At 41.8% G+C, this 72089-nt stretch overlaps 1 protein-coding gene and 1 non-coding gene across 2 annotated transcripts; both read left to right on the top strand.

The window, feature by feature from the left end:
- The first annotated feature begins 15381 nt into the window (after positions 1-15381).
- LOC110898478 (ethylene-responsive transcription factor TINY) lies at positions 15382-17009 on the top strand. Its single transcript, XM_022145263.2, has one exon. It carries the CDS (start codon positions 15789-15791, stop codon positions 16524-16526), a length of 738 nt encoding a protein of 245 aa, XP_022000955.1. The 5' UTR covers positions 15382-15788; the 3' UTR covers positions 16527-17009.
- A 29580-nt stretch (positions 17010-46589) lies between these two features.
- On the top strand, positions 46590-46696 carry LOC118486032. Its single transcript, XR_004877889.1, has one exon. It is a non-coding gene; the product is annotated as a small nucleolar RNA R71 (small nucleolar RNA).
- Positions 46697-72089: the final 25393 nt, after the last annotated feature.

Consider the following 72089-nt stretch of genomic DNA (forward strand, 5'->3'; position numbering starts at 1 on the left):
TGTGTTTCATGTATCCAATCTCAAGAAATGTCTATCAGACGAATCCCTGGTAGTACCTCTTCAAGATATAGAGGTAAATGAAAAGCTGAAATTCGTAGAGAAACCCCTACAAATAGAAGACCGGAAGATCAAGTTTCTCAAACACAAACGAGTAGTGCTAGTAAAAGTCAAATGGGAATCCAGGAGAGGACCAGAATATACTTGGGAACTGGAATCAGAGATGAAGCAAAAGTACCCTCATCTATTTCAGTAAATCTCGAGGATGAGATTTTCTTAAGGTGGGGAGGATGTAACAACTGTCACTAAAATCAATAATTAGGACGATAATTAGTCGATAAGAAAACCCTAATTGAGACACCCAAGTAATTCTGCAGTAGCCCTAAAATTTTCAGAACAATCGGAATTAGGATCAGGGCCCCTAAAACTCGAGGGGGGCAAACCCTAGTTGATAATTATCTGAATTAAAACGTTGCACAGTTCTGATTGGCTAATTTTATTGATTCATCCAAGCTATACCCGAGCTAGGCAGCCTATGAATTAGACTGCTTAGCTTACGGACCGCAAGGGAAAGGGCTTACGGTCCGTAAGCATGTCCCAAAAATTACTATAAATAGCCGACCTTGGGACTTGCACAGGGGAGTTGAAACGACGTAAATAGCTTCTGTATACGTCGAGTTATAGCTGTTACACTACAATTAAACACACACACGATCACGAGGTGCTACCACAATCAGGGTAATAACTCGATCGCTATTACGATTCAACATCCGATCGATTATAACTATCCAACGATTGTCCGAGTGCTGCTCAAATTGAGCTTGTACTTTGTTATTCATTGTGATTTCAACTTGAATGTTTGAGTGCTGTTCGAATTTGGACTATGCTCTGTCATTCGTTGTGAATCCATTGAATTGTTAAGTATCACACTTGATAATAGTTGTGAGGGTTTAATCTCGTGAATTGACGTAACTGCTGAATTAGTTACTAATCCCGTTTGTGTGTGCATTGTTATTTAAATTAGGTTAGAAGGCTAATCAGTAAAGCTTATACTCTGCTCGTAAATCTGCAATGTGAGTCATTCTCTTTTTATCAACTGTTTTACAAAACTCCAAATTATTTTCAGAGTTATAATTACAGGGATTAAGTATTTGTAATCACCAAATTACAGCCGGTATGTGGGGTTTTATATACATTACTTATTTCCCATCACACTTGGACAACGAGTTAGCCAAGGGGTGATCTGACCACAGTCACAGACACTATTTGGACAACGAGATAGCCAATGGGTAGTCGAGTGACAAATACTGTGGGTAGTTGGTTTGATATCAGAAACATTGTAATTCCCCTTAATACTGTAGATTATAACAAATGTGTCGTTTTCAGTAAAATGAATGATTCACTCAGTATTTCCCCGCTGACAAAACCTTTTTCAAACATGTTTCAGGTGATCTGGTATGAGCAAAGGAAAAGTGCCGTGGAGCACTCCCAGCTTAGAAAAGTGGCTCAATGTAAATAAATAAACGAACATGTTTTGAAAATAAGATTTCCCTGAGAAATCACATTATTGTAAATTCGGGAATTTATCCCTAAGTTATGAAACGAGCAGTTTAAATTATTGAAAGATCCTATTTTAAAAAGACTTCCGCTGTCGCCTAACTTAAAAACCACGGGATTCCTGTTCCGCGGCTCCTGAAACGGGTCACACCGGGTCGGGGGCCGTGACAAGATCCATCAACTGGATGACGCATAGTCCCATCTTCCGATCGTCCGGTACTATGCCATATCATATCTTTCGCTGTGTGCCTTGAACAATACAAACGTCGTAGTCTAGGCGTCAAAGGAAAGTATCGTAACACTTTACGAGCCACCTTCGTGCCTTTTGTGTCTCTATCGACCCATCGACTCTCATTACAAACGGGACAATTTTGCAAGGACTCGTTTTCTTTCCAAAAGAGAGCATAATCATTTGTGCACACATCTATCATCTCATATGCCAAACCAATCTTCTTAAATGTCTTCTTAGCTACATAATACGAAGGGGGAATCTTGTTGCCTTCTGGCATTGACTCTCGCAACAACGAGAGGAGTCGATCTACTCCTTCATTTTGAAAATGGTACGTATCCTTTATATTCATAAGCCTTGCTAAAAAGTCGATAGAAGAAAACTTGGTACAACCAGGATATAATTCTGTTTCAACTTCATTCACCAGGTCTTTAAAATCATCAACAACACCGCTACCATCTCCATTCGAGTTCTCTTGGTTAAGGTATGTATCTTCTACCATACGCTCCCCCCTAATGTCTTCAATAACGTTTACCATACCGTCTTGTGGCGCAACATCGTTTACTTCTGCAATTGTGTGACACCCCAGGAAAACCAGTGAACGATACAACTTACCTAGCTTCCTCAGTGAGTGCGTACCAAATTTCGGGACGAAATTTCTTTTTAGTTGGGGATAATGTGACAACTCGTATTTCGAACCTACTTTGTGTAACGTATGTGAACGTGTTATGATTATATGAGTGTTGATTTATTGAATGTTATGATGTGCATGTATGTATGTTATGTGAATGTTACACGAACCGATCGCACAATAAGCCACACAATCGCACAAGCCCACTAAGGGCCGTATTCTTTGTTTCCGGATCAAGGGCAGCCCAAGTAAGGGTCGGCCCATTTCTCTTTCTCTTATGTGTACAACACACAATGGGGGGAGTGGTTCCTCATTTGTTTGCTAAGCACCTTCACACACAAAACCCTAGTGCTCTCTTCCTCCCCTTAAACCCGACGGCCATCATCTCCATCTCTCGAAGACATTCTCTTGTTCGGATCAAGTTTTCTTTTAACCGGTTAGTGTTTCACTATCATTGTTTTGCTAGATGATATTGGGTGTCATGAGTTTATGTGATAATTGGAATTGGTTGTGTGAATGATGATGTTCTTGTGATTTGGATTGCATGATAATAATCTAAAAACCGATTAGATATTATAGGTTATCATGACCAATTTGTTGTATGATGCACGAGATCGAATAAAGGTAATAGATGGTATGATTATGAAATCGGAATTGTATGATGATGTTAATCGACTGTTTTGTTTGATAGATTCCGATTGTTAACTTATTATTGTTCTAGTGAATCGGGTTATGATGAAGTGATCGGTTGCATGTTCATGTGAATCGTTAGATGATTGTTTGTGATTATGAACATGATTAGGGTTTATGTGAATATGATGCTAAAGACCTTGTTTGATCGAGTGTATGTAACCGATTTGTTGGGAGTTATGTTGATTGATAATTGTAAAATTTGGAAACCATTTAATTGGTTGTAACCGATTGCATAATATCCGGAAATAAGTAATCAGTCGCACAAAACTCCGAACCGCACAAGATCAGATCCTACACGATCTGATCTGATCGTACAAGATGGCCAAATCGCACAAGTGCATTGCACAAGGCCGGGTACAAACGTATAGAACACATGGTACTACTTAGCTTTGCATAATCGCACAACACCCTTCCGATCGCACAAGTTAGTGCCGATCGCACAAGGGGTTGGGCCACACACTTTTATGGAATTATGTTACACTACTGGGCCGAGCAGCCCAATCTCCAATCGCACAACTACTCAAATCACACAAGACTATATGAACCGCACAAGTGTTAAATGTTGTTAGTCTGTTGGGCCGAACAAGCCCAAATCGGATCGTACAACCCAATCCGGATCACACAAGGCTTTTACATTGGGCCGAGTATTCTATGTTTGGACTTATTTGATGTTGGGCTTAATTATAGTTGGGCCGAGATTTGTTGGATCGCACAACATGTTGTGGGTCGCACAACATGTTGGGCCGATTACTTTTGGGCTTAGACTTTTAAATCGCACAAGTTGAATGTATTGCTTGACTGTTAAAGTGTTGCCATGATTTATGTGCTTGTAACGTGTTAACTTGTGTGAAACATTCGTGCTTTACTCGAAACCAAGAACCTGACTTGTATGGTAACCCTGTTAGGACGTGGTTAACCACCCTTAGTTCAAGAACCTTTTGTGTATCTGCCGAGCAAACCAAGGTGAGTTCACACAGCCAAGGCATGGGGTTCCCGGGTGGGAATGGGATTGGATGACTTATTGTATATACTCAGATGATAGAAACCAACGATAAGATATGGCTAGACTAGTATCACTTATTGAACTGATCTTCGCACACCTGCCAAGGGTTGGCCGCGATATTATGACTGACTTCGCACACCTGCCTTAGGAAGGCCGCGAACTAAATTTACTAATCTTCGCATACCTGCCTGGGAGGCCGCGATACACAAAAACCTAGTCTAGAATACTTGGGAGAAACATCCCCTAATCTTCGCATACCTGCCTGGGAGGCCGCGATGGAAACTAATACGATACATGACATAACGAACGAACATACTACTACTCACATTATACTATTACTGAACTATTAACTGTGAACTCTCTCAACTAGTTGTTGACTCTCTATTACATGCCTTGCAGGCTTATAGGTGCATATCCAAGGAACTTGCTGTCTGGGAAGCTGGTGTGGTCATGGGTCGAGACACATGGAAACGCAACACAAGAACTAAGAACTTACATGTGGTTTTATAAACACTCATTGAGTTAAATAAGCTTCCGCTGTAAATTGTGAAATATTGTGATATTGTAACACTTGTTGTTTATAAATGAAAGTATTATTCACCTATACTTATGAGTTCAATGTGATTGATGGTTAAGATCCTGGTCAGTCACACCTCCAAGCGGTGGTACTCCGCATGTGGATTTTGGGGGTGTGACAGATTGGTATCAGAGCCATTGGTTATAGTGAACTGGGTTTTAAAAAGGGAATCTGTTTTTGTAAAACCAGACTATAACCAGACAGTTCTGAAAACGAGAATACACCATGACACTCAGCTCCAGATTGCAAGGTTCGTCCCTCTTATACTCATTGTACTACATAACTAGTGAACACCTACATACGATATTGCATGTGATTGCACGTTAGCACACCAATATGAATTCATGTACACTTTCTCGTATCATGTGATTGATAGGGTGGTAATTCCCTAAACCTCCATGACTTACACTACTTGATACTCTTTGAAATCTACTCAAGTGTGGGGAACCATTTGACATGAGTTAAGAGGAGCTGAGATGAACATGCAAATCACAATATTATTGTGGGTGCACACATAATAATATTGTGGGGTGCATGTGAGTCCCAGTAAGGCTTAACAAGTGGAAAAGGGGTTCTGTCCCGTTATTTGATCAGTGTGAAACATAACCAACCTATAGGGGCCATAGCAGTAATTGCCTCCCTACTCAAACTTAAACGCGAACTTCTTATTTATCGTTGGATTCTTTCGAAACTCGATGCTGTCGAGTGTTACCCGAACACCCATCAGAACACCTAGCGAACTGTGTAGAATGTTAGGTGCCTATACGAACGTCCCTGAGTTGGATGTCCCCGCGTCGAATGATTGAATGATACCTTTCATACTCCTCCTCGTTTATTAAAACTCATGGATTGACGTCTCCGGTCCCGAAGCGTAATCACTTCTGCAATACTCTCGCCTCAAACGGTGAACTACTCGAACCACACGCAACGACGACGGACCGGAGGATGAGCGTAACGCCCTACCGATCTCAGCACGGACTAAGTTAAAACGTCAACAACCCAAGGAACAATGACAGTTTTGGGAACTCTAGTAGTAGTAGCAACAACACTGGATGTGGTACTCGCGATGGGCATTTAGGATTGGTGCGGACAACGCTAAGATTGTAAGAACATGGTGGCCTTCGTGCCCTTAGTAATAAACCGCTTCGCCACAGTTCGGCTCAACCCTGGTACATCTCGAAACCGAACCTGCTATGGAAACGGCAGATGGCGAGCCTATTGAAACCTTATAGGGGTGTAAGAATGCAAACTCGACCTTGTGGGACAAGTGATCAACGTCGACCCTTCTTCTGCTACCCTTGATAGATTTGATGCGGTAGCCGTGTGGATGGGCTACCCAGGTATCGCATGCATACACTCAGTGAGAAGAAAACCTTGTGCGGAGAAACATTGCCTACTGCAGCGTGTCAGGGTGGCACAATGGTTAACTTCATTTCAGCAAGAAGGACCAGGAATGTCTACGGAAGGATTACCCAGCGACGATAACCCTCAGCACGGATGTCAAGACTAAGGAAAGGAGGATCGAGAATCCACCAATTATTCGTGACTTCTCCCTGAATGTTACCTGAAGAATTGTCAGGTTTATCTACACATCGACAGGTGGGATGTCAGACCGGTATCATGCTAGAAGTAACCCTCGTTATTGGTATATCTTACTACCATACACCAGGAAGGTTACAGGAACTGCCTAATCAACTCCAAAAAAAAAAAAAATTGGACTCGTGCTTCACTTTAAGGAGCCCCCGTTATACGCAAGAAGAGAAGTTACTCAACATGTGTTACGATTATCGAGGAACTCAACAAAGTGGTAGTGGAGAGCCGCCATCCTCTTCCACGAATTGATGATCTATTCGACCAGTTGTAAAGGGTCAAGCTACTACACCAAGAAGGACCTGAGGCCAGGTTACCACCAGCTGAGAGTCCGGGTTGAGGACGTCTTCAGAACATGCTTTCAGAACTCGTTACGGCTACTATGAGTTTCTTGTCATGATACTCGGGTTAACAAACGCACCGGCAGTCTTCATGGACCTTATGAACAGAGTGTACAAGCCCTACCTAGATAAGCTTGTGATTGTATCCGTCGATGACATTCTGATTTACTCCAAGAGTCAGGAGAAATACGAGCAGCATTTACGATTGATTTTGGAACTCCTTCGAACAGAGCAGTTGTACGCCAAGTTTTCAAAATGCGACTTCTAGCTTCGTGAAGTCCACTTTCTAGGCCACGTGGTAAACAAGGATGCGATTCATGTTGATCCATCCAAGGTAGATTCGATCAGAAATTGGCCTGCACCTCGTACACCAACGGAAATACGCCAATTCTTGGGTTTGGCGGGTTACTACAGACGATTTGTCAAAGACTTCTCGAAGACCGCGCAGCCACTTACGCTACTGACACAGAAGGGTGTCACCTACCGCTGGGGAGATTCCCAGGAAACCGCTTTCCAGTACCTAAAGGATAGGCTCGGCAGCGCACCTATTCTCTCATTGCCAGAGGGCACGGACGACTTTGTGGTTTATTATGACGCGTCGATACAGGGTCTTGGTTGTGTATTGATGCAACGGGATAAAGTTATTGCTTACGCTTCGCGGCAACTCAAGATTCACGAACGAAACTACATGACGCACGATTTAGAGCTGGGAGCTGTTGTTTTTGCACTTAAGATATGGTGACACTACCTGTACGGTACCAAGTGCACAATTTACACCGATCACAGGAGTCTCGAGCATATCCTTAAGCAAAAGGATTTGAACATGCATCAACGAAGATGGGTCGAACTTCTGAACGATTACGAATGCGCCATCAAGTACCATCCAGGCAAGGCCAATGTTGTGGCTGACGCCCTCAGTCGGAAAGACACTACACCTAGACGCGTACGAGCTTTGCAACTTACCATTCAGTCCAGTCTTCCTGCACAGATACGAACCGCTCAGTTAGAAGCATTGAAACCCGAAAACGTCAAGGCTGAAGCCTTACGCGGCTCAAGGCAACGAATGGAACGAAAGGAAGACGGCGCCTACTATGTAACGGGGTGTATTTGGGTACGGGAACTTGTGATGGATGAAGCACACAAGTCTCACTACTCGGTACATCCAGGGTCAGATAAAATGTACCACGATCTCAAAACAACATACTGGTGGCCTAGCATGAAAGCCCACATCACGACTTACGTCGGCAAGTGTTTGACATGTGCAAAAGTCAAAGTGGAGTATCAGAAACCAGCGGGCCTACTTCAGCAACCCAAGATACCGCAATGGAAATGGGAAGAAATCTCCATGGATTTTGTTACAGGCCTACCCAGATCCCAGCGTGGGAACGATACCATATGGGTGATCGTGGATCGACTCACCAAGTCTGCACACTTCCTGGCTATTAAGGAAACGGATAAGTTATCCACTCTCGCAGACGTTTATCTTAAAGAAGTTGTTTCGAGGCACGGGGTGCCCACCTCCATCATTTCGGATCGGGATGCACGATTCACGTCAGAGCTATGGCAAGCAATGCACAAATCTTTCGGCTCACGGTTAGACATGAGCACAGCGTATCATCCTCAGACGGATGGGCTGTCTGAGCGAACGATCCAGACTCTTGAAGACATGCTTCAGGCATGTGTTATTGATTTCGGCAACGGCTGGGAAAAGCATCTCCCTTTGGTGGAGTTTTCGTATAATAACAGTTATCACACCAGCATACAAGCCGCTCCATTCGAGGCATTGTACGGGCGTAAATGCCGGTCACCTCTCTGTTGGGCAGAGGTGGGGGATAGTCAGATCACGGGTCCAGAACTTATAGTGGACACCATGGAAAAGACTGCACAAATACGACAACGCATGGCGGCAGCACGCGACCGTCAGAAAGACTACGCGGATAAGCGTAGGAAGCCATTGGAATTTCAGGTCGGGGACCGGGTTTTACTTAAAGTCTCACCCTGGAAGGGTGTGGTTCGTTTTGGCAAACGGGGCAAACTCAATCCGCGGTATGTTGGACCATTCGAGATCACAGAAAGAATAGGCCAAGTAGCCTATAGACTGAACCTACCAGCTGAACTCGGGGCAGTTCACAATGTTTTTCACGTGTCAAATCTCAAGATATGCTTGTCAAATGAGACCCTCATAATTCCCTTGAAAGAGCTCACTATCGACGAACAGTTGCACTTCGTCGAGGAACCTGTAGAAATCACAGACCGGGATGTTAAGGTCCTCAAACACAAGAGAATCCCTCTTGTCCGAGTTCGTTGGAACTCCAAACGTGGCCCAGAGTACACCTGGGAACGCGAAGACCAGATGATAGAAAATTACCCCCAGTTATTTGGAACCAATGCAACCACTACTGAGGCTGAAGCTACTACCACGGAATTTCGGGACGAAATTCCAGATCAACGGGGGCAGGATGTGACACCCCAGGAAAACCAGTGAACGATACAACTTACCTAGCTTCCTCAGTGAGTGCGTACCAAATTTCGGGACGAAATTTCTTTTTAGTTGGGGATAATGTGACAACTCGTATTTCGAACCTACTTTGTGTAACGTATGTGAACGTGTTATGATTATATGAGTGTTGATTTATTGAATGTTATGATGTGCATGTATGTATGTTATGTGAATGTTACACAAACCGATCGCACAATAAGCCACACAATCGCACAAGCCCACTAAGGGCCGTATTCTTTGTTTCCGGATCAAGGGCAGCCCAAGTAAGGGCCGGCCCATTTCTCTTTCTCTTATGCGTACAACACACAATGGGGGGAGTGGTTCCTCATTTGTTTGCTAAGCACCTTCACACACAAAACCCTAGTGCTCTCTTCCTCCCCTCAAACCCGACGACCATCATCTCCATCTCTCGAAGACATTCTCTTGTTCGGATCAAGTTTTCTTTTAACCGGTTAGTGTTTCACTATCATTGTTTTGCTAGATGATATTGGGTGTCATGAGTTTATGTGATAATTGGAATTGGTTGTGTGAATGATGATGTTCTTGTGATTTGGATTGCATGATAATAATCTAAAAACCGATTAGATATTATAGGCTATCATGACCAATTTGTTGTATGATGCACGAGATCGAATAAAGGTAATAGATGGTATGATTATGAAATCGGAATTGTATGATGATGTTAATCGACTATTTTGTTTGATAGATTCCGATTGTTAACTTATTATTGTTCTAGTGAATCGGGTTATGATGAAGTGATCGGTTGCATGTTCATGTGAATCGTTAGATGATTGTTTGTGATTATGAACATGATTAGGGTTTATGTGAATATGATGCTAAAGACCTTGTTTGATCGAGTGTATGTAACCGATTTGTTGGGAGTTATGTTGATTGATAATTATAAAATTTGGAAACCATTTAATTGGTTGTAACCGATTGCATAATATCCGGAAATAAGTAATCAGTCGCACAAAACTCCGAACCGCACAAGATCAGATCCTACACGATCTGATCTGATCGTACAAGATGGCCAAATCGCACAAGTGCATTGCACAAGGCCGGGTACAAACGTATAGAACACATGGTACTACTTAGCTTTGCATAATCGCACAACACCCTTCCGATCGCACAAGTTAGTGCCGATCGCACAAGGGGTTGGGCCACACACTTTTATGGAATTATGTTACACTACTAGGCCGAGCAGCCCAATCTCCAATCGCACAACTACTCAAATCACACAAGACTATATGAACCGCACAAGTGTTAAATGTTGTTAGTCTGTTGGGCCGAACAAGCCCAAATCGGATCGTACAACCCAATCCGGATCACACAAGGCTTTTACATTGGGCCGAGTATTCTATGTTTGGACTTATTTGATGTTGGGCTTAATTATAGTTGGGCCGGGATTTGTTGGATCGCACAACATGTTGTGGGTCGCACAACATGTTGGGCCGATTACTTTTGGGCTTAGACTTTTAAATCGCACAAGTTGAATGTATTGCTTGACTGTTAAAGTGTTGCCATGATTTATGTGCTTTGTAACGTGTTAACTTGTGTGAAACATTCGTGTTTTACTCGAAACCAAGAACCTGACTTGTATGGTAACCCTGTTAGGACGTGGTTGACCACCCTTAGTTCAAGAACCTTTTGTGTATCTGCCGAGCAAACCAAGGTGAGTTCACACAGCCAAGGCATGGGGTTCCCGGGTGGGAATGGGATTGGATGACTTATTGTATATACTCAGATGATAGAACCCAACGATAAGATATGGCTAGACTAGTAACACTTATTGAACTCATCTTCGCACACCTGCCAAGGGTTGGCCGCGATATTATGACTGACTTCGCACACCTGCCTTAGGAAGGCCGCGAACTAAATTTACTAATCTTCGCATACCTGCCTGGGAGGCCGCGATACACATAAACCTAGTCTAGAATACTTGGGAGAAACATCCCCTAATCTTCGCATACCTGCCTGGGAGGCCGCGATGGAAACTAATACGATACATGACATAACGAACGAACATACTACTACTCACATTATACTATTACTGAACTATTAACTGTGAACTCGCTCAACTAGTTGTTGACTCTCTATTACATGCCTTGCAGGCTTATAGGTGCATATCCAAGGAACTTGCTGTCTGGGAAGCTGGTGTGGTCATGGGTCGAGACACATGGAAAAGCAACACAAGAACTAAGAACTTACATGTGGTTTTATAAACACTCATTGAGTTAAATAAGCTTCCGCTGTAAATTGTGAAATATTGTGATATTGTAACACTTGTTGTTTATAAATGAAAGTATTATTCACCTATACTAATGAGTTCAATGTGATTGATGGTTAAGATCCTGGTCAGTCACGCCTCCAAGCGGTGGTACTCCGCATGTGGATTTTGGGGGTGTGACAAATTGGAGTCGTGTCCCTGTGATAGGTCCACTTCGTGTATTCCTTCCAAAAACTGTTAATACGCAAATGGTATTTCATTTCTGCCATAGTTTTTAAGCCGGAATTTTTACATTTGGTACACGGACATCTAACTTCATCGTGTTTTTTTATCACTCTTTCACACATCTCGATAAATGACTCGAGTCCTTGCTTGTAGTGAGGTGAATGACGTGGGGAATCAATCCAACTTTTATCGATAGGCATTATGCAACTGAAAGAAAATCTAATTTAGGATTAACAAGACAAGGGTAGGCTGCTAAACCCACTTTTTAAACACTTTATCTCATATGTGAATGTGTATTACATGATTGTCTGTTTAAGAAAAATTCGGCAGCATTTCCTCTTAGCTCCCAAGTATATATGTAATGATATATATACCCGAGGAGCAAAGAGAAAATGATAACTGAATCCTTCTTAAACAAACAATCATGTAATACACATTCACATCCTAAATGAGATAAAGTATTCAAAAAGCAGTCCCAAGATAAACGGGGACAACCCGGAATTAATTTCTAAATCAATTTCGGGCGGGTATTTCTAAGCTCGCTATGTTTGAAATGATGAATTCAATTTTTGGCGGGTATTTTCTATGTTCGTTATGTTTTAAATGATGATTTTAATATAAAGAGGGCATTTCCTAACTAATATATATTTGTCAAATTTAAATATAAATGTTTTAAAACCTAAACACAAATATACAAATTATCAAACTTTAACATTTTTTTCAAACCTACACATAAACAAACACACATTTTGATCAAAACCATAAAATTTATACACTTACACCTACATACATACATTCATTCATACACTTACATACCCACATACATGCTTACATACACCTACATACACAAATTCATAGACTTTCATATACTCATTTTCTCCAAATACACCTACATTATACATTTTCACAAACATTTACATACAAACATACATCCTTACATACACCTACATACACATGCATACACCTACATACACAAATACATACACCTAGATATACTCATTTTCACCAAATACACCTACATTATACATTTTCACAAACATTTACATACAAACATACATCCTTACATACACCTACATACACATACATACACCTACATACACAAATACATACACCTACATATACTCATTTTCACCAAATACACCTACATTCAACATTTTCACAAACATTTACATACAAACATACATCCTTCCATACACATTTACATACCTAAACAAAAAATTATACAATTTCTAAACTTTGAAAAAATTCATATAAAACTAACCATAATTTCAAGTTTTCAAGTAGATGTAGACCGCGGAGACGAGGTGGTGACCGGAGAAGTGATGGTGGTGACCGGAGAGGTGATGGTGGTGAGCCGATTTCTCTAGCATAAACAAAAAAACACACAAAAATTATAAACTATAACATGTATATATCAAAATAGTGAAGAAATTTGACAAGATTCAAACTTAAACTAACCGAATTTGAAGAAAAAAGCCGGTTACCGTCGCTTGAGAGAAGAAGAAAGGGGGGAAAATGAGGAAAGAGGGAAAAAAGTCCGCTGTAAAGGTTTATTTCGTTCGACTAGTACCGGCGACAGCCTGTCGCCGCTATTGCTTCACCGTCGCCGCTACTGGTGTGGATCCGGATAAGATATTAGTGGCTGGGGTTTGATGAGGGTCCACAGTTCTTTAGCGAAGAACAGCCGTCGCCGCTAATACCCTAAACATTGTCGCCGCTATTGGTTATTAAGTCCCCAACCGTTGGATCAGGGTAAAGATCAACGGCTGGGGATCGATGGTAGGTGGTGGGACGCGGATCGACTAATAGCGGCGACGTTTGGCCTGTCGCCGCTATTGCCGTCGCCGCTAAAGGTATACTTTTCTTGTAGTGGGTGAGGCTTGGGTTGGGCTTGGGTTGGGGCATTTGTTGACACGTGGAATGAGATGCCCCCCACAACCTAGTGACGTGTCCGCGGGGTATGGTGGGGCGTGGGTTGGGCTTGGGTTGAGTGCACCGCGTGGTAGTTTGTTAAAATTCAAATTTTAAAAAGTCCGCTATGACATGGCGGGGTGAGCGAATGGGAGGCAGCCAGCTAGCATGTCCATACCGCCCCACGCCCGGCTTGAAAGCCAAGCCCCAAGGACCACGCCTCAACCAAACCCATCCGAGGTGATGGCTTGGACGTTTTCCCCCAACCCATACCCCAACCCAAGCCCCATACCCCATTGCCTTAGCTCCCCTAGACGATGGCTAATATAGCTGGGGGCGCCATACCACATGTTTCAAACCGTGTGAGTGTGAGACATAGGCACCACTACATAAGCAAGAGAGACACTCTAACGAATCATGTGTTAGATCGACGTAATGAGTGTAAGTGGTTTTTTTTTTCTATTTTAGCAATTATTTTATTTTATTATTATTAATAATTAATAACTTTTAAACAGTAAATAAATAAATGTCAGTTGGATATCATCTTCAAACACGAGCCAAAGCTGTAAAAACTATTTACGAGACTAAAAATATTTTATTTTAAAAACAACTTAGCTTCGCTAAGATTTATATCGTAATATTTCAGAAAAAAATAAATAAAAACGTTTTATTTCAGTTTTAAAGCTAAAGAGTACAAAGTATTTGAGAAAGAAAATCAATTATATGTAAGAGAAAAAAACAAATGCAGACCCTCACGTCTGTGATAACACTAACGCTTTCGAGGCTCGTAGGCTCACCCTCACACCTCGATTGCTTGGTGTTCTAGCAAGGATGAGTCCTACGTAGGAGCTCCCCTCACGCCCACAAAGTATAACATAAGCCCTATAGACTAATTTAATCTAACATGTGCCAAATTATATGCTCTAATATAGTAAAACTAGTAAGATTTTCCCGCGCTACGCCACGGGAATTTGGTTGGTATCGATATTGATCAGTTATGGTACCGATACTCTCTATAGTGACCGAAAGAGAAATCCAAAAAATAAAGTTTTTATGTAACTAAAAAGATATGGACACGCGTTTTACATCGATCATAAACCATAAAAAATATAATGCTACCGGCTCTAAAATTTTTTATTGCGGTGCCGAGGTTGTTCCGTTAGAATCATGTCGCTTCGCCACAATACTGATATGACACCAACGCTTGCTACAACTTATGATACGGAAAAGGTAACTTAATCAGTTTTTAGCTACATTTAAATCTGAACGTAGATAAGAATAAGCACATCGTAATGACATACTCAAAATGTTATAAAACGTCTTATCTTAAAAGTTTTAATGTAAAACAAAAAATAATAAAGAGTAATTATAATAATAAACATTATAACAATAATATAATATAATAAATAAAAATATAAAAATTACTATTCATCATCCTCAAATTTTATACATGTATAAGTACTTAAAAAGATATCTGACATGCGTTTTAGATCATCATAAACCAAAAAAAAAATTGCTACCAACTTTGAAAATCTTGATACCGGTGCCGAAGTTTTTCCATTAGATTCCGTTCGGTTCGTCACAGTACTGATACAGCACCAACGCTTGCTACAACTTATGATATGAAAAAAAGTAATTTTATTGGTTTTGAGCGAAATTTAAATCTGAACGTAGATAAGAATAAGCACGTCGCAATGACATACTCAAAGTATTATAAAACGTTTTAATGAAATTCAAAACATACTATAAAGTAATTATAACAATAAAATATTATAACACTAATATAATATAATAAATAAAAATTACTATTTATTATCCTTAAATTTTGTATATGTAAAATATATAATATAGATTAATAAGACAAATCTTATGATGGTGGAATTGAAGGATGAAAAGATGGAAGACAACAATGATGGGAAAACAAATAGTGGCAAGTGAATATCTCAGAACTTACTATGAGTAGTTTGCAAACACAAAGGTGAAAATTTCTTGATGGTTCGACGTTTGTGGTACTTGTTTGTCAAAGAGTACCCCATTGTACTAAACCCAACCCATCTCTCTAGAATAGCAACCATTTCTCTCTTTCCCGACCCCCCTATACTCTCTCTCTCTCTCTCTCTCTCTCTCTCTCTCTCTCTCTCTCATGTCGTTATAAGTATCTGTCTCACACTCATTGGGAAATGAGAGTGGAAATCGTTGATTGATCTACTGTCTTCACTCTGATTAAACACGCAGAAAGATCACAACTTTCTTTCTCTCTTTATTGGGCTTTCATATAAAACTTACCTAAAGAAACATAATGTGCTCATGACGGCTAGTACTCTTTCACCCTTTACGTATGCCCTAATGAAGAATTCATCATCAGTTAGTATTGACAATTCCATTTCTACTCATCAATCTGATGATTATTTCACCTCAAAATCTAGCACTTCACCCCCTTATTCTCCTGGATCAATTCAGCCCTTACCCAACTCACAAAAACCCGAAACCCGAACCGTCAAAAGGAGCCGTGACTCGAGCACCAAACACCCCATTTACCACGGTGTTCGGATGAGAAGTTGGGGCAAATGGGTGTCTGAAATCCGCGAGCCAAGGAAGAAATCGCGCATATGGCTCGGGACTTTCTCGACACCACAAATGGCAGCCCGGGCACACGATGTTGCCGCGGTTAGCATAAAAGGGACCTCGGCCATTCTTAATTTCCCCGAACTCGCGGGGTCACTGCCCCGCCCTGTTTCGTGCTCTCCTAGAGACGTACAAGCGGCTGCGGCCAAAGCCGCAGCCATGACAGAACTTGACTCTCTGTCAACTTGTACAGAAACAGCATCGGATGACCTTGATGAGATAATTGAGCTTCCGGTTTTAGGATCGAGTTTCAACTCGCTCGAGTTAAACAACGAGTTCGTTTATTCGGACTCGGTTATGGACGGGTGGTTGTATCCACCTCCTTTGTTGAACAACGGTGGTGATCAAGAAGATAGGTTTGTTTCTGGGCAAGAACACTTGATATCTACTGCCTTTGAATCTTTATGGTGGAATTATTAATGTCTTGAGTGTTTTTATCTTTTTTGGTTTCTCACTTTTGCTTTCTACTGTTTTCACTTTGGCCCATTTATATTTTTTCTTCCAAGGGTTACATCTATTGATGCTTGTTTGGTGTTATTTTTTGAGCACTCAGTGAATACCTTTTGTTGAATATGTATATACCAATAAATCTTTATGATCAATGCAAAAGTGAGTTCACATAAGTTGACTATATGTGGGCAAGTGTTGTGGATCTTGAATCATAGTTGACTATTTGAGGCAAGTGTTGTGGATCTTGAATCATTTCAGAAAATACATCATGAATTGCATAAAGTACAAGCTTACCATTCATTCCAAGGTGGTTCTTATTGGTTGATCCTTGAAGCTCCACATCATTTGTCTGTATTATGAAACTCTACTGAAACCCTTTTTCTTGTTTTCTATTATCTTTTGTCTGTTGTTAAACTCATAATGGTAATAATTGATATTCGAAATTTATGTATATATTTCAGATTCATATCGATATCAAGTATATTGAGTTTCTTTTCTTATAATCACATAGGGTTTTAACCCTCACCAGTTAATAGAGGAAAATTCACCATTTTATTTGATCAAGAACCTTTTGACAATTGCGTTTAATTAAATATGTTATATACTATATATTCCCGATTATAAAAAGTACAAGTTTTTGTTAAACTAATTATAAGAAAGGAAATAGATATGTAACTGTACATATGACATTACTATATTGGGGGATATACTGATGGTTTCCAAATAATATACATAAATACAAAAAGGTTATATACTAACGAATATAGTACAGAAAAACAACCTAACTAAATTTGGAGACAATATTTATTCACAATCCAAAAGAGTGTAGTATTTCAATAAATACAAAAAGGTTATATATTAACGATAAGGCCACTCGAGGCGCTACGTGGTGGTTCAATGAGGACGCGTTGTTTATCGTGGAACACCACCGCCGCCCTTGCCCATCACGCGTGATCAGTAAAACGCGTTGTAAACAAAACGTGTTGTGGGTTGTTTACTGCCGCACATGTTTGGTTGTTTTTCAATGGTAGATGTATGTGTGATGAGTGATGGACATTTCCACTAAAATCTATCACTACTGATAGAATAAATCTCGATTAGGTGACGTAACTTGATTGTATGTTGTGAGTGATGGAACTCCATCACTAGTGGAGCGCCCCTACCCCCTTATAGTACAAGAAAACAACCTAACTCAATTTGGAGATATTTATTCACAATCAAAAAGAGTTTGGTATTTCAAACAAGTACGTTAATTTAGCATAACATATATGACTTTATTTAAAAAATCCTATGTAAAGTAACAATCAAGAATAGATTTCTTAAAAAATATACATCAACAAAAGATAGGTAAAGTCAGAACTCAGGATCATAAGGAAAATAAAGAAAATAAAGACATTTAATCATCCAAAAGAACTAGCTGTAAAAGTTATTAATAAGTACTTCAAAAAGTATGTGCGATATAGATGTTACACATCTAGACCAAGAAAAAGTAAGGACACGAGGTCATTATCTTTGAAAATCAGTTTTTAGTATTAAAATTCGGAAGACAAAATTGAAGCATATATGTTCTCATGCATGAAATTAGAGGTATAAACGAGAGTCTGGCGTTAATTAGTTACATGAGAATTGTAATTGGCGTTGTAAAAACTCAAATCAATGTGAGTTTAGATTAGCTTGAAGCTTGTGCCTAACTTTAACTTAAGGCTATGTGTAGTCATAAAGCCCTTTTGTGGGCGTTATGCGACACGTGTCGTGCCACGTCACACAGGGGCTTTATGGGGCGTTATGTCACTAGAGCCCGTAGTCATAAAGCTCCTACCTCATCATTACTCACTGTTGATGCAGATTTTGTGTCCGATGCTTGTCGAATAGATTAGTTTTATTTTATGCTGAATTTGTAATAGTTAGTGAAACGGTCAAACGAACGTGTATAGACCCGCTCGTTTGAAGTGGTCAAACGAGAGGGTTATTCGTTTGACCGTGTGTGTGTTGCTAGACAAAGTATGGTTGTGCTATGATGGGTGTCGAAGGATAAGGCATCGAAGGATTATGAATATCCTTCGATGAGCTCGAAAGATACCCATCGAAGGATGGACCTCGAAGGATATCATTCGAGGTATGTGTGTATCTTTCGAAGACTGTCTGATCGATAGATGATGTTTCGACCAGTCAGTCTGATCCTTCGACCTGCAGCCTGTGTTTTGGTATAAATACCAACACTTTGTCATTTGCAACACAAGAGTGAGAGCACAAGTGTGTGCAAGAGAGTGTGAGGAGGTCTGAGACCTCACCGGGAGAAATCACCACTTGGTTTCTCCCCGGATGTATACTTCTTTGGTATTAGTTCGGTTGTCATGTAACCGGGCCGACTTGTAATGTTTACTACCGGATTAATACAAAGTTTGTTTGTTATCATCTCTCTTATCTCTTCCATCTTTGAACATAAACATAAAATCACGGTTTCGGTCCCGAAACCTGGACCTACAATTGGTATCAGAGCCATGGTGCCCGATTTAGTAAAACTAACCGTTTACTAAGTCACATGTGCTCTAGATCTGTGATTTTTGTGGGTTTTTGTTCAAGATGTAAAAAAGGTGAAAATGAGAAAAACCCAGATCTGGACCCGGATATCCAGATCTGTGCTAAACCGGGTGTTGGGTTTTATGTTTTTCTCCTAAATCTTCAAGTTTCCATCATCAAAAACTGTATACAAAGTGTTTTCGTCAGATCTGCAGATGAACAGTCCTCCGTGTTCTTGATGTTCTTGACAGCTTCAAATTTCGAAAGATGATGTTTGTCCATCGAAAGATTGAACAGTTTTCGAAGGATCAAACAAAATTCAAATTTCAAATTTTCATGCTTCGAAATTTGCGAAAGTTGGTCACCTACCACATCAACTTTTCACCAACCTGTCGTACTTTCTGTCCTTGTGTCAGAACCATCGAAAGATAACTTTCGATCTCGAAAGATCATCCTTCGATCAAGGAGATTCGAAAGATGAACAGGAGTGCTCGAAAGATCATCAGTTCTTCGAAGGATCAAAAAGACTTCGAAGGATCAACTCTGAAGTGTACGAAGGATCAGCCATGTCCAACTTCGAAAGGTGTTCGAAAGATCTGTGACATGTGCTCGAAAGATGCTCGAAAGATATGTGACATGCGCTCGAAAGACTTACGAAAGATCATCTTTCGAAGCTGTCTTGGTGTTTATCTTTCGTTTGATGCAGATGTTTCGAAGGATCCAGATGTTGTGGAATTTTATGAGCTCAGACAGTTTGTTGGGGTTAATCATTTAATTCACTTGGAGTCGGGTCGGGTGTTCGTAAGGATTATCCAAACCGGGCTTCAAAATTTCAACATCAAAATTCGTACGGGATTTGGGAACACGCGGGGTGATGCAGCATGATGAACACAAGAGATGATGAAAACTTGATGTTTGAAAAATTGTGGGGTAGTCACGGTTACTGATGCAATGGCAAAAATGGTAACGTGACTATTATGGGCCAAACACAACAGTTCCGCTTAGTGGAGGGAATTGGTGAATATTTGACGACAGTTTCTTTGAAGTGGAAAGAATCTGTTAAGGTTTAGAGATTTTACCAAAGAAATGGGGGGATAAAAATTTTCAAATGTTGAATTTCTTCGGTAAATTTCTAAACGCAATCATAGGTATGCTTAAAGATCAAGACTTGATGCAGTTGTTATAGAATGGAACCCTTATCAAATGCCGGTTGGAGTATTGGAAGATCAGCGGAAGATCGGTCAATTGAGTCCTTTGAGGAAATTGCACAACACTCAAACACGGATGCGCGTACTCTGAGGGGGAAGCTCTATACAATGAGCGTCGAGATACTACTTACCTGGATCATCGGTCAAGGGGGAATTTGTTTACACAGAAGATGATTACTTGACTGAAGATCGATGATTGCAATTGCATTTTCAGCATTCGACAGCAACGGACAAGGGGGAATTTGTTGATGCAGATTTTGTGTCCGATGCTTGTCGAATAGATTAGTTTTATTTTATGCTGAATTTGTAATAGTTAGTGAAACGGTCAAACGAACGTGTATAGACCCGCTCGTTTGAAGTGGTCAAACGAGAGGGTTATTCGTTTGACCGTGTGTGTGTTGCTAGACAAAGTATGGTTGTGCTATGATGGGTGTCGAAGGATAAGGCATCGAAGGATTATGAATATCCTTCGATGAGCTCGAAAGATACCCATCGAAGGATGGACCTCGAAGGATATCATTCGAGGTATGTGTGTATCTTTCGAAGACTGTCTGATCGATAGATGATGTTTCGACCAGTCAGTCTGATCCTTCGACCTGCAGCCTGTGTTTTGGTATAAATACCAACACTTTGTCATTTGCAACACAAGAGTGAGAGCACAAGTGTGTGCAAGAGAGTGTGAGGAGGTCTGAGACCTCACCGGGAGAAATCACCACTTGGTTTCTCCCCGGATGTATACTTCTTTGGTATTAGTTCGGTTGTCATGTAACCGGGCCGACTTGTAATGTTTACTACCGGATTAATACAAAGTTTGTTTGTTATCATCTCTCTTATCTCTTCCATCTTTGAACATAAACATAAAATCACGGTTTCGGTCCCGAAACCTGGACCTACACTCACATTAATTAATTTTCGTTTTTTAAATTAATTTCTAACTTTATAAAATTAAAAACCATTTCATTAAATAAAAAAAGATTACAATAAAATAAAATAAAAGCGTTAAAATAAAATAAATAAAAAAACCTTACACTAAATTAAAATAATTAACTCAAATTTTGGTGGAAAACCAGAGCCCATAAAAACAAAACACAAAACCAGCCCAAAGCCCATAAATTAAAAACCCTAAAATTCCTCTTCTTCCTTGTCTTCCTTCTTCTTCGATATATGCCTGCAACACAAAATAAAAACAAAGCATTATATATATGAGGGGAACAACCAGAAAATAAAAAAAAATCAAAAAAACACACACATCACGCCGCTAAAATCATCGCGCCACACCCCATTTTTCGTTTGATAGCGCCCGGAGTTTTGGTGTTGCCGGCGTTTTGGTGGCGCCATGAAGGGGGAAAGCGCCCCACTACGTATGCTCTAAGTTCAGTGATAAAACGAATTCAAGGTTAAGATTCATAATAGCTGGTGTTGATCATTAATGAGGTCCTGTGTTCGATTTGCGTAAGTGAGGTTTTCCCATATTTATTGGGTTTCTTTCTAAATTAGTTTATAGGCATTATAGCCTAGTGAAGATGTATATGATCAGGTGGTTCAGCTGGTAGCACGATGACACTCCAGTAGTCCGTCAGTGATCCAAATTTGTCGTTAAAAAAAGTTATTATTTCTTATTAGTAAAAAATGTGTTATATATTACTCAACAAATATTAGTAACCAAATATATTTACACTTTATAATGCACCAAGCATTAACATCTTAAAATTTAAGCAATACAACTATAATTGTTTTAGATAAAAAGGCATAATGTATATGTTAAAAACCATTGCTTTATACACTAATTATTCAAAAAGGTGAGAATGGAGACGGGGGCGGACGACAGAAAACGAAGAGACGTCGAAAACAAAATGAGAAGATACAACAACATATCCAACAGAAACATTGCATGGGACGATTACTTCGACAATATAGAGCACTTACATACAATGAAAAAAGGAGGAAAATGAAAAGATTGCCAAGAACAAGTATGCGGATAGTAAGGATTAGGAAGGAGTTACGTCTACAAGGCAAAGAAACCGGAAACCAGGAGGAGACGTAGGGAGGAAGACCTCAAAAATGCCAGTATGTTCTTCATCTCGAATCTCCCGGATAGTTGTGATACCATTCGTCCCTAGGAAGCTTTCAAGATCATCCTGAACTTGAGGGATGCGTTTGTTCAGGCAAAGAGAAACGGATCCGGGAATCGCTTTGGGTTCATCAGGATGTAGCAAATCGTCAGAACTAAAGATTGGATTCTTGAGGCGTCCAAGGTTAAGATTGATGGGGCAATTATCGGTGTGAACGTCGCAAAGTTTCAAAAGGATGGTTCTAGAAGCGTCGATGGGGAGTATCATGAAGTGGGCAAAAAATAAGAACCGAACCCACATATGCCAAAGATGGAAGAACCTCGACGAGAGAGGCTATGCAGCTTCCGATCTATGAAAATTCTCCTGATCCTTATTGTAATGCTTTCTTGAGGAGGAGATACTGAGCACAAATCATTCAAATGGTGTCACTAGAGATGAAAGAAAACTTGCCTAAAAAACATTGGAGTGGTAACTCTTCTGTGTGGGAGGCTTCTGATGTTTCCATCCTTAACTATCTGAAGAAGGTGCAATGTTGGGGTTCGATAGCTAGGGGTGTAAGATTCCTCATTACTTTCCCATTGCAAATTGAAGTGTTGGATTTTTTAGAACACAAGAAGGGAGTCTGGGAAAGGTGGTCCTCCTCGGTAGACGTTTAGAAAGGGCAAGAGTTAGAGTATCAAAGGATTGAATGGTTATTGATCAAAGGGGTCCCTGTCTACTTATGGGACGTCGGGTCATTCAACCGCATAGCCTCCAACTTTGGGAAGGTTTTCTCCGGTTCGGGTGCTTCTTGTTTAAAAGGGAGTTTGGATTCAGAAAAGGTTGGGGTTTTGGTTTTGGTTTTGGTTTTTCACGAGTCGAAAATCGCTGATGAGATTAAAGTTGTAGCGAGGAGCTCTTCTTTTCAGGCCTAGATATTGGAGGTTGACGATGACTCGGTGCCTTCATTTGTTGATTTTTCCGATGAAGAAGAGGTTACTCTAGTGACTGGAGTAGATCCGGTGATAGTGGGGGAAGATAAATGGGCTTATGGGGAACCTAACATGCAATGGAAATACATCTACCGGGTCAATCCAAAGGTTCAGGTTTAAAGTAGCTCAGAAAGAGCCAAATTTGGAAACTCTGTCTGGTGGGCTTGGTAAGCCTAAGCCACCTGTAGTAGATCTTGTTCACAAACAAGGGTCCCAGGTGAAAAAGTCCTCTACTTCTTAGGTGTCTATTGAAGCTGATAATGGTCCCTTCAACGTTGATGAAATTATATGGATAGGGATGTGACAACCCGAGTTTTCAAGGTCCTTACTTGACACGTTACTCGTTTCGCTAAGTGTTTTCATAATTCGTTTGCATTGTAACTTGTTTATGTTTGATATATGTTTGGTGTATTGAATTGTAATTTGGTAAGTAATAAACTTGTAAACTTATAAACTTATGAACTGTTATAACCATACTCGACGAAACACTTGGGTGTTTCGCCACAAACCATAATCGACGAAACATATAGTGTTTCGCCATCACCTTACTGGACGAAACATATGTGTTTCGCCGTATGGGCCTTCGGCCCAGAGGAGGCCCAGTAACAAATCAGTTATATTGTTTTGTTTTCACACAATTAGTACGTAAGGCGTTAATTATCAAACCCTAGAACTCTCTATCTCCTGTGCGGCGACAACCTTGAGTTCTTGGAGCTCTCCATATCAGTCAAACCTATCATTCCCTTTATCTCGGTTAGTGCCCGACCGTTATTGACTGTTTGCTTGAAATCATTAGTGATTTTTTGCTATGTGATGCTTGGTGTCTTGATTTTGGTAATCATATTAATGATGATTGTGATTGTTAACCCGGTCTCCGTATTCTTGATGATAACAAACCGCTAGATTTATGTGATTATCAGCAACAGTTGGGTATGATCTGTTAGATTAGGGTTTACATGATTAAAGATGTAGTCATGATGTAACGATCCGGTCAGAATGATAAATTGATGATATGTGTATTTGTATTATTAATGTCCTTGTGCATGTTGATGATTGATCGATGATTATGGTGAAACTGTCGATGATGATTAGGGTTCTATAACCTGTCAAACTGTAACCATTGAATTTGTAACTGCTGCTCGGCGAAACATATGGTTTCTCGTCACAACCCATATCGACGAAACATGGGTGTTTCGCTGACAAGCATCTCGACGAAACCTATGGGTTTTTTGTCACCCCTCACCTCGATGAAAGATGACCTTTCGTCATAGGGGGTGTTTCGCCGTGTAAGTTGCTGAGATGAACAGTAGGTGCTTTGATGTTAAGGATGATAGATACTTGTGTGTGTGCACTACCCATTCTACATGTCAATGAGGTTAAGAAACTTGGTTCAACAACTAACCTGCTATGTTATGTGTTACTCACATGCGAACTTACTAACTGATATACTGTGATCTCGTGAGGAATGTAAATTGTGTGAAAACAATGACTTGTTTAATTGTGAAACTGATAATATTGTTAACCACGGTAGGGTTGGTTGACTAACTGGAATGGGTAATTTGATAAATACCGAGCAAACCTAAGGTGAGTTCACGGGGAGGTAACGAAGTTATTAGTTGATAGCGCTATTAGGTTTGGCACCCTCACACCGTACCGGGGAGGACGGTCGTGAACTAATTACCTTAACCACTTGACCAATGTGTGATTGAGCATTGGGGTTTGGGCAAATAAATCTAGAGCCATCTGCGGTAATCGATTTAATAACAACATCAAATCAAATCATTGAATTGTCTTACACTCATATCTGGTAACTAAAACGTGTTAACAAACCTTGAACTCACCAGCGTCGTCTTACACACTTGTCTGAATGCTTGCAGGTCGTTAGATTCTTGATTTTGGACTTGCTATCTGGGAGTGCGGGAGTGGTCATGGGTCGAGACTATTGGATACTTGCTTCGTTGATTATGAACACATGTTTTGAAATAATTGATTTACAGTTTACATTATGCTTCCGCTGAACGTTTACTATGGTTTAACTTATGACTTGGATTTATATTTTGAAATGAATGGAATGTTTTATTCAAATATTATGCGTAGTTCAATGTGATTGGTGGCTTGGATCCTGGTACGTCACACGTCCCGCGGTGTTTCCGCATGTGTTATTTTGGGGGTGTGACAGTTTGGTACCAGAGCCACTGGTTATAGTGAACTAGGTTTTAAAACGTTTTTATAAAACCAGACTATAATCGAACAACTTCGAGAATCGACCATGACATTCAACTCCAGATTGCAAGGTTCGTCTTCTGTTTACTTTATGCATTACCTGTTTAGTAGTTACCCACACACGACTTGCATGAAACAACATATTTGATACCTCGATGTGATTACTTGTGCTACATGTTTTAGTGGAGCTAGATAGTTTGGCACTGCCCTTCGACTCTTGTGATTAATAATTCTGTGATGCCTTCCGTTTTACTATTTGAATGTGGGGGAAACTTTTAGCGCAAGTTAAGAGGCACTGAGATAAGCCTGCAAATTGCCTTATTAATATGGGTGCACACATAATGATAACGTGAGGTGCATGTGAGTCCCAGTGAGGCTTAACGAGTGTGAGAAGGGTTCTACCCTGTTGATTGGTGTAAACTTTGTAGTATGTAGATATCAACGTGAGATTTGACTCCTACCTTATCTCGATTCTTAAACTTATTCCCTCTCCTCATATAGAATCATGAGTCGACGAGGCCATGGACGTGGACACATCGCGATGACTCAGGCTGAGTTGACAAATCTGATTAACACCCGTGTGGCTGAGGCATTAGCAACCTATCAAGCTGGTACGATATGTGCCAAAACTTCTTTATTCTTGTGTCACGTACACAACTCTTACCCTCGTGTTGTATTTTCTTTCGTCCATTAGGTCAGCCAGCGCATCAGAATCAAAACCATTCGCCTGCTTGCACGTTTAAGACATTTATGGATTGTAAGCCACAGACCTTCAGTGGGACTGAAGGGGCTGCGGGGCTACTTCGATGGTTCACGAAAGCTGAGTCAGTGTTCGCTATGTGTAACTGTCCCGTGGGGGATCGGGTGAAGTATGCTACTGGCACTTTGGAGGATGGTGCCTTAACTTGGTGGAATGCCCAGGTGCAGATGTTGGGCATCGAGATGGCTAATGCAACGACTTGGGATGATTTTAAGGAGTTGATGCGAGAAGAGTACTGTCCTCGTGATGAGACTCAGAAGCTCGAGAACGAGTACTACGATTTGAAGATGGAAGGATCCGAGATCGAGGCTTATACGAAACGATCTCAAGAACTAGCAATTTTGTGCCCTAACCTTTCTCGACCTCCACATCGACGAATTGTGTTGTATCTCAAGGGCCTAGCACCAGCTGTAAAGGGTTATGTCACTACTGCAAACCTTAACATCCTACCCCAGATCATCCGTTTGGCACATAAGATTACTGACCAAGAGATCGAACGTGGTGCGTTACCGCCACGTGTTTCTGCTACTACCTCTACTGCTACCGCTACCACACCTGCTAGTGATAACAAGCGCAAGTGAAACGATACTGACAAAGCAACCAGTGCGAGTCAATCCCAGAAAAGGCCTGACAACAGCAATAACCGCAGTTTCAGTCAGTCGTCCTCAGTTAATCAAGGCTAGGGTAGCAACCAGAATCAAGGCTTCTACGTTGGTAAGAAGCCCAAGTGCAACAAGTGTGGTTTTCATCATTATGGATCATGTGTCCGGGCCTGCCGTAGGTGCGAAAAAAGTGGGCCATGAGGCCAAAGACTGTAGAGCCCCGCACCCAAAGCAGCAGAATCAGCAACATCAACAACAGCAAAGGCAGCAGCCCCATCAGAACCAAGGCTATAGGAAGGGGTGCTTCCAGTGTGGGGATGAGGGCCACATCAAGCGGGATTGCCCTCAGCTGAATCAGAATGTCAACGACAACAACAACCGCCAGAACAACAACAACAACAATGTTGGGAACAACAATAATGGCAACAATGGGGGCAATGGTGCTCGGGGAAGGGTATTTACGATCGGTGCTGGTGATGCTAGGAATGATGGCAATGTCGTGACTGGTACGTTTTCTGTGAACAATCTTTTTTGCTTCTGTAGTTATTTGATTCCGGTGTCGATTGGAGTTATGTGTCCCTAGAGTTCAGTCAGCGATTAGGGTTAACCCCAACACCTTTAGAAGTTAAGCATGCAGTAGAGTTAGCTAATGGCAAAATGATTGAAGCTTCACATGTCCTTTTTGGGTGTAAACTAGATCTTGTGGGTCAAGTATTTGATATTGACCTCCTTCCTGTTACCCTCGGTAGTTTTGATATAGTGGTTGGTTTGGATTGGTTTTCCAAACATCAAGCTGAGATTCTATGCAAGGAGAAGATCGTAGGTATTCCCCTCCCCAATGGAGAGTCATTATCGGTTCAAGGGCATCGTAGTGGGATGATGGTTGGTATTATCTCAGCTATGCAAGCGCAGAAGTGTCTACGAAAGGGGTATCCTGCCATTCTAGCACTTGTTACTAATACTCCATCAGAAGAAAGAAAGATTGAGGACCTGCTAGTTGTTCGTGAATTTCCTGATGTATTTCCTGAGGAACTACCTGGTCTACCTCCTCACCACCAAGTGGAATTTCAGATTGATCTTGCGCCAGGAGCGGCCCCAATTTCTCATGCTCCTTATCATCTTGCACCTGGAGAGTTGCAAGAGCTATCCAATCAACTACAAGAGCTGTTGGATAGAGGCTTTATTCGACCCAGTTCTTCACCTTGGGGAGCCCCAGTTCTGTTTGTGAAGAAGAAAGACGGGTCCTTTCGCATGGGTATTGAATATCGAGAACTCAACAAGGTGACAGTTAAGAATCGTTATCCTCTACCACGTATCGACGACTTATTTGACCAGTTGCAAGGGTCAAGTTTTTATTCGAAGATTGACTTGAGATCGGGCTATCACCAGATAAGAGTCCGAGAAGAGGATGTTCCAAAAACGGCTTTTCGAACGCGGTATGGGCATTATGAGTTTTTAGTTATGCCGTTTGGGTTGACAAACGCGCCAGCGGTCTTCATGGATCTCATGAACTGTGTATGCAAACCGTATCTCGACGACTTCGTTATCGTGTTTATCGACGACATTCTGATATACTCAAAGAACAAGGAAGATCACGAGCGGCACTTGCGTCTTATTTTGGAGCTTCTGAGGAAGGAGCAGCTTTACGCAAAATTCTCTAAGTGTGACTTCTGGATTCGAGAGATACACTTCCTTGGCCACATTGTGAACGAATCAGGGATACACGTGGATCCTGCTAGGATTGACGCTATAAGGAATTGGGCGGCACCAAAGAATCCTTCAGAGGTGCGACAATTTCTTGGACTCGCTGGGTACTCTCGCAGGTTTATTAAGGACTTTTCGAAGATAGCCCAACCTCTTACCTCATTGACACAGAAAGGCGTTGTATACTCATGGGGAACGAAGCAAGAAGATGCTTTCCGGTTGTTAAAACAGAAACTCTGCAGTGCACCGATCTTGTCTCTACCTGAAGGTATAGAAGATTTTGTGGTATATTGTGATGCTTCCATTCAGGGTCTCGGTTGCGTGTTGATGCAACGCGAGAAGGTGATAGCCTACGCCTCGCGACAGTTGAAGGTTCACGAAAGGAATTATACGACACATGACTTAGAATTGGGAGCCGTGGTGTTTGCGCTCAAAATCTGGAGGCATTACCTGTACTGTACTAAATGCACTATTTATACTGACCACATGAGCCTTCAGCATATTTTTGACTAGAAGGATTTGAATATGCGACTGCGCCGCTGGGTAGAACACTTAAGTGACTACGACTATGCGATGAAGTATCATCCGGGTAAGGCTAATGATGCGTGTGAGGTGTAATATGTTTTAGGTATATATTTTAAGCCCTTTTTACACCCTTTTAGCCAAGTTTTATATTTATAAAACACGATATTTACTAATACCAGACACACATATGGGCAAGTGCACCTATCGTGGACGTAGTATAGTGTTGGTAAGATACCGAGGTCGTCCAAGGACACAAGAGCTTTTAGTACCGGTTTATCCTCAACGTCTAATCAAATCGAAATGTTAGAAAAGATTTTAAAACTAAGAAAATAAAACTAACTAAATGCTAAAAAATAAAAATAAAAGTAGAAACATATAGGCAAGATGAATCACTTGGATCCGACTCGTGTATAGTGTAACCTATAATTATTTTCGCACTTTTGCACTTGTTTAAGAGATTATCTTAGTTATTGTGGTAGGCCCCTCTTTTGAAGGTGACGTTACCCTCAACCCAGTAGTCTGAGTCAGCAGGGATACAGTCCTAAAGGATCGGATTATTGAAAGATAATGAATTAAGTTATTAATGCAAATTATGGTAGGCCCCTCTTTTGAAGGTGACGTTACCCTCGACTAAGTAGTCTGAGTCAGCAGGGATACAGTCCTAAGTAGCCGGGTTATAGTATTAATAGTAGTTTACTTATGAGGGGGTCAAAGAGTTTGGATCCCCGCCATCCAATACCTTTGGGTATTGAAGGAGATCCTACTAAATTTGACCCAGGTCCCTTGCAGGACCTCTAAACGCTGAACAAGGGCAAGACTCTTACCAAACCGTTCCCTTAGCCCTCGACCAGGTAGCCAACATACCTCCATATAGACCGTGGAGATATGAATGGTGAAAATCTTTTATTTTATATAGACAGTAAAATAATGTCAAGACACCACGGACAAACGATAAGGAAGAATCACCTTCAACATAAGAAACTAGTTATTAAAGTCATTAATACAAAACCAAATAAAAAGTGTAAAAGATTAAAAATAAAAAGTATTACACTAGACACTTGTCTTCACCAAGTGATGTAAGAGACTTAGGCAAACATGGCCTTTGATTGTCAAGAACTCTTACGATCAATCTTGGATCCCGAGACGACTCACACACTCTATGATGGACAATGGATGATGGTGGTGGATGATGGTGTTATGGTGGTGGTGGGTGGTGGGTGAAGTGTGAGAGAGGTGGTGTGCCAAGGGATGAGTTGAAATGTCTCCAAGCACTCCTATTTATAGGCTGAACAGAAGCCTGGGCACGACCCCGTGTCCGTCTGACACACTCTCTCTTCATTAATTGTAATTCGCAATTACAATAAATGCGCCTGCTGTACTCAGACCATGCCCCCGTGTCCACTGGGCACGGCCCCATGGTGGGCAATAGAAGCTTCTACTAGTTTGTCTTTTCTGCTGCTTCTTGGGCATGGCCCCGTGCTCACTGAGCATGGGGCGTGTTCAGCCTTCTGTCTTCCTTGTTTTGCTTGGGAGGATGTTGTCGAGGGGTCGGGCAATCCACTTTTGTCCTTTTTCTTGTATTTATGTTAAATTTTGCTGTCTTTTTGCTTCTTTTGTTAATTTGAGTTCATTTAATCCTGAAAATATAAAAGGAAGACAAAAACACACTTTTTCCAACATTAGTACTAAAAAAGGGTTAGTTTTATGCCATAATTGATATAATTTATATGTTGCATTTTACGCATATCAACTAACGTTGTGGCTGATGCACTCAGTCGGAAGGAATCAAAACCCAAACGTGTTCGTGCTTTGCAGCTCACTATCCATTCTAACCTACCTGACCAGATCCGTTATGCACAAATTGAAGCGTTGAAAGAGGAAAACATTGAAGCAGAGTACTTAAGGGGTATGGAAAAACGATTTGTAGAAAGATCGGATGGTATCCTCTACTTCATGGAACGTGTATGGATCCCTTTGTTTGGAAACCTTAGAGAGCTTGTGATGGACGAAACACACAAGTCTCGATACTCTGTCCATCCAGGTTCAGATAAGATGTATCACGATCTCAAAGTCATGTATTGGTGGCCGAAGATGAAAGCTCACATCGCGACATATGTGAGTAAGTGTTTGACCTGCTCGAAAGTTAAAGTGGAATATCAGAAACCGTCTGGATTGCTGCAACAACCAGAAATACCCATGTGGAAATGGGAGCAAATCGCAATGGATTTTGTCACTGGGCTACCTAGAACTCAAAACGGGAACGACACAATTTGGCTGATCGTTAATCGTCACACGAAGTCAGCACACTTTCTAGCAATCAAAGAAACAGATAAGTTCTCACAACTAGCTGCTGTCTATCTAAAGGAAGTGGTTTCTAGGAACAGGGTGCCGACCTCTATTATCTCGGATCGTGACCCGCGTTTCATTTTGGATTTGTGGCAGTCGATGCACAAATCATTTGGTTCACGTCTCGACATGAGCATTGCTTATCACCCACAGACGGATGGTCAAAGTGAACGAACCATCCAGACACTTGAAGACATGTTGCGTGCGTGTGTGATTGATTTTGGCAAGGGTTGGGAGAAACACTTGCCCTTGATAGAGTTTTATTATAACAATAGCTACCATACCAGCATCCAGGTAGCTCCGTTCGAAGCATTGTACGGATGAAAGTGTCATTCACCTCTCTGTTGGGCTGAGGTGGGTGACAGCCAGGTCACAGGCCCTGAACTTGTGTTGGAAACTTTAGAAAAGATTGTTTAGATTAGGAATCGGATGGCAGCAGCGCACGACCGTCAGAAAAGCTATGCTAATAAGCGTAGGAAACCTTTGGAGTTCGCAGTTGGTGATCGTGTTATGTTGAAGGTCTCACCCTGGAAGGGTGTGGTGCGTTTTGGGAAACACGGCAAGTTAAGCCCTCGTTATGTTGAAGGTCTCACCCTGGAAGGGTGTGGTGCGTTTTGAAGGTGACGTTACCCTCGACTAAGTAGTCTGAGTCAGCAGGGATACAGTCCTAAGTAGCCGGGTTATAGTATTAATAGCAGTTTACTTATGAGGGGGTCAAAGAGTTTGGATCCCCGCCATCCAATACCTTTGGGTATTGAAGGAGATCCTACTAAATTTGACCCAGGTCCCTTGTAGGACCTCTAAACGCTGAACAAGGGCAAGACTCTTACCAAACCGTTCCCTTAGCCCCCGACCAGGTAGCCAACTTACCTCCATATAGACCGTGGAGATATGAATGGTGAAAATCTTTTATTTTATATAGACAGTAAAATAATGTCAAGACACCACGGACAAACGATAAGGAAGAATCACCTTCAACATAAGAAACTAGTTATTAAAGTCATTAATACAAAACCAAATAAAAAGTGCAAAAGATTAAAAATAAAAAGTATTACACTAGACACTTGTCTTCACCAAGTGATGTAAGAGACTTAGGCAAACATGGCCTTTGATTGTCAAGAACTCTTACAATCAATCTTGGATCCCGAGATGACTCACACACTCTATGATGGACAATGGATGATGGTGGTGGATGATGGTGTTATGGTGGTGGTGGGTGGTGGGTGAAGTGTGAGAGAGGTGGTGTGCCAAGGGATGAGTTGAAATGTCTCCAAGCACTCCTATTTATAGGCTGAACAGAAGCCTGGGCACGGCCCCGTGCCCGCTGGGCACGGCCCCATGTTCGTCTGACACTCTCTCTCTTCATTAATTGTAATTCGCAATTACAATAAATGCGTCTGCTGTACTCTGACCACGCCCCCGTGTCCACTTGGCACAGCCCCATGGTGGGCAATAGAAGCTTCTACTAGTTTGTCTTTTCTGCTGCTTCTTGGGCACGGTGTGACAACTCGTACTTTAGACCTATCTTGTAACGCTACATGCTTATGTGTAATATATTATTTAAGGATATGTTTGTTATGTGCATTGTGTAATATGTGTATGTATGTATGTTAATCGAGCCCAAACCGCACAAACCGCAAAATCCTTACTCGATCGCACATGGCCATTGGGCCGTATGGTTTGCACACGGACCAAAAGGGCAGCCCATGATTGGGTTCGGCCCACCCACCTCACACGCATAACACTTGGTGTGTTTGTAATTCTCTCATATTTGCAAAACATTATCACACACAAAACCCTAGCTCTCCTCTCTCTCTCTCACGAACCGAAGGCAGCCAAACATCATCCTCATCGAAGTTCATAGGGTTCGGACCATTCTCTTGTTCGGATCAACTCTCGTTCCTTCTCTAGTCGGTTAGTATGATTAACTATTGTTTGATGATATTATGTTGTGTGTGATATGATAATCTCGAATGATAACCTAGGGTTCTTGATAGCATGATTTAGTATGATGATAATCGATAGTGTTTTAATATTGATCATATGTTAATGTTCTAGCCAATCGGATATGTGATTGTAGTTATTGTTCGGCTATCATGTCTTGTTTGCGAATTAGATTTGCATGATAATCTGGATGTTATGTTTGATCAATGAGGTTTCGGCTGTGATGTATCGAACTTGGATAAGTATCGAGTTGTTATATTTGCTTGCTATGCTTGATGATTAGACTTGATATGTAATTAGGGTTCTTGAGGAAACATTTGAATTATGCATGTTTGATCCGTATAGGTTGTAAGATTTGAATGGAAATTGTTAATTGAATATGATAAACTTGGAAACTTCGAAATTGATTGCAAGATAATAGTTGTGTAACTGATATGCATAATATTCGGATAATTAAACCTATCGCACAAGGGGCCTTGATCGCACAAAGAGCCCCAATCACATAAGCCAGTCGGTCGCACATCATGGCTGGATCACACACAAGTTTCCTGACCGCATAAGATGGCCCAATCGCACAAGATCCTTTGGATCAAACTGTTGCAATGTTGTTAAGCAGTTGGGCCGACCAGCCCAGATAGAACCGCACAAGCCCACTTCCGATCGCACAACACAACCGGATCATACAAGATCAGTTGGACCGCCCAAGACCCCACTCGCACAAGCAGATCAGTCGCACAAGCTGATCTGGTCGCACAAGACATGTCCAGTCGCACAAGGCATGTCCAGCCGCACAAATGGTAATGCTGTTTAACTGTTGGGCCTCAAGGCCCAAACCTGGTCGCACAACCCGATCGGATGTATGTTGGGCCGTATGTATTTCTGGATCGCTCAAGACATGTTATTATGGCTATGTTCATGTTATGGTTTTGTTTGGGTTTCTTGACATTGGGCCGGGTACTAGTGGACTCCAACGGATGACTCGCACAAGGCCACTAAGCTTGTGCGAGCCCAATCTTGAATAAGTTATGATTATTGAACGTGATGTTGCATGTTGCCATGATCCGTATGCGTTCTTATATGCTATCTATGTGATGCTTGTCTGCACTACTTGAAACCAAAACCTGACTTGTATGGTAACCCTGTTAGGACGTGGTTGACCACTTTAGTTCAAGAACCCTTTCCTTTGTGTATCTGCCGAGCAACCCAAGGTGAGTTCACACAACCAAGGCATGGGGTTCCCAGGGTGGGAATGGGATTGGGTGATTATTTCGTGCGTACTTAGTTAATGGAACCTAATGATATGGTCCTCAGGGTGAGGATGGTAAATGATAAGATACGGCTAGACTAGTATACCTACTTGAACTGATCTTCGCACACACGCCAAGGGTTGGCTGCGATATTATGACTGATCTTCGCACACATGCCTCAGGAAGGCTGCGAACTATACATACTAAATCTTCGCACACATGCCAGGGTGGCCAGCGATACAAATATACATAGTCTAGAATACTTGAGAACTTTCCCTAATCTTCGCATACATGCCTAGAGGGCTGCGATACGAACTAATACGATACATGATTAAATGAACGAACGCAATGCTTACTATACCAATACTATTACTGAACTTACTTTCTGTGAACTCGCTCAACTAGTTGTTGACTCTCTGCTGCATGCCTTGCAGGACCTTAGGTACTATTGGAGCTTGCACAAGGAGGAGCGGGTCGTTGTGGGATACGGATCGTGAACGATACTTGAACTTATAACTTATTTTGGGCTTTCATTATTATGCTTCCGCTACTTAAATAAAGTTTGGTTTTGAACATCAATCATGTCGTGATGAATTACTTTATCTACTTATATTATTAAATGCTGTGTTTGATATGATTGATGGCTTGATCCTCGTCAGTCACCCTCCCAAGCGGTGATACTCCGCGTGTGGGATTTTGGGGGTGTGATAGATTGGTATCAGAGCCATTGGTTATAGAGAACTAGGTTTTAATATGGGAAAACGTTTTTATTAAAACCAGACTATAACCAGAACAGTGCTCTCAACGATCCACAACGACGCTTCTCTCCACGTGCAAGACTCGACATCCTAGGTAATAAGGTTTATGTTTATTACCTGCTTGCTAGAAACGTATAGAACTTTGCTCGTAGTACACTTAGATACACATGACTTTATTACATGAGAATACCTACGTACTTACGCTTTTCTGTCATCGCCCTACTCGCGAACCATTCTCACTTACGTTACTTTTACAATGAAGATCATGTCTGGACGAATTAACATGACTCAAGCCCAGCTAGAGGCTCTCGTTAAAGCTCAAGTTGCTGCGGCACTTGCAGCTGCTCAAGCAGGTAGTATACCCTGCAGTATAGACTCACACTAGGCTCCTTAGATCCTGCATTAACCCTTATATTTAACTTCGTCCTATTCATACACAATAGGTCAACACGCGCAGCAACCTGTCTGCACTTTCAAGAACTTCATGGACTGTCGTCCAAGTACTTTCAGCGGCACAGAGGGGGCAGTGGGACTCCTCCACTGGTTTGAAAAGCTCGAGTCTGTGTTCGAGATGTGTGAATGCCCTGAGGCTCGCAGGGTGAAATACGCCACTGGCACGCTAGAAGGAATAGCACTAACTTGGTGGAACGCCCAAGTTCAGATCTTAGGGTTGGCAGCTGCTAACGCCACACCCTGGAACGACTTCAAGGAACTCATTAAGAGGGAATACTGCACGCGTGATGACATCCACAAGTTGGAGAACGAGCTCTATCACTTGAATCTGACGGGGTCAGAGATTGAAGCCTATACAAAGCGGTCAAACGAACTGGCCATTCTGTGTCCAACTATGGTGGACCCTCCAGTGAAGCGCATTTTGTATCTCAAGGGACTTGCGCCAGAGATCCAGAGCCATGTTACATCGGCAAACCTTGACAACATCCAAGACATCCAGCGTCTTGCTCATTGACTCACAGATCAGGCAGTAGAACAGAACAAGCTGCCCAAACGCGTCAGTGCAACTACTACTCCAGCTGCTACTTCTGCTACACCCAACGAAAACAAACAGAAATGGGATGGGGATTCCAGCAGGGGATCAGTTTCCGTTCAGTCTCAAGCACAGTAGTGCAGGATGAATGACTACCAGAATTCGAGTCAGCAATCATCTGGCAGTCAGGGGCAGGGTGGATACCGGGGAGTTCACCCACTATGTAACAAGTGTAACAGGCACCACAGTGGAAGGTGTCGTAAAGAACGTTGTCAGAGATGCCTCAAGCTACGGCACGAAGCCAAAGATTGCAGAAGCTCACGACCTGCGAACCAGAATCAGCAACTCCCGCCACCAGTTCCTCAAAACCCACAGCAGCAGCAACCACAGCGTGGAAACCGGGGATGTTTCCAGTGTGGGGCAGAAGGTTATTACAAACGCGATTGTCCTCAGTTGAACCAGAACCGCAACAACAACAATAACCAGGGCAACGGGCACAACAACGGTGGGAACAACAACAACAATGGCAACGAGGCAAGGGGTCGAGCTTTCGTGCTAGGACGAGGAGATGCAATGAACGATCCCAATGTGGTCATGGGTAAGTTTCTCCTCGACGATATTTATGTTACTGTTTTATTTGATTCGGGTGCGGATACAAGTTATATTTCAGTGAAAGCCAGTAAATTGTTAAAACGTACATCAACACCCCTAACCACCAAACATGTCGTAGAACTAGCTAATGGTAAGAGTTTAGAAGCCACGCAAATAGTCAGGGGTTGTAGTATCGTCTTAGCCGGTCAAACATTCTCGATCGACCTTATTCCCATAGTCTTGGGAAGTTTTGATATCGTTATTGGGATGGATTGGTTGTCCCAACATCAGGCAGAGATCTTATGCAGTGATAAGATCATTCGCATTCCACGTTCTGGTCAAGAACCTCTCGAAGTCCAGGGCGATAAGAGTGGTGCTGTAGTTGGCATCATCTCTTTCTTGAAGGCTCAGAAGTGTCTGCGGAAGGGTCACACCGCAATCTTGGCACTCGTTTCAGATGCATCAGTGAAGGAAAAGAAACTGGAGGATATTCCGGTTGTACGCGACTACCCTCAGGTGTTTCCTGAAGATTTACCTGGTTTACCGCCTCACCGTCAGGTCGAATTTCAAATCGAGCTCGCTCCAGGAGCAGCACCCATAGCTCGCGCACCATATCGTCTAGCTCCATCAGAATTGGAAGAATTGTCAAAGCAGCTACAAGAGCTCTTGGAAAAGGGCTTCATTCGTCCAAGCTCTTCGCCATGGGGAGCTCCAGTGTTATTTGTGAAAAAGAAGGACGGTACCTTCAGGATGTGCATAGACTACCGCGAACTCAACAAGGTGACGGTGAAGAACCGTTATCCTCTTCCGCGTATAGATGATTTATTCGACCAGTTGCAAGGGTCGTGCTACTATTCGAAGATAGACCTGAGGTCAGGTTATCATCAGCTGAGAGTCCGGGAGGAGGACGTCTCCAAAACCGCATTCAGAACTCGCTACGGTCACTACGAGTTTCTTGTCATGCCGTTCGGGTTAACGAACGCGCCTGCCGTATTTATGGACCTTATGAACAGGGTGTGCAAACCCTATCTTGACAAGTTTGTCATTGTCTTCATCGACGACATTCTGATCTACTCCAAGAGGCAGGAGGAACACGAACAGCATCTACGCCTTATTTTGGAACTCCTACGGAAGGAACAGCTGTACGCTAAGTTTTCGAAATGCGACTTCTGGCTTCGTGAAGTCCACTTCTTAGGCCACGTAGTGAACAAGGATGGGATCCATGTAGATCCATCCAAGGTAGACTCGATCAGAAACTGGCCTGCACCACGTACGCCAACGGAAATACGCCAATTTTTGGGTTTGGCGGGGTACTACAGACGGTTTATTAAAGACTTTTCAAAGATTGCTCAGCCGCTTACACTACTGACACAGAAGGGTGTCACCTACCATTGGGGCAACACTCAGGAAACTGCTTTTCAGCACCTAAAGGATAGACTTTGCAGTGCACCTATCCTCTCCTTGCCAGAGGGCACAGATGACTTCGTGGTTTATTGTGATGCATCCATTCAGGGTCTTGGATGTGTGTTAATGCAGCGCGACAAGGTTATTGCTTACGCTTCACGCCAACTTAAGATTCATGAACGGAACTACACGACGCACGACTTAGAGCTGGGAGCTGTTGTTTTCGCGCTTAAGATATGGCGACACTACCTGTACGGTACCAGGTGCACGATTTACACTGATCACAGGAGTCTCGAGCATATTCTTAAGCAAAAGGATTTGAACATGCGTCAACGGCGGTGGGTCGAGTTACTGAACGATTACGAACGCGCTATCAAGTACCATCCAGGCAAGGCCAATGTTGTGGCTGACGCCCTCAGTCGAAAGGACACTCTACCTAGACGCGTACGAGCCTTGCAGCTCACTATACAGTCCAGTCTTCCAGCACAGATACGAAATGCTCAGGCAGAAGCATTGAAACCAGAAAACGTCAGGGCTGAAGCCCTACGCGGCTCAAGGCAACGATTAGAACAGAAGGCAGACGGCGCCTACTATGTAACGGGGCGTATTTGGGTCCCACTTTATGGCGGTCTATGCGAACTTGTAATGGATGAAGCTCACAAGTCTCGCTACTCGGTACATCCAGGGTCGGATAAGATATACCACGACATTAGAACTACTTATTGGTGGCCTAGCATGAAGGCCCACATTGCTACTTACGTCGGCAAGTGCTTGACCTGTGCGAGAGTCAAGGTTGAATACCAGAAACCAGCGGGTCTACTTCAGCAACCCACGATACCGCAATGGAAATGGGAAGAAATTTCCATGGATTTTGTTACAGGCCTACCTAGATCCCAGCGTGGGAATGATACCATATGGGTGATCGTGGATCGACTCACCAAGTCTGCACACTTCCTAGCTATAAAGGAAACGGATAAGTTCTCCACTCTCGCAGACATCTATCTCAAAGAAGTTGTTTCGAGGCACGGGGTGCCCACCTCCATCATTTCGGATCGGGATGCACGATTCACGTCAGAGCTATGGCAAGCAATGCACAAATCTTTCGGCTCACGATTAGACATGAGCACAGCATATCATCCTCAGACGGATGGGCAGTCTGAGCGAACGATCCAAACTCTCGAAGACATGCTTCGGGCATGCGTTATTGACTTCGGCAACGGCTGGGAAAAGCACTTCCCTTTGGTGGAGTTCTCATATAATAACAGTTATCACACCAGCATACAAGCCGCTCCATTTGAGGCATTGTACGGACGTAAATGCCGGTCACCTCTCTGTTGGGCGGAGGTGGGGGATAGTCAGATCACGGGTCCAGAAATTGTAGTGGACGCCACAGAAAAGATAGCACAGATACGACAACGCATGGCGGCAGCACGCGACCGTCAGAAAGCCTACGCGGACAAGCGTAGAAAGCCTTTGGAATTTCAGGTCGGGGACCGGGTTTTACTTAAAGTCTCACCCTGGAAGGGTGTGGTTCGTTTTGGCAAACGGGGCAAACTCAATCCGCGGTATGTCGGACCGTTCGAGATCATTGAGAAAATAGGCAAGGTGGCCTACAAGCTAAACCTACCAGCTGAACTCGGTGCAGTTCACAATGTATTTCACGTGTCGAATCTGAAGAAGTGCCTATCAGATTAGACCCTCATCGTTCCTTTTAAGGAACTCACTATCGACGAGCGGTTGCAGTTCGTCGAGGAACCAGTTGAAATCACGGACCGGGATGTGAAGGTCCTCAAACACAAGAGAATCCCTCTTGTTCGAGTACGTTGGAACTCCAAACGTGGCCCAGAGTATACCTGGGAACGCGAAGACAGGATGACAGAAAAGTACCCCCAGTTATTCGGAACCAATGCAACCACTACTGAGGCTGAAGCTACTACTGCAGAATTTCGGGACGAAATTCCAGATCAACGGGGGGAGGATGTGACACCCCAGGAAAACCAGTGAACGATATAACTTACCTAGCTTCCTCAGTGAGTGCGTACCAAATTTCGGGACGAAATTTCTTTTTAGTTGGGGATAATGTGACAACTCGTACTTTAGACCTATCTTGTAACGCTACATGCTTATGTGTAATATATTATTTAAGGATATGTTTGTTATGTGCATTGTGTAATATGTGTATGTATGTATGTTAATCGAGCCCAAACCGCACAAACCGCACAACCATCACTCGATCGCACATGGCCATTGGGCCGTATTGTTTGCACACGGACCAAAAGGGCAGCCCATGATTGGGTTCGGCCCACCCACCTCACACGCATAACACTTGGTGTGTTTGTAATTCTCTCATATTTGCAAAACATTATCACACACAAAACCCTAGCTCTCCTCTCTCTCTCTCACGAACCGAAGGCAGCCAAACATCATCCTCATCGAAGTTCATAGGGTTCGGACCATTCTCTTGTTCGGATCAACTCTCGTTCCTTCTCTAGTCGGTTAGTATGATTAACTATTGTTTGATGATATTATGTTGTGTGTGATATGATAATCTCGAATGATAACCTAGGGTTCTTGATAGCATGATTTAGTATGATGATAATCGATAGTGTTTTAATATTGATCATGTGTTAATGTTCTAGCCAATCGGATATGTGATTGTAGTTATTGTTCGGCTATCATGTCTTGTTTGCGAATTAGATTTGCATGATAATCTGGATGTTATGTTTGATCAATGAGGTTTCGGCTGTGATGTATCGAACTTGGATAAGTATCGAGTTGTTATATTTGCTTGCTATGCTTGATGATTAGACTTGATATGTAATTAGGGTTCTTGAGGAAACATTTGAATTATGCATGTTTTATAGGTTGTAAGATTTGAATGGAAATTGTTAATTGAATATGATAAACTTGGAAACTTCGAAATTGATTGCAAGATAATAGTTGTGTAACTGATATGCATAATATTCGGATAATTAAACCTATCGCACAAGGGGCCTTGATCGCACAAAGAGCCCCAATCACATAAGCCAGTCGGTCGCACATCATGGCTGGATCACACACAAGTTTCCTGACCGCACAAGATGGCCCAATCGCACAAGATCCTTTGGATCAAACTGTTGCAATGTTGTTAAGCAGTTGGGCCGACCAACCCAGATAGAACCGCACAAGCCCACTTCCGATCGCACAACCCAACCGGATCATACAAGATCAGTTGGACCGCCCAAGACCCCACTCGCACAAGCAGATCAGTCGCACAAGCTGATCTGGTCGCACAAGACATGTCCAGTCGCACAAGGCATGTCCAGCCGCACAAATGGTAATGCTGTTTAACTGTTGGGCCTCAAGGCCCAAACCTGGTCGCACAACCCGATCGGATGTATGTTGGGCCGTATGTATTTCTGGATCGCTCAAGACATGTTATTATGGCTATGTTCATGTTATGGTTTTGTTTGGGTTTCTTGACATTGGGCCGGGTACTAGTGGACTCCAACGGATGACTCGCACAAGGCCACTAAGCTTGTGCGAGCCCAATCTTGAATAAGTTATGATTATTGAACGTGATGTTGCATGTTGCCATGATCCGTATGCGTTCTTATATGCTATCTATGTGATGCTTGTCTGCACTACTTGAAACCAAAACCTGACTTGTATGGTAACCCTGTTAGGACGTGGTTGACCACTTTAGTTCAAGAACCCTTTCCTTTGTGTATCTGCCGAGCAACCCAAGGTGAGTTCACACAACCAAGGCATGGGGTTCCCAGGGTGGGAATGGGATTGGGTGATTATTTCGTGCGTACTTAGTTAATGGAACCTAATGATATGGTCCTCAGGGTGAGGATGGTAAATGATAAGATACGGCTAGACTAGTATACCTACTTGAACTGATCTTCGCACACACGCCAAGGGTTGGCTGCGATATTATGACTGATCTTCTCACACATGCCTCAGGAAGGCTGCGAACTATACATACTAAATCTTCGCACACATGCCAGGGTGGCCAGCGATACAAATATACATAGTCTAGAATACTTGAGAACTTTCCCTAATCTTCGCATACATGCCTAGAGGGCTGCGATACGAACTAATACGATACATGATTAAATGAACGAACGCAATGCTTACTATACCAATACTATTACTGAACTTACTTTCTGTGAACTCGCTCAACTAGTTGTTGACTCTCTGCTGCATGCCTTGCAGGACCTTAGGTACTATTGGAGCTTGCACAAGGAGGAGCGGGTCGTTGTGGGATACGGATCGTGAACGATATTTGAACTTATAACTTATTTTGGGCTTTCATTATTATGCTTCCGCTACTTAAATAAAGTTTGGTTTTGAACATCAATCATGTCGTGATGAATTACTTTATCTACTTATATTATTAAATGCTGTGTTTGATATGATTGATGGCTTGATCCTGGTCAGTCACCCTCCCAAGCGGTGATACTCCGCGTGTGGGATTTTGGGGGTGTGACACACGGCCCCGTGCTCGCTGAGCACGGGGCGTGTTCAGCCTTTTGTCTTCCTTGTTTTGCTTGGGAGGATGTTTTCGAGGGGTCGGGCAATCCACTTTTGTCCTTTTTCTTGTATTTATGTTAGATTTTGCTGTCTTTTTGCTTCTTTTGTTAATTTGAGTTCATTTAATCTTGAAAATAGAAAAGGAAGACAAAAACACACTTTTTCCAACATTAGTACTAAAAAAGGGTTAGTTTTATGCCATAATTGATATAATTTATATGTTGCATTTTGCGCATATCAAATACCCCCACACTTGAATCTTTGCTTGTCCTCAAGCAAAACTCTTTATAATGTGGTTTTGTTCACTCCCAAATGGAATGGGTAGAAGAGAAGGTTTTTGGGCTTGTCATAGAGTGTCGGGATTTTCCAAGATCGTTTTAGGTTTTATCTTTATTTATTTACAATCCTATTCGTCATAATTTATTAAAAACATTCCATAAGATAAATTATTTATTAAGGCGTAACATACCTTTTTAAAATTCCATTTATATACAAGTTCACATACCTCACGGGGGAAATCACTCACACTCGGCCGAAGGTGTATTTTTAGTGAATCACTCGAGAGCGGCATGGAACTTATTTCTACCATAAGCTTGCCAAGCAATCAATCCTCCTCCTTTTTAACTTTATACCTTTGTAAATATCAAGAGGGTTTTTTTTGGGTGAAGGGTTAGGCTTGGGCTAAAGGTAGGTGGTTGGGTTAGTGGTTAGTTGAAAAGGGCGAAAGGCGTAAAAAAGCGTTGGTTGTCGTAAGACATTTTGTTTTTGTGACTTTTTATTTTCAATGAAGTATTTATTCAAACAAGCTTTTGTTTGAGGAGCTTTGTTTGTTTATTTTCAACTTCATCATCATTTTTTTTAAGAGTCACACGAAAACGAAGCTTTGTTACTAAAATAAAGGTTTAAAAACGAAAAAGGGTTTTGGTGGGTAAAAAGGGTTTTGGGTTAAGAAATGAAAAGGTTTAGGCTCAAAGGGGTTAACTAGGGGGAATTTTTGGGTAGGTGAAAAGAAAAATAAAAATAATGGTGTTGAAAGAAAAAGGGTTAGTCCTAATGCCTCCATCATTTACTTACTTGGATTTAAGTTGGTAAGGACCGGGAATGAATTGTCGTGGCAAGTTCTAGAGTCGTAAGAACCAAGCGGCTATTCACACAAGAAACGAAAAATGAGCATTTAGTTGTAAAGATGTGTATTTGTATGCTCTATAAAGGCTCAAAACTCACTTTTGTGGGAATGGGTTTTTGTGTGATCAAGTATATGTAATCAAATTTTAACTAAGCTTGTCATGCCGTTTCATAATTTTCTTATGTTGGTTCTTTTTATCACGACGCTATCGGTTGTAAATTTGTAAAAATATAACCTTGTTAAAATTAGAATTCCCAACTTAAACTTAGACAAGTAAAAAAAATGAAAATTTTTGAAAAAATTCGGGGTGATTAGCAATTCCAATAGAGTTTTGTGCAAGGCTTGTTATTAGGACTTGCAAAATTCAAGGTTTTAGCTCCCCCCCCCACACTTAAATTATACATTGTCCTCAATGTGTCACAAAAATAAGTTTTTAGGTTGATTAGATGTGTAAAATGGTGTTTAAAAGCAAAATTTTATGTTACTGGCAGTCTGGACACGGCCCCGTGGTGACCGGGCACGGCCCCTTTTTCAGGTGCCAGTAACGAAAATTAAAGAAAAGAAACAGAAGCCTGGACACGGGGGCGTGTTCAGTGAACACGGCCTGTGTCCAGTTACCTGAACTAGGCAATTTTCTGCAGGATGTTCAGCATGGGGCCGTGTTGGCTGGACACGGCCCGTGTTGAGCTTACTGTAATGAAGAAATTGTTGTCGGATGGCTCTGTTTTTGTGCATGGGGCCATTTTTCTTGCTTCCCTTGTTATCCTTAACCATCCCAAGTGTGTTTTATTTCTGCAAATTAAAACTAAAAGATTAAACTAAACTAAGGATAGTTCCGCGGAATGCCTCCGTGGTGCGCCACGTTTATAAGTGTCCTTGGCTAGACCCAAGGCGAGGTTATATGTTTTCTGAGCGGGATGTTTCGCATCCCATGTTGCACCGTCGAAGAGCAGCATCCAAACTCGAATCAATAACCTTCATGTAATTGACCGGGTCATCGTCCTCTATTCTCTTCCCAACCCCAAATTTTACTTCATTATCCCCATATTTTAAAGTGAGCGTTCCGTCATTCATGTCCACTACTGCTTGTGCAGTGTCGAGAAAGGGTCTCCCTAGTATGAGGGGGACTTCGGTGTCTTCTTCCATATCAAGTATGACAAAGCCGGCCGGGTAAACGAAGTTGTCCACCTTGACTAGGACATTTTCAATGACACCTTGTGGGAACTTGACGGATCGATCAGCAAGTTGTATACTCATTTTTGTAGGACTCGTTTTTCCTAGGTCGAGTCTTTTGAACATTGATGCGGGCATGAGGTTAATGCTAGCCCCAAGGTCGGCTAGTGCATTACGAACGGGGGAGTCCCCGATCGAGCAAGGAATTGTGAAGCTTCCGGGGTCAATTTTCTTTTGGGGGAGTTTGTTGAGTACGAGGGCGGAGCATTCTTCGCCTAAGTTAATTAATTGCAATGTTTCAATTTTCCTTTTATAAGTGAGAAGTCCCTCATAAACTTAGAGTATTTAGGCATTTGAGTTATGACGTCAATAAAAGGAATGTTGACATGCAATTGTTTTAGTAGACTTTCAAATTTTGCGAATTGCTCGTTGGTCTTTTGACGGATTAACCTACCGGGGTACGGAACCGGAGGAGCCTTGGTGGGCTCTGATGGTGGCGGAGTAACCTTCTCTTGATGGGGCGGTGATGTGGTTTCCTCAGTAGGCGATGGCCCTTCCGCGCTACCCACGGTACGGTTCCGTAAGGTGATGAGATGAACTTGCGCCTTTGGGTTTATTTCGGTATTACTTGGTAACGCGCCTTGCGGTCTCTCGGAGAAATTTTGGGCTAGTTGACTTATTTATTTTTCGATGTTTTTTATACTAGCTTGTTGATTTCTAAAATTTGATTCTAATTGTAGAAATCTATCCGAGTTTTTATTTTCGGTGTCGGAGATAAGGCGAGATATAGTATCTTCAAGCCTTTATCGTCCATCTTGTTGTTGAGGGAAATTTTGTGACTCATTTCTTTGTTGTTGAAAGTTTGTTCGTTGATTTTGTTGGTTACTACCATTGCCGAGTTCTCTCCAACCAAGGTTAGGGTGGTTTCGCCATCCTTGATTGTAGGTGCCCGTTGGAGGACCCGACGGCCTAGGTCTATTATCAATGTAGTTTACCGATTCTGTTTGATCATCTGTTTCTTTCATACAACTCCAATTTTCATGTGGCCCACCACACCCTTCACAAGCAATAACCGAGACTGTTTTTGTCATTTCTAACTTTTTAATTTTAGAAGAAAGGGACTCGATTTGGGCTTGTAAAGAGGTGCTTTCATCAACCTTATGGGCGCCCGGGGCAATAAATTTATTGCCTCGGGGAGTGTGCCACTGGAAATTGGTTTGAGCAATTTCCTCAATTTGATTATATATTTCATGCGGGCGTCGATTACCTAAAAGTCCCCCGGAGCTAGAGTCAAGTGTTTGTCTTGTGTGTGGCAACAACCCATTATAGAAAGTGGATACTTGTTGCCATGTCGCAAGACCGTGATGAGGACACTTTCGCAATAGCTCCTTGAACCTTTCCCAAGTTTCATATAAGGATTCCCCGTCCTCTTGTGAATAAGTATTAATTTCAGTCATTAATTTAGCCGTTTTAGCGGGAGGGAAATACTTATATAGAAATTTTTGGGCTAGTTCATCCCAGGTGTTTACCGATCCAGCTGGGAGGGCGTTAAGCCAAGCCTTTGCTCGGTCTTTTAGTGAAAAAGGAAACATTCGGAGGCGGATGGCGTCATTTGATGCTCCATTGATCCGAAAGGTATCACATATTTCTAACAAATTAGTAATATGTAGATGGGGATCCTCGTCCGCAAGCCCATGGAAGGTTGTAGAGTTTTGAAACATCTGTATCAAATGCGGTCGAAGTTCGAAGTTATTGGCTTCAACATTCGATACATTGATAGCAGCGCCGAGATTACCTACGGTGGGTCGTAGATAATCCATGAGAGTACGTTGGTCCGCCATTGGAAGTGGGTTCCCCGAAACCTTCTCTTGGTTTTTAGCTTTTAGTCTTTTTCTGAGAAAGCGTTCGGGTTCTTCTAGAGGTTCTTTTATGTCTTTCTTAGAACTGGAGCTCATACACTACGTAGGGGCGGCGTCTGGTTCCAAGTCCTGCAACAAAAACAGAAAACAATGCGGGTCAGAAGGTTCACCACGGCCCCGTGCTCAGTGAACACGGCCCGTGGTCGGAGTTACAGTGATTGTTTTCCAGATCCCAATTACTGGAGAGTTGGACACGGCCCCGTGTTGCACCGACACGGCCCGTGGTCAGCCTTCAGTAACTTGGAAAACTAAAAACTGCCAGTAACAACGCTGGGCACGGCCCGTGTCCGACCAAGAACGGCCCGTGCTGAGCTCTGCAGAAGCTGAAAAACTAAGAAAATCCTTAAAAAATTAAAAAGAAAATAAAAAAATGATTAGGCCGTTGATTCCTAACTTTCTTAAAATCCTTGTGTCCCCGGCAACGGCGCCAAAAAACTTGATGCGTGTGAGGTGTAATATGTTTTAGGTATATATTTTAAGCCCTTTTTACACTCTTTTAGCCAAGTTTTAAATTTATAAAACACGATATTTACTAACACCAGACATACATATGGGCAAGTGCACCCATCGTGGACGTAGTATAGTGTTGGTAAGATACCGAGATCGTCCAAGGACACAAGAGCTTTTAGTACCGGTTTATCCTCAACGTCTAATCAAATCGAAATGTTAGAAAAGATTTTAAAACTAAGAAAATAAAACTAACTAAATGCTGAAAAATAAAAATAAAAGTAAAAACAGATAGGCAAGATGAATCACTTGGATCCGACTCGTGTATAGTGTAACCTTTGATTATTTTCGCACTTTTGCACTTGTTTAAGAGATTATCTTAGTTATTGTGGTAGGCCCCTCTTTTGAAGGTGACCTTACCCTCAACCCAGTAGTCTGAGTCAGCAGGGATACAGTCCTAAAGGATCGGATTATTGAAAGATAATGAATTAAGTTATTAATGCAAATTATGGTAGGCCCCTCTTTTGAAGGTGACGTTACCCTCGACTAAGTAGTCTGAGTCAGCAGGGATACAGTCCTAAGTAGCCGGGTTATAGTATTAATAGTAGTTTGCTTATGAGGGGTTCAAAGAGTTTGGATCCCCGCCATCCAATACCTTTGGGTATTGAAGGAGATCCTACTAAATTTGACCCAGGTCCCTTGTAGGACCTCTAAACGCTGAACAAGGACAAGACTCAGGGCCGGCCCTGAGAATTCAGGTGCCCTGTCCGAGCTCGAAAAAATGTGCCTCTTAAAGAATTCAGGTGTCTTATCCGAGCTCAAAAAAATGTGTCTCTTAGGCCTTAACGAAATTAACGCCTAAATAATCGACAAAGTTCTAACAAATTAACGCCTAAATAATCGACAAACAACGCCAAATAACACCTAAATAATCAACACTTAACGCCAAATAATACCTAACTAAATAATTAATCAACAATTGACACCAAATAAAACACAAATAATTATAACACATATTTTTTCGTATTCGTTTATTTTATTTGTAACACATCATTCTTCAATAAACGTTTCGAGATACGAATTTTAAAATTAGTTGTAGATACGAATTTTAAAATTAGTTGTAGATATTACTCCTCCATTTTAGTTCTCTATAATAAAAAAGAGTTACCTCCTAACGTTGATGTAAAACCAATTATATCATCGAAAAACAAGTAGGTACAATATAACAATTTAGAAGGAAAAAAAGGAAAAGTAAAAAGAAAATCATTTAATTTAAAAATAAAAGATAAACAAACACAAAAAGAAAAAGTAAATATATAAAGGGGCCCACCCCATTCCTTTTATTTTCATCTCCTCCTAGATTTCGTTACCCTTGCCTGTAACTCCTTCACCTTCAACTTTGTTGACCTTCAACATCAGATTCAAGTAAAATCAGTTATCTCCATTTGATAAAAGGTGACCCACCCAGTAACTTCTTTCCCTCTCCCCCCAAGCCGTGGCCAGCCCCTAAGAAAAGGTTGACGGCCTCCGGACCCCTCCTGGGGTTCCGCCTCTGAGTGTGTCCTTCGGAATCACGGGCCCTGGCCGGTGGTCCTCCACGCACACCCTCAGGGCCGCCCCTGGCAAGACTCTTACCAAACCGTTCCCTTAGCCCCCCGACCAGGTAGCCAACATACCTCCATATAGACCGTGGAGATATGAATGATGAAAATCTTTTATTTTATATAAACAGTAAAATAATGTCAAGACACCACGGACAAACGATAAGGAAGAATCACCATCAACATAAGAAACTAGTTATTAAAGTCATTAATACAAAACCAAATAAAAAGTGCAAAAGATTAAAAAATAAAAAGTATTACACTAGACACTTGTCTTCACCAAGTGATGTAAGAGACTTAGGCAAACATGGCCTTTGATTGTCAAGAACTCTTACGATCAATCTTGGATCCCGAGACGACTCACACACTCTATGATGGACAATGGATGATGGTGGTGGATGATGGTGTTATGGTGGTGGTGGATGGTGGGTGAAGTGTGAGAGAGGTGGTGTGCCAAGGGATGAGTTGAAATGTCTCCAAGCACTCCTATTTATAGGCTGAACAGAAGCCTGGGCACGACCCCGTGTCCGTCTGACACACTCTCTCTCTTCATTAATTGTAATTCGCAATTACAATAAATGCGCCTGCTGTACTCAGACCACGCCCCCGTGTCCACTGGGCACGGCCCCATGGTGGGCAATAGAAGCTTCTACTAGTTTGTCTTTTCTGCTGCTTCTTGGGCATGGCCCCGTGCTCACTGAGCATGGGGCGTGTTCAGCTTTCTGTCTTCCTTGTTTTGCTTGGGAGGATGTTGTCGAGGGGTCGGGCAATCCACTTTTGTCCTTTTTCTTGTATTTATGTTAAATTTTGCTGTCTTTTTGCTTCTTTTGTTAATTTGAGCTCATTTAATCCAGAAAATATAAAAGGAAGACAAAAACACACTTTTTCCAACATTAGTACTAAAAACGGGTTAGTTTTATGCCATAATTGATATAATTTATATGTTGCATTTTGCGCATATCAGCTAACGTTGTGGCTGATGCACTCAGTCGGAAGGAATCAGAACCCAAACGTGTTCGCGCTTTGCAGCTCACTATCCATTCTAACCTACCTGACCAGATCCGTTATGCACAAACTGAAGCGTTGAAAGAGGAAAACATTGAAGCAGAGTACTTAAGGGGTATGGAAAAACGATTTGTAGAAAGATCGGATGGTATCCTCTACTTCATGGAGCGTGTATGGATCCCTTTGTTTGGAAACCTTAGAGAGCTTGTGATAGACGAAACACACAAGTCTCGATACTTTGTCCATCCAGGTTCAGATAAGATGTATCACGATCTCAAAGTCATGTATTGGTGGCCGAAGATGAAAGCTCACATCGCGACATATGTGAGTAAGTGTTTGACCTGCTCGAAAGTTAAAGTGGAATATCAGAAACCGTCTGGATTGCTGCAACAACCAGAAATACCCATGTGGAAATGGGAGCAAATCGCAATGGATTTTGTCACTGGGCTACCTAGAACTCAAAACGGGAACGACACAATTTGGCTGATCATTAATCGTCACACGAAGTCAGCACACTTTCTGGCAATCAAAGAAACAGATAAGTTCTCACAACTAGCTGCTGTCTATCTAAAGGAAGTGGTTTCTAGGAACAGGGTGCCGACCTCTATTATCTCGGATCGTGACCCGTGTTTCATTTTGGATTTGTGGCAGTCGATGCACAAATCATTTGGTTCACGTCTCGACATGAGCATTGCTTATCACCCACAGACGGATGGTCAAAGTGAACGAACCATCCAGACACTTGAAGACATGTTGCTTGCGTGTGTGATTGATTTTGGCAAGGGTTGGGAGAAACACTTGCCCTTGATAGAGTTTTATTATAACAATAGCTACCATACCAGCATCCAGGTAGCTCCGTTCGAAGCATTGTACGGATGAAAGTGTCATTCACCTCTCTGTTGGGCCGAGGTGGGTGACAGCCAGGTCACAGGCCCTGAACTTGTGTTGGAAACTTTAGAAAAGTTTGTTCAGATTAGGAATCGGATGGCAGCAGCGCGCGACCGTCAGAAAAGCTATGCTGATAAGCGTAGGAAACCTTTGGAGTTCGCAGTTGGTGATCGTGTTATGTTGAAGGTCTCACCCTGGAAGGGTGTGGTGCGTTTTGGGAAACACGGCAAGTTAAGCCCTCATTATGTTGGACCGTTCTAGAACGAATCAGTAAAGTGGCCTACAAGCTAGAGTTTCCTGTTGAGTTGGGTAACGTTCATGATGTTTTCCACGTATCGCAACTAAAGAAGTGTTTGTCCAATGAAACACTTGTGGTGCCATTTCAAGAGTTAAAGATTGATGACAAGTTGCAGTTTGTCGAAGAACCCAATTGAAATTATGGGCCGGGAAGTCAAGGTTCGTAAGCACAGCCGTATTCCGATCGTGAGAGTTCGTTGGAACTCAAGACGTGGACCGGAGTTCACGTGGGAACGCGAGGATCAGATGAAGCCCAAGTACCCACATTTATTTCCAGATGACAAGTCCAAGTCTAGCAAATCTAAATCTAATGCGACTAATGAATTTCGAGAGGGAATTCCCCTTCAAGTTGGGGATGATGTGGCACCTGGGGAAGATCCACAGTCATCCTGATTTGATACTTCGACGCTTTTGGTTTACTTCTCAAATTTCGGGACGAAATTTCTTTCAAGTTGGGGATGATGTGACAACCCGAGTTTTCAAGGTCCTTACTTGACACGTTACTCGTTTCGCTAAGTGTTTTCATAATTCGTTTGCATTGTAACTTGTTTATGTTTGATATATGTTTAGTGTATTGAATTGTAGTTTGGTAAGTAATAAACTTGTAAACTTATAAACTTATGAACTGTTATAACCATACTTGACGAAACACTAGGGTGTTTCGCCACAAACCATAATCGACGAAACATATAGTGTTTCGCCATCACCTTACTAGATGAAACATAGGTGTTTCGCCGTATGGGCCTTCGGCCCAGAGGAGGCCCAGTAACAAATCAGTTATACTGTTTTGTTTTCACACAATTAGTACGTAAGGCGTTAATTATCAAACCCTAGAACTCTATATCTCCTGTTCGGCGACAACCTTGAGTTCTTGGAGCTCTCCATATCAGTCAAACTTATCATTCCCTTTATCTCGGTTAGTGCCCGACCGTTATTGACTGTTTGCTTGAAATCATTAGTGATTGTTTGCTATGTGATGCTTGGTGTCTTGATTTTGGTAATCATATTAATGATGATTGTGATTGTTAACCCGCTCTCCATATTCTTGATGATAACAAACCGCTAGACTTATGTGATTATCAGTAACAGTTGGGTATGATCTGTTAGATTAGGGTTTAGATGATTAAAGATGTAGTCATGATGTAACGATCCGGTCAGAATGATAAATTGATGATATGTGTATTTGTATTATTAATGTCCTTGTGCATGTTGATGATTGATCGATGATTATGGTGAATCTGTCGATGATGATTGGGGTTCTAGAACCTGTCAAACTGTAACCATTGAATCCGTAACTGCTGCTCAGCGAAACATATGGTTTCTCATCACAACCCATATCGACGAAACATGGGTGTTTCGCCGACAAGTATCTCGAAGAAACCTGTGGGTTTTTCATCACCCCTCACCTCGACGAAAGATGACCTTTCGTCATAGAGGGTGTTTCGTCGTGTAAGTTGCTGAGATGAACAGTAGGTGTTGTGATGTTAAGGATGATAGATACTTGTGTGCGTGCACTACCCATGCTACATGTCAATGAGATTAAGAAAGTTGGTTCAACAACTCACCTGCTATGTTATGTGTTACTCACATGCGAACTTACTAACTGATATACTGTGATCTCGTGAGGAATGTAAACAGTGTGAAAACAATGACTTGTATAATTGTGAAACTGATAATATTGTTAACCACGGTAGGGCTGGTTGACTAACTGGAATGGGTAATTTGATAAATACCAAGCAAAGCTAAGGTGAGTTCACTGCTTTTTTTCCAAGCAGGTGTCCCGGGGAGGGACATCTGGTAATTGTTCTGTGGAGGAATGTCGGGTTATTGGGATGTTGGTTATTACACTCATTTCTATCATTAAGTCCCCTTATATATACCGATTAGTTGCCGGGGAGGCAACGGGGTTATTAGTTGATAGCGCTATTAGTTTGGCACCCTCACACCGTACCGGGGAGGACGGTCGTGAACTAATTACCTTAACCACTTGACCAATGTGTGATAGAGCATTGGGGTTTGGGCAAATAAATCTAGAACCATCTGTGGTAATCGAGTTAATAACAACATCAAATCAAATCATTGAATTGTCTTACACTCATATTTGGTAACTAAAACGTGTTAACAAACTTTGAACTCACCAGTGTCGTCTGACACACTTGTCTGCATGCTTGCAGATCATTAGATTCTTGATTTCGGACTTGCTATCTGAGAGTGCTGGAGTGGTCATGGGTCGAGACTCTTAGATACTTGCTTCGTTGATTATGAACACATGTTTTGAAATAATTGATTTACAGTTTACATTATGCTTCCGCTGAACGTTTACTATGGTTTAACTTATGACTTGGATTTATATTTTGAAATGAATGGAATGTTTTATTCAAATATTATGCGTAGTTCAATGTGATTGGTGGCTTGGATCCTGGTACGTCACACGTCCTGCGGTGTTTCCGCATGTGGTATTTTGGGGGTGTGACAAGGGCACTCAACAAAAACGGAGAGAAAACGTAAAAAAGGTTTCCTCATTCATATTCCTTCCTCACAATTGTCTTTCAAGCAAAAAAGTGCAAACTTCTTTTGAATCGGATGATGGTGGGCAGATCGGAGCAGGCGATGTCACAAAACATGTGTCAATGTGTCACCCTTTCAATCTGAACATCGACTTTGACGGGTTAAAAGGCCCCGATGAGCCTCTATCGTCAAAGGTTGTTAATATAAAGCCGGATGCCACATCCAGTGGCGGACCCAGGAATTTTTTCCTAGGGGTGCGAAATTTTTTTTAAAATTTTAGGCGTCTAGATATATACATAAAAAAACCGGTTCGGGTCGGGTCGGGTCAGGTATAAAAATAAAATCACACTTAAATTTATATAATTATCAAAAACACGTCAAACATTGTTACAAACATATTTAAAAAGTCGCCCTACGGGTTTTCATTTTTTGAAATCTATCCAAAACATCATCTAGAGGTACTTTCTTAAGCAAGTCTTTCTCTATATAACATATACAACTATCACTTAAATTCTCATCGCTAATCCGATTACGCAAGTCGGTCTTCACATTCTTCATTGCCGAAAAACATCTTTCAACGGTTGCGGTTGCGACGGGTAATACGAGAACAAGCTTCAATAAACGATATACCAATGTAAAAGTTACGTGAATATTTGTTGAAACCATTAACCTTACAAGACTTGACAAACCATCCAAGTTGGCGAATTGTTTATCTTTTTTTACAAAATCAATGTAGTTTCCGAGTTGAACCAGAAGCCTTCATTTTTCGGCCAGTTGAAGTCGAATTGGTTGCGGGGCAAGGAGTTAAGGGTTGGGGTGGAGCTAACCCATGTTACCAATCGGTGACGTCGATGGGACGTTGTATTGTTGGCAGCGAGGTATACTAGTGGGTGTTGAAAATGGAAAAAGAAGAGGCGTTCACACTGTCAGGAGACTGGAGACTGATTAAAAATTGCAGAAGCTTGTAAAGTAACCGAAGACGAGAGATGTGAGTTTTGGAATAGGTGGGTTTCGACGAAAATCAATTTGTTCGTTCGGTGGGCTTACCTTAACAGAATTCCGACGAGGGCTGCGCTTCATTCCCGAGGCATTCCAAATATCGAGCAAAATTGTGATAGGTGTGGTATACGTGAAGAATCCAGTGACCAAGTCATTGTTAACTGCTTAGTGGCTAAAGACATTGGTGGGAATTGTTTAGGTGGCTTAAGCTTCCTTACTCAGGAATGAGTCGTCGATTAAGGAGCTCCTTAATATGGTCTCTAGTCGCAACGACTCAAAACAATGGAAGCAGGTTATCAGCGGAATTATCATGACTTTGATGTGAGAATATGGCAGGCGAAGAATGACAAGGTCTTTAATTGTCATCATATTCCCCCTTCTAGAACGGTGGAACAAATCAAAGAAAGCTCATGCTTATGGATTCGGTGTCGGTCAAAATTTTGTAATCTTAATTGGGAGAAGTGGTGTGAGTTTAACATTCTGGATGTGATTTTGCAATCTGGTTTTTAGTTTCTTGCTGGCCCTTTTTATGTTTTCCTTTTTCTATATGAGTTATAGAAGTTTCGTCGTTAAAAAAAATATGTTAAAAACTTATTAGAGGCAAATGCGTTTTTTAAACAATGCTTACATCTTTTTCATTTAACTTTGCTCAACATTTGTTTATTTAAATAACGGTTACACTTTGACCCTTATTTTAAACCAACTATCTTTACGATTTTTAAACGGTATAACATTTTCATACGTTAGTTCTTTTCATTAAAAAACTGCACTACAAAAATGAGTTTTTATTCTCTTTAATTTAAGTATAGTATTGATGTAGTTTTTTTTTTAATTTAAAAATATAATACGTGATTAACATTGTCCAATGGTGAGCAATAACCGAACAACTAAACGAAACCAAACAAAAAACAGACGAAACCGAACCGAAATCAACAAAAAATCGAATTAACCGAAAATCAGTTATCGAATTTTTATGCACCTCTGGTTAACTAATATTAACTGAGCCGAACCAATCTTATTTTCATATATATCTAGCTTAAAACATCGAGATCATGTTTTATACCTCCAATTCAAGTATTTATTCATCCATTACATGTCTTTATACCTACATTTTATGTATTTCTAAAAGAAATGTTAACTCAAGTTTGGTTTTTGTTATGAACTAAAATTAAATGGAACAGAAAACAACAATCTAACCAAATAAAAAGAACTGATTAGTTTATAAAATAGATTAACCGATGATGTTGGTTTCAGTTTAGCTAATAACCGAACCGAACTAAACCTTGCATACCCGTGGCAGTGTCTATGTTTCCTGCCACATTGCACGGACACCCTTCTAGTGTGTGTGCGTGCGCGCGTGAGCGTGTGTACATATATACATATAGTTTCGGGTTATTATACAAGGTGTTAAAATAGTAAGAAGTACCTGTCTTTCTTTAGAAAGATTTAATTAGATCCGCATGATGTCAGCTATCTTTCAGGGTTCGTTTCGTGGTCCTTAGGCTCATTGGAAAGACATCCTAGGATTTGGCCGCCGATGTATATAGCAACACTTTAATGTACACACGTAACTAAAAGTTGTTTTAAATAAGCATACTTAGTTTTTAATGTTAAAAACGATTGTGTGTAGACCAGATGAAGAACACACGTACCTTGACGCAGTAAAAGGTACTAGACGTCGATGGGATGGTGCTTGTTGATAAGGATTTCACGCCCCTTAACATAATACATTGCAATTATATTTTTACTAGTATTTGCGGGTTACTTTAATAACTAGTGTAAATCATACTTGTTGGATATCCCAGTCTATGGCCTGATAGGCCACTAGGAGATTGAGGCATGGGATCCACTAGAGTTGTCGCCACCGTCCATTGATCCTTTGGAGTACATATTTGAACGTGGTTAGAGTAACATTAAGTTTTTTTCTAAATTATTTTACTTTAAATAGGTTAACGTCTAATTCATTTTACTTTTGTTGTAACAAAGATTTTTTATTTATAATCGTTATGCAATTGGAATATTCATAAATAACCTATTTTTTATATGTTTTGGTTATAACTACTTCAAGAAATTAACCTGTTTAACACCGGGTTCAACACTAGACCTGTTAGGGCGGAGGAAGTGTGTTCTCTTTGGTTTCTGGAACCACTCAGATCCCAACTATTTCATTTTAGATGATCCCTGACAGCTTAAAAACTAAGAGATCTTACACTCATGTTCCTTCTGAAGAGATATTATTTTATATTAGAGAATTATTTTGTTCATTAAAAAACTGGTAATCTTTTGTATAATGTTTGTAATTTAATATTGGATTATTATTAACTAAGAGTTTTCACGAAAAACATTAATGATTGCATCCATAGGAAACCCTCTATGTATATATAGAATGCAAAAGTGGGTGTTGATATGAATATAATAAATCCCTGTTGCATCTAATTAACTTATCATGATTTTGTTAAGCAGATGGAATAAACAATCATTCCTTGTTACAAGACAGTCGATAACAATATTTTATTGATGAATATTGTGTTAAGAAGATAAATGTTTAAATTACAATTTATGTAATATATCACCTAAGAAACCATTAATTGATTCGTTGCCTCGTTGATAACAACACATTTCACCCGCTAATTTTTCTGGCCATCAACTATCAAGTGATGTTTGGGTGTTAGTAATTATATTAAGTGATGATAACAAATATATTTGGTGGTGATAATTAGAAATCTCTCCAACACAAATAAGTATTCATTATGAAGTTTTATAGAACTGAAGTTAATGCATTATATAGTTAAATATTAATTTTACTTCTATAAAATGCAAGTATACTTGGACTATACAGTTAATACAATTCATTTTTATATTAATAACAAACTAACATAGTCCTAAATAGTTCTATATTGCACCTTTCACAATTTAACCTTCGACCTCACGGATAGAAAACTAACATAGTCCTAAATAGTTCTATATTACACCTTTTAATATTTAAACCTTCGACCTCATGGATAGAAAGAAGTCACTTTGTCACAACACTATGTTACTTAAGCACAGAGGACATGTGCTTTGTGCTTAAGAATAGAATACAAAACTTAGAATATTGTAAAAATAAATAATCGATTTATGTGAAACTAAATAATATATACAAATAAGTTGTACGGTGCGAAGTTTACAAACCAAAGGAAAAACATGTGGCGGCAATTTTGTAACTATAGTTAATGGAGTAATACGCAACAACAAAATGAACTAAGGTAACAAAAATCCTGTTGTAAATTGTAGCGTGATTATTATTACTCTAGTTCAAATTTTAGTAGCACATACTCTAGTTGTTATATATATATAATACTAGTAAAGTTTTTTCTATAAATGACATTTTCCTACAAAGTGTGAGAATTATATATATGCATTGTGTTGTAAATTTTAAGTATGATATTTTAAATTCTTTTGACATGGTATTATATAGAAAAACACCAAATATAACAATTTAAAACACAATGAAATTTATTCTAAGTATAAAATCTAAAATACCATGTGAAGAAAGTTGATTAACAAGTGTGTTTTAAATTTAAGACCGAGAATACATTTGATTGTGTTTTAAATTGTTACGTTTAGTGTTTTTCTATATAATACCATGTAAAAAAAAGAAGTCTAAAGCATCAGGCCCAAAATTTAAAACACAATATCTATATAATCTTCTCACAATTTGTAGAAAAATATCCTCTATAGACTAACTCTATCATGTATATACTATCTTATAATACATATAGCAAGGACAAAAATGTACAACTTTAAATAATTTTGAGATTCAAGTGATACAAATTTCAATTAATACATATGTACAATCGTTTAAAACATATTATTGACTTTTAAACCACCTACTCATACAATTTTTAAAAGAGCAAAAGTTTCCATAGATTAACACTTAAAAAGCATACAACACAAAAAAAACGAGCATTTTGTTTTATTTAATTTGAGTATGATGTTGCTATAGGTTTTCTTAATTCAAAAAAAATACATATTAAATGATTATCAGTGCATGTGTTCCCCATCGGATCACACACGCACCCCCTCTAGTGCGTGTGTGTGTGTGTGTATATATACTAGATTATAATACATATAAGGAAGATAAACAGATAAGATTATATAACTTTAAGAGTTTAAGTAATGCAACTTTTAAAACATATGTTATAATCATTTAGAATATATTGTTGACTTTTTTAAACCAATACCCCCATAATTTTTGAACGGCCATAACTTTTTATACGTTAATATATTTTTAAAACTTACACCATAAAACCAAGCATTTTATTATATTTAATTTGAGTATGATTTTGTTATAGTTTTTTTCTTTTTTAATTTAAAAAATAACATGTTACATGATTACTAGTTTTGTGTTCTCCGTTGCATTGTTTGTACAACCCTCTAGTGTGTGTGTGTGTGTGTGTATAGGGCTAATTAAAAACCCACTTGAGTTGGATAAACCCGTAAAAACCGGATAACTTTCATATTTTTAGATATTTTTGTAATATGCTATATTTACAGTTAATACACATAAATAAAAAAACAAATGTGTTGCGTTTGAAACACCTGTGTAACACATTTTTGTTACATATGTAAAACTTGTGTAAAATGTTACACGTCTAAATTTTTATACAATGTGTAGCACTTAAGTAAGAAAAAGTTGTCACATTTTTATCGTTAATAACTATACTAACATACTTTACATAAATATAAAAAGGATTGAATGTTTGATAGGGTTTTTATAGTGTTTCCCAACTTACGTGAGTTTTCAATTTATAGTTTAGAACATTTATTTGAGTTTACAATAGACGGCTACTATTTTAGCCAGAAGCTACAAGTCTTTATCAATATAGGAGTTAGATGTGTTATGTTTAGCCAAAATTGTGTTATTTATCTTAGACGAGATCTTATATCATGAATCAGGACTCAAGTAACAGAGAATGATCATGAAACAGGAGAATATTATATCTTTGATTAAGAACAAAATTAAAAGAATTACAACTTTTTGAAATGTAGGTGGTTTTTTTTTAAATTCTTGAACAAAATAGAATATGTCAAGAGCAATCACTTGTTAGTTCATGTATGAAATGAACTCTTAGAAAGTAAAAAAAACAATTGGAGTAATATTTGATGATGAAATCATTAGATTAGGCTCATATTTTTAAGGCTGTGTGTTATCAGATAACGCTCTTGCAATGATGGCGGCGATCCAGCCTTAAACACCACCTCTTGGGGCACTATAAGAGGTGAAAGGGACCCGGCATGATACAGTCCAAGGAACACAATCGTGATTTTTTTACCTAAAAGTTATACTGCTTTTTTAAGGGGAGTAGCAAATGTTTCTATACAAATTTACTATTAATGCATAATGAATCCTTAAAAAATTAAAAAAAAAAATTCACTAGATGAAAATAAAAAATAGATAACCCTTAAAGTTTAGCTAGATGAAAATAAATGCTTCATATACAAACCTACTATTAATGCAAATGTTTCATACAAAGTTTAGCTAGATGAAAATAAATAATAGATAGGGTAAGTTCATTTGAGAAGAAAATTAAATTAAGAAGAAAAATAAACAAAGGGTACAATTGTAAAACATTAAATAGTTTTTCTTTCATCTCATTTATTATTATATTTGACTAATTAATTAGTCATAAGGACTATCATCTTCCACACTAAATTTTTTGCCTGCACACATCAAAATTTATTCTACACATTTTGAAATTTATCCTACACATTAAATTAATTATTTTTTAATTCTTTGCATAAATATATTTTTTGAAAATAAGTTACAAAATTAATGTACTTAGCTAATAAAAAAAAGAATACCAATTAACGATCTGTCACAGTTTACCAATATACCCTTACACTAATATTAATTACAAAAAAAAATGAAGTAAAATGAATCACTGGTTGAAAATTCTTCTTTTTTATTCTTATAAAAAAAATTCTTCTCATTTAAACACTCCACGTAATAAATAACCCTTAAAAAATAAAAAAAATAAAAATAATTCACTAGGTCGAAATGTGCAACACCACCATCACAATGAAGACGATAGAAAGTTACAAAACCCGAACATGTAGTCCAGAGTTACACAGTTACGCAGAACATAGCAAGGACCAAAACAAAAAACAAAATAAAATATAATAAAAAACTAAAATGACATATCCTTAAAATTTGTGCATAATATGTGACAATGCTAGGATTTATTTTAGTATGGATATATCAAAAGATCAAAGGTTGTGATTTCTAAGGGTGAAAGGGGGATCATCGGTGACTCATTCGGTGATTCATGTTTACCGAACAGTGAAGGGGCGTCACCCTCAAATCGGTGAGCGGTGAGTGGTAATTACGGTGAGCAGTCACCGAAGGAAAAAGGATCCGTTGTATGTTACCGTTGAGGAAAAAACAGCCGTTGCACGTTTTATAATTTAAATAAAAAAATTACAACTTTCCTTTATAAACAACACCATTTTAACTTATCTTCTTAATCCAACACTATTTTTCACTTCTATTCAACCAAACCCTATCTTTCACATTCCAAAAATTTAACCATATTTTCTAAATAATGGCGGATGACATACCGCTATTCATTCCATTTGTTATTAGTGAAGACGATGATTCTTCCTCAAGCGACACTAGTTTAATTTTTTTCCAAAATCTTATTAAGGAAACCGCCGCACTAGAAGACACGGGTACTTCTAGAAAAAAGAAAGTTTTCCGTTGAGATCGAAAGAAAGGTCACTGAAGGGGTATGGTCCCAGATCTCGCGTCAGCATCGACCGCGAGTGACCATTACCCTTATCAAAACCCCCACTAGCTAACAACCTACTTATGTCCATGCGGGAACGCATCGACACAGTGGTTGAATCCAATCTGTCCAGTGATGGAGGAGGACTTACCTGGAATATGAGAACGGTATAGCGATGCGGCTGGCACCGCATCTGGTGTATGAAAACGGAAGTATTCACAGCGATGCGGCCCCGCACCACATCTAGTGAACACTTCTATCAATACAGAGAAGCTGGATAACAGCAACAGTCACCACAGCCAACGATGCGGCCTGGCACCGAATCTCGCGTATTTCTTGATCAAAAGAGTAGGACGCGGGAACATCTACAGTTACCGCAGACAGCGATGCGGCTTGCACCGCACCCTGTCTACTCATCAAGTGGGACCGACACCACAGAGCAAGTAGCACCAACGGCAGCCGCCTGTCAGGGCTACCTAAGCAACAGACTGACGTGGCGTCGCCTCCCCGGCCAACATGTCTGACACACCTGCAAAGGTGCAGCATGCCGTCAGTTTATCCATCCAACTCCTCCTTCACTCCTCGGCTATAAATACCAACCCCAAACCAGGTTTGAGGTATCTCTTCAGAACTCTCTCACTACTACTACTAACACACTTTGCTTCCCAAGCAGACTATTGATTCTCACGCCGGAGAGTGGTAATAAGGAGCACCCCCCACCCCATCCTCCTTGTTACGAGTCACAGTTTGTTTCCTTGTGCAGGAGATCAACCCACCGGTGACCAGCCAGTGATCCTCGAGAGGAAGGGATTAACCCTTCTTGACGAGACCAGTGAGTTAACCCTGCCCGGTTAACCATTGTTTCATCATTGGCGCCCACCGCTACTCTTAGCACTTTTTCAACCATCCTTCTCCCTCTCAAAAGATCATGACTGATCACCAAAACAACACTACCGGGGATAATCTACTCCCCACCAATCCAGGGAATACGGGGACAGCTCCCCCAGACCCAAATCCGGGCCACATTGGCACCTCCACGTAAAGGGGTCCATCCCTAACCGTTCGGACACGACCTATCACAGTACACATCTATGATCCCTCCGGACATGGACCCTCACACCTGGTATGACCAGCAGGCCGCCCTGCTGGCCGCAACATATAACCGAGCTTGCGCTGAAGCGCAAATACAGGCCGGGCCTACCCCGGCACCAACCACACCTGCGGGTCGTATTTTATAATACGACGGCAGGGCACCCTCACGTCCAGCCTCCAGAAGCAGGCGTGAGGACCGCGGATCCTCTTACTGTGAGGTCCGCACATTAAATGAGGACGACTCCTCATATGGGTCCCGCACCAGAGGACCAATACAAAGCCGCCTAGGCCCCCAAGGTGGTAATAGGCGGCAATCCACAGTCCACCGCAGTTCCGGCATCCAAAGCCGGATGGGACCGCTGCCCCAGTATGAAGGTTATGACCGTACCGACCCGGACGACCATACATATTACGGGGATTCGCATGACACCAACAGCAGACCGGGAGGACGCAACTATATCCCTCCCACTCATCCACACAACAGGCCGAAAGTTGCGGCCGAAAACTCAAAATTCGCCCCGCGAATTGCCCACGCCCATGTCACCACAACAAAATTCCCATTCAACATTGGGAAATACAGCGGTTCGTCCGACCCGGACGACCACATGAACGTTTCCATGGGCGCGGGATGCAACGGCCAGTGGGATGAACCCACTTGGTGCAATTTTTTCCCCCAGACCCTCACAGGTCTGGCCAGGGCTTGGTTCGATTCTTTGCCAGTGGCGTCACTGGTCTCATTCGAGGACTTGCATGTGAAGTTCCTCGCCCATTTTAGCCAGCTACGACGTCACGAACGTGATTCGTTGGACGTCATGAATATCTGGCGAAGAGACGACGAATCTCTCGAAGCATTCGTCGTCCGATACAATAAAGAGTGCCTAGAAATAGGTGACGTGGCAGATCAAATGGCACGGAACCATTTCATCAAGGTCGTCAGGGACAAGCAGATGGTTATGACCATCTCTGGCAAGGAGGGCTTGCCTAAAAAATGGGAAGATGTCATGGCCGCAGTCAAGACATACGCCCAGACGCAGCGGTCCCTTGAACCGCATATGTCAAAGGCACAGCCCCAAGTCGAAACCTCCCACCAGGGGTCCAAGCGTAACAATAAACGCAACCGGGACGTTGGAAATCGCGACAGCATTTCCACACCATACTTCCCGCGGACCAACCCGTTTGACCCAAGGAACCACAATCCCAAACGGGACAACCGGGCACCAAAGAAAGATTCTCGGGACCGCAACTGGACCGAGATCACTGTGTCGCCAAGCGAAGTCCTTCTTTCGGATGCACAGCTCTTGCGACCAGCCCAACCAATGAAGTCCAAGAAAAATCAGGATCTCACTCTCTATTGTGAGTATCATAAGGACTCGGACCACACCACAAACAACTGCATCAGTCTCCGGCTGGATACTGAGCGGGCCTTAAAAGAGGGGAAACTACAACATCTTTTGCCAGGTGGGCAGAAACCCACCAAGCGCATCACCCCTCATGGCGAAGGCACCTCCTCAGGGAAGAGGACCATGTATGTGGCCTCAACCCACATGATCAACGGAGGTAAAGGTAGGTCGCGCAAGGCGGCGAGAAGACCGAACAATGACTGGAAAGACGAGCAAGTCGTCTTTCCAAAAGTCCGAGGCGGCCCGCGCGATAGACGCGTCGTCGTTATTACAGGCCAACTGGCTCATTACTGCACCGAGCGTCTATTCATCGACCCGGGCAGTACTTCTGATATCATCTATGAGCAATGCTTCAACCAGTTCGATTAGGAGGACAAAGATCGGTTGCAAGCAGTGGACTACCCGTTGGCCGGGTTCGCAGGGGAAACTGTCTTTCCCTTCGGCCAAATTACGTTTCCTGTGCGCCTTACCAGCGGAAGGCACACACGAACAGAAGAGGTAAACTTCATGGTTTTACCTCATACCTCCAGATATGACGTGCTCCTTGGGAGAGAATCCCAAGGTGATTTCAATATGATTACGCCCGTACCCCACTGGCCCATTCTGCGGTCGGTTTCCCAACCGAAACGGGGGTCATGATAATCTACGCACGCAGAGACGTCATGATGTCGGACGAAATACGTCCGACCAAGATAGCAAGGCCTACCCCCAACAACCAACCGGAAAAATGGGTTCTCAACGCGAGATACCCAGAACAAAAGGTTATGTTGGGCCACGCCTTGTCCGCTAACACCAAAGCGCACCTGAAGCAGCTTCTCTTCAGAAATCAAGACATTTTCGCGTGGACAGCCGCAGACATCACTGGGGTCCCGCGCAAAATCGCGCAACATTGCTTAAATACCTTGCCAGGTATTAAGCCGGTGATCCAAGGCCAACGCCACCTTGGATCCGCTAAAAACCAGGCGATGCATGAGCAGGTGGAAGAACTGCTCTCCGCAGGCATCCTGCGGGAAGCTAAATACCAGTCTTGGTTATCCAACCCAGTCATGGTAGAAAAACCATCCGGGGGCTGGCGCATGTGCGTCGATTACAAAGACCTCAACAAAGCCTGTCCCAAGGATTGTTACGCACTTCCAGAAATCGACGAAAAATTCGATAACCTCGCACCTTTCAGATGGAAGTGTTTCCTCGATTATTATAAAGGCTACCACCAAGTACAGATGGCAGTCGAGGATGAAGACAAAACGGCATTCCGCACTCCCACCGGGAATTACTGTTATACAAAAATGCCGTTTGGGTTGCGCAACGCGGGCGCAACCTATCAAAAACTGATGCACGACACTTTCCGCGAGCAAATAAGCAAAAGTGTCGAAATCTACATGGACAATCTAGTCGTCATGAGCATGGAGGAGGATACCATGCTCACTGATATTGAACGAACATTCCAAGCTCTGCGAAGCGTTAACATAAAGCTCAATCCAGGGAAATGCTCGTTTGGAATGGAAGAAGGCAAATTCCTTGGATTCATCGTAACCAAAGATGGATTCAAGGTAAACCCGGAAAAGGTGCAGGCGATCGAGCGCATGCCATCGCCTTCAACGATGAAAGAAATGCAACGGCTGGCCGGCAGGCGAGCCGCACTAAATAGATTCTTTGCCAACCATCCAGCTAAGTCCTATCCCTTCATCAAGACCCTGCGGAACTGTTTAAAGAAAGAACAATTCCAGTGGACCGCAGAGGCCGAAAATGCCTTCCGGGAAATGAAGGAGTGTTTGATACAACTCCCAACTCTAACCGCACCACGCAAGGATGAACCACTCATATTATACCTATCTGCCGCAGACAACGCGGTAGGTGCGGTACTGATAGTGGAGCGGGAGGGAGTTCAAATGCCCATCTATTACATCAGCAAGATGCTTAACGACCCAGAAACAAGATATTCAATAATGGAGAAATTGGTATTAGCTCTGGTACATGCATCAAGACGGTTGCGACGATATTTCGTAAACCTTGTCATCGCGGTGCTAACCAATTACAGGATCGGCCCGATCCTATCCAAACCTGACATTTCTGGGAGGTTAGCAAAATGGGCAATCGAGCTGGGCGCGCACACGCTGCCTATAAACCGCACCCCGCGATTAAAGGCCAAGTCTTAGCTGATTTCGCCACCAAGGTACCAGCCAATCGCATTCAAGAATGCGAAGAAGCACAAAATCCCACGCCAACACCATCTTCCTCCGAAACTTGGGCACTTTTTACAGATGGTGCCTCCAACGAGGAAGGTTCAGGCGCAGGTCTGCAACTCGTCTGCCCTGATGGCTAAGAACTTACATATGCAATCCGCCTCGATTTCAAAAGCACAAATAACGAGGCAGAATATGAGGCCCTACTGGCAGGACTACGTTTAGCAGTCAAACTCGGCGTGCAACATTTGGAAGCACACGTCGACTCTTTGTTGGTTGCAGGGCAGATACGCGGCGACTATGCCGCAAAGGGGGATATCATGATCCTCTACCTCGAGCAAGCCCTGCAACTAACATCAAAGTTCACTTCATTCAATATCCGACATATTAACAGAAGTGAAAACAAATCCGCGGATGCACTCTCAAAACTTGCATCCACCAGCTTCCAACACCTGGCAAAGGAGATACGCATCGAAATTCTACAAAATCCTTCAGTACCCCTGCGCCAGGTCAATGTCATCCAATACGGCACAACATCTTGGATGACACCAATTATTGCCTATTTGCAATCAGGTGTGACTCCCGAAAGCAAGTCAGAGGCACGCAAGCTACAATACAAAGCGTGCCATTATCAAATTGGAGACGGTAACTTATACCGTAAATCATACCTAGGGCCCCTCCTACGATGCGTCAACCCCCAGGATGCCACATACCTCATCAGAGAGATACACGAGGGTATGTGCGGCATACACGCAGGACCACGCATGGTAGTGGCCAAAATCATGAATGCTGGGTATTACTGGCCCGACATACACCTGGACGCCGTCAAAGAATTGCGCAAATGTATTAACTGTCAACGACATGCTCCAAAAACTTTGCGCCCCAAGAACAACTTGGTCCCGGTCACCACCGCATGGCCCTTTCAAAAATGGGCAATCGACGTGGTCGGACCCTTCCCAGACGCACCAGGTGCGGTCAAATTTATCATAGTAGCGGTTGATTACTTCACAAAATGGGTAGAGGCGAAACCACTCGCCTCAACCACTGCTATGATAACAAGGAAATTCATTTGGGAACACATCATTTGCCGTTTCGGTTTACCAATGTGCATCGTTACTGATAACGGCACCAACTTTGCTGCCGATGAATTTCAAAAGTGGCTAGAAGAACTACACATTGAACACATATTCTCATCTGTGGCGCATCCGCAAGGGAATGGCCAGGTTGAGAGTGTCAACAAAAGTCTAGTCGAAGGCATCAAAGCAAGGTTGGGAACAGCCAGACGTGGTTGGGTCGATGAACTCCCAAGCATCTTATGGGCTCACCGCACAAGCCCAAAAACAAGCAACGGGGAGACACCCTTCAGCCTGGTCTATGGATCAGAAGCAGTGATCCCCCGCGGAAGTAGGCATCCCTTCTCCCAGAATGTTGGCTATTGAAAAAATAGACAACAGTATGGAACGCAGGATTGACTTGGACCTCTTGGAAGAAAGGAGTGAAAACGCGTCCATCAACGAGGCCAAGTACAAATCCAAACTTGAAAAGTACTACAACTCACGCGTCCGCGTTTGTACTTTCAACCCAGGAGACTATGTACTCCGCGACAACGAGGCATCTAATGCTGAACGCCTAAGGAAACTTGCCCCCAAGTGGGAAGGACCCTACCTCATCAATGAGGTCTTAGGCAAAGGGGCGTATAAATTACAAACGTTAGAAGGCGAACCTATCGCACGTACATGGAATGCACAACAGCTTAGACGCTGTTACATGTAAGCCATGTTTTTACATTTTCATGTAACCTATCGGGCCGCAGGCCATTTGCAAATAAATAAACGAGCAATTCAATGCAATATTGTTTGTTACTACTTGCCGAATCCCCAAATCCCCGAGGTGGTTCAGAGAGTTTGGCGGTACTAACCTTAGATTCGGTGAGCTCCGGTTCAGGTTCGTCATCTCTTTGTCACGGTGGCAGTTCCTCTTGCGGAGTGTTGGATCCCAGGCTGCATCCACATGAAACTCTAGTTAGAGGGCCCGAGGGGGTTCCCCCCGTGGGCACTCCGACGCTCAAGTCAGTATCTTGTGTGGTAAAGATGTTATAAGTGCAAGTATAAATTATAGAGAGGGAATAGAGGGACATGAGTATTATGAGAGAAGAGGATGAAGTAGTAACCTCAAGTGGTGGGAGATATTGTCTGCCCTTTCTTTGGAGGAGGGAGGCTTCCTTTTATAACAAAACATTTGGGCCATAACCCTAATGGGCTGGTCCAAGAGTGGGCTTATCAGGACATGGCCCACTCAAACCAACATAACATACCGAGAAAGACACAAGTGGGCTCAAGCCCAGCCACCAATCTAGGGCGGTGAGCCAGGACGAGGAGCCCAAGCCGGGACCCTCGACGTCAAGTCATCCTTAGTCCAAGTCTATTCACTCATGAATGGGCGCAGGACTTGTTCCAGTCCCTGAAGGTCTAGGCGGGTTGTTATCCGCCCTTCAACCGTTCCTCCTATCCATCTGGCATATGTAGTCTAAAGCACGTTATGCCAAAGTTACCTGTTTAGTTGTCCTTGGGGCAACCTTGCATTTAGTACTCAAGATAGCAAGGTGACCCTTCGAGTAGGGTAGCACAATACCTTACTCCAATCTATGCCTCCTTGAAGGCATTTTTCCCAATACACTTGTTCGATAGTGCTTTTTTATAGCGTTTATGCTATTTAGACCATCTTTGCATATACTTCTTAGATGCATTTCAATCAAAGTTCTCGTTCGAGAGTGATTTCTCAAAGGGCATCGACCGTGATGCCTTATTTACCGTGTTGTACCCTTTGTATTGTGTTCCTCTAATGAGGGTTTCTGTATTGCTTGAACTGTTAAAACTTCCTCATGAATTTTCTTTGTACCCTGTTTAAGCCGTTAAGACTTTCCATGGGTCGCTTTGTAACTTTTTAAGTTGTTAAAGCTTTGTATAGACCCGTTTTGTGATTCGTTTGAAACTTTGTATAAGTTTGCTTTGTAGCTCGCTTGAGTTGTTATAACTTTCCTATGAGTTTGCCTTGTAATGTGTTTGGGTTGTTAAAGCTTTTGCTTCGTAACCTGCTTGGGTTGTTAAAGCTTTCTATAGTTTGCTTTGTCACTCGTTTAAGTTGTTAAAGCTTTATATAAGTTTGCTTCGTAACCTGCTTTGGTTGTTAAAGCTTTCTATAGTTTGCTTCGTAACTTGTTCAAGTTGTAAAGGCTTTGCCTAGGCCCGCTTTGTAACTTGTTTTAAGTTGTTAAAGCTTCTGTTGGGCCTGTTGTCCAATGGCGTTTGGGCCACTTGGACTTTCATATGCCTGCTTCGGCTTTTTTTGGACGTAGTCGACTTAGTCCTAGCCCCACGGCCGGGCTTTGCCTTGTTTTGATTAAGGCGGCATGTCTGTATGCCTATGTACATGTTCATTTTATTGTAAGATCATTCGACATGTCTGCCTGGATGATCCTGTTTGACCTGTTAGAAAGGTCCTCAAACCGTTCAGGTTTTTGTTGTTCGAGAAGGAGTGGCATCTTCTCCTTTTGGAGAGGTTTTATGAGGCCTTTAAAAACACTTGTTATGTCGAAGGAAACTTCTTATGTGAGTCCTTATTAAGGGCTCTTTCCTCCCCTGAGGGATGTTGTAATTCTCTAAAAATGGGTGCCCACCGAATGTGCAACCCTCTCCTCTTGGAGAGACTTCTTCAAACGTATGTGACCTCGAGATGAGGCTCCTCTTCTTTGGAGAGATACTTTCTAAAACACAGACCTGTGGCGGAGATCTTTTCTTTTCAAGGAAGGGATTCTTCAGATTCGAAGTCCCTTGTCAAGGGGGCTCTCCCCTCTCCTTTTTTTTTTTGAAATAAGTTGTTCGGGTGCGAGATCTCAAGAATGATTTTTCTCAGATATCAAATCTCAGGGACGGGAGTACTTTCCCGTCCTTAGAAGGAACTTTACCAATACTTGATCCCGTAGCTGGGTGCACTTCTGTTTGTTGAATAGACTTCTGCAATACTTAATCCCATGGGAGGGGATACCCTCATTTTCCTTGGGAGAAACTTGTTCCTATTCGTTGAAGAGACTTACGAGACCCCTAATCACATAGGGGGGACATCCTCATTTTTCCGGAGGCGGCTCCTCCAAGACTTAATCCTCAGAGATACTAATCCCCATCGTGAAACTCCCACTTTAATTACCTCCCACATTTAAGTTTCAAATAATGACACATTGGATCCCCAACTCATTTACTCCCACTTTAATTACCTCCCACATTCTTCTTGTATTTTCATTCAATTCAACTTTTGATTAATGACCGAATGGCCCCTGTACTTCCTCATTTCATATTCTTGGAAGGAATTTCTTCAAGGCTGATTCTCGAGTGAGGGATATGTTCCTTCCTATTCTTGGAAGGAGTTTCTTCAAGACTTAGTCCCTAGGTAGGGGTATGTTCCTGTTTACGAAAGGGACTTCTAAAATACTTGATCCCAGATAGTGGGATATTCTTCATATTCTTGGAAGAAACTTTTCCTGGAAGTAATTCCATGGAAAGTATACGTTCCTGTTCTTTCAAGCGACTGCTGAGGTACCTTATCCACAAGAGAAGGGATTTTCTTATTGATGGAAGGGACTTCCAAAATGCTTTAGCCTTTAGGAGGGAATATCGTTTTGTTTCGGCAGATAAGGGTTTCTTGAGCACGACAGTCTGTAGGAGGATTTCACTTTTCCCTTAAAGCGAAAATGCTCTTATTAAGGTTTTCCTTTCTTTCTTTTTCCCCCTCGTATTGTCCTGCTCAGGTTCTTTCCTTCTTCAAGAGAGGGACTAATAATGCAGCTCAAGGGTTCTTCCTTTTTCAAGGAAGGACCGTCCAGGGTTTCCTCAAGTACTAACAACGTAGTCCAAGGAGTCTTCTGTCTTCAAGGAGAGCGTTTGGATTCTCCTTAAGGACTGATAACATAGTCCGACGATTCTTTCCCCTTCAGGAGGGGAGTCAGCTGCGTAGCCCAGACTCCTCGTTTCTTCAAATGGAGGATTGATAACGTGATCCTCTGATTCTTTTTCCTTCAGGGAAAGAGCCAAATACACATCCCAGGCTTTTCTTTTCTTCAAGGGAGGAACTAGTAAGGTAGTCCATGCCCATTCCCCCTAAGGTATAGAGTATAAGCGTTGGGAACTTATTGTGCGGATTATTTTTCTCCATGGAAGAGACTGAATTAGCGGCTCGCAGGAGGGGGTTCTTCCTTCCTTCAAGGAGTGAGTGTCCCGGCTTATGGATTAATAACGCAGTCCAGGGAGTGTTTCGCCTTCTGGCGAGGAGCTAAATATGCAGCCCAGGCTTCCCATTTCTTCAAGTAAAGGATTAGTGATATAGCCCACTGATTCTTTTTCCCTTCAGGGTAGGAGCCAGATACACATCCTTGGCTTTTCCCTGTCTTTAAGCGGGGGACGAATGATGCAGCTTACTGATTCTTTTTCCTTCAGGGAAGGAGCCAAATACACATCCCGGGCTTTTCTTTTCTTCTAGTGGAGGAATTAGTAAGGTAGCCCATGCCCACTCCCCCCTCCTTCATTTTTTTTTTGTTGTTGAGATCTTCGAACATGAGAACTTATGGAGGGGCTTAATCCTTTTCGGAGGAGGTAATACAAAAATAAAGATCCTTTCGAGAAGTCTTCAATGTAGGACCCAATGGTGTTATACCATGCTAGCTCCCCAGTTCAGTGTTGTCAAGCGTAGTTGGTAATACT

This window comes from Helianthus annuus, chromosome 13 (assembly GCF_002127325.2).
Source record: "Helianthus annuus cultivar XRQ/B chromosome 13, HanXRQr2.0-SUNRISE, whole genome shotgun sequence".
NCBI lineage: Eukaryota > Viridiplantae > Streptophyta > Magnoliopsida > Asterales > Asteraceae > Helianthus > Helianthus annuus.

Excerpts from the sequence above, each read along its gene's own strand:
- LOC110898478 (XM_022145263.2), top strand. The coding sequence starts at position 15,789 with ATGACGGCTAGTACTCTTTCACCCTTTACGTATGCCCTAATGAAGAAT.